The sequence below is a fragment of the Zeugodacus cucurbitae genome, chromosome 4 (genome assembly GCF_028554725.1).
Source record: "Zeugodacus cucurbitae isolate PBARC_wt_2022May chromosome 4, idZeuCucr1.2, whole genome shotgun sequence".
In the NCBI taxonomy this organism is placed as follows: domain Eukaryota; kingdom Metazoa; phylum Arthropoda; class Insecta; order Diptera; family Tephritidae; genus Zeugodacus; species Zeugodacus cucurbitae.
Window position 1 is genome coordinate 38,993,035 of NC_071669.1, and position 53,130 is coordinate 39,046,164.

Below are 53,130 nucleotides of genomic sequence, written 5' to 3' on the forward strand. Positions count from 1 at the left end.
TAGCGCTCCGATGTGCTCTTACATATATACACACTAAAGCAACGCTATTTTCGCGGGGATTTCGGCAGGTGAAGTCAAACGGCACACATTTCAAGCTATCCGCAGATTGCATGGTTAGCGCGAACTCTACAAAGTGGCAGACTATTAAGACCTGACATACGCGCAAGCTTTATGCGTTTCGGCAGTGTGCGCGTGTACAGCTTCCCACATTCAAGAGCTGTTAATGTGCAACCGCTCTGCAACACGAAACGTGAATGCGAAAATGTGTGGCCTGATAAAAGCTTCGGCTTCGATCCGGCCAGCGCCGCCTGCAAAACTTTTGCACGTGTTTATAAGCTTATAAACGTGCAGATGTTTGTGTGTGAGTGTGTGTGTAGAAGCATGTTGCATTTACACAACGGAATATTGCACTTGCCACGTACATGCAGTACAGGTTCCGTGGCATCATGTTCTTTACTTTTGTGCCTCGCCGTCGCCACTACGCTTTGTGCGCACAGGTTCATAGCCAATATCTCCTGTTTGTGGCACGTACTCAGCAGCTTCACTGCAGAGGCAGTGCTTTTCATTTTCTCATTTTTGCGAATTTCGCTTTCGGCAAACCTGACCTAAATTCAATGGGATGCATTAATCTTGCACCGAGTTCGTTCAGGCGTACAGATCAGCGGAGTGCGGAGCGCGGCGAAAGGCGTTGCACAGTGAACCACTTTTTGCTGACTCACAAGGTCAACGTGAATTCAAAGTCATCTTCCTGTCCACGCCGAGTAGTCGACCATTCACCGCGCATAAGCACACATACACACATATTTCTTCGATAATGAAGCCTACAATGTAAATAGCTTGTAGCGTTACGCTGCCAACCCATAAGCTCAATCACTATAGACATATTTTCAATGGCTTTGTTCATCGTTAAATTCACAGCCATTTATCAGTAGTTTATGCAAATTTATGTAATTTAGTTGATATGTAGCGATGTTGAAAAGATCTTTTTAGAAAATATACTTAAATGTTTCTAGCTGCGGCTACAACAACAACAACGCCAGCTATTAGGTGCCACCGCTAGTTTCGCTAACATTTTTATAGCATTGTTGTTGTTTTCTCATATTTTGACCACCTTTGCAAGTCATTCAACAATAGCTCATCATTATTATCATGTTTATATTGCCTCTTCGTCTTCGTTGCTTTTAAATCTTCTTCTGCTGCTCTATTTGTGTCATTTCGTTAATTCCACCGATAAATTGGCCACTCGAACAAGTTTTGATTTCTTTGGTCGTTGCCATCATGAGCATTTCACACTTGTTGTTAAACAAAAATAAATGAACAATGAAAAGACATAAAAGGCAAAACACTGTCGTTTTCATTCAAATGCATGTCGAAGTAAGCGGTTACAAAATACAGTAAACTACTCTTACATATGACCAAACTCCGCAAACTTATTGAAGACTAGACCCTGCCCCCTCCAATTTCTCCATAACCAGTTGTTGGAAATACATTATTCGAGTTATGAGAAACTTATCAGTACCAGGTATAATAATTTTTTATTGATCAGGCAGTATTTGCCTAATAATTTAAATTGAATTTATAGATTTCATTTAGAGATAGAGACATATTTATTTAAAATTCATCGAAGACTTGTTTTGATCTTTAACCCGTTTCTAACATTCTTCGCGCAACAAACATTCAACGAACTGGTGACTGGACTCAGTTGTTTAATGATGTATCCAATGATTCCAATAACTTGGGAGCTTTGACAGTACTCTGATTATAGTTACACAACCACACATACTTTCCTTTACTTTATAATATATGCATCAAGAACCAATGCACAGTGGTTCGGCTTGTAAGAAGGTGCGGTCATAAAACTTTCAGTAAGGCTTTGTAAAAACATTTAAGAAAGCGATAAACAAGCTGAACCTGATTTGTCGTTATATTTTCCCCCATCCAACCCCCACATTCATCATGTAAGAATAATATCATATAAACAAATCATGTAGGAAAAAAGCCAATGATGAACCAATTTAATACAGTTCATTTTTTTCACTGCCATTCTACAGCCATTATAATTAGAACAAAAACTTATAATGCATCCTCTAGTAAACCGTACATAGATTGGAATAAAGATGGTTTATCCTTCTTTCCAAGCTTTTTTAGTCCAATTATAATGAGTTTGAACTTAAAAATAGTTAATTCAAAGGCCATTATTATTTTGACGATTACTCCTACATCTGCAAATTTGCGCAACCAACTTTAACACTTTTATTACCTTAAGACTCTGCTAAAGACAATGTAAAATAAATCTAACGGGGGATCGCGGGGGAACACAACTAAAACTTTATGTAAACACATTGAAGACGCAGAAAAAAGGTACAAAAAAATAGGTGATATAAAACACTAATTTTACAAAAAATACAAATCACGTTAGTCTTAATTAATTTCACAAGTTAAAATAAATACCTTTAGCTTCAAAAGCCATTAAAAATAATCTTGATTCGTTAACCTGAACAATTACCAGAACAATTTGAAGTGCGTTGTTGCTGCGAATTAAAAAAAATGTCTGATGTGCGATAGTGTGTGTGTGATATATTTTTGGGAAAACCCGGTTTGAAAATAAGAAGTTTGAACAATTTAGAGGCCATCGGTTTACATTTTGTAGAAAAATCGAGAAATGGATTTTGATTTTGGCCTACGGGAGAACCACTGTGCAATGCAGATATCGGAATAAAACTTTACATAAATATGGCATCATTTATTGAATTGTCGAAATCAGATTAAAGCATTTCAAGCCCATGAAGAATTCAGTGTTTAAGAATATTTTTTTATCAAAACAAGTAATGTTTTCTTATTAGTTGTAATTGTTAAGAAAAAGAACCTGATACAAAGTCGGGCTGTCAATTCAATGAATTTAGAATTTCGGTGAATCCTTAATGAGATTAATATGTTTTTGACGAAAGTGTATTTCTCAAAAAATTTCATAATACCTTCAATTTGTTACTTACAAAAACAATTTGCAGGTCATTGAGTACAGAAACAAGTAAATTTGTGAAATCGGGTCAAAACTTCCCCTAGCTCCCATATACCTAATATTGGTGTTTTCAAACTTTCAATGGACTTTATGCCTTATACATACACATGTATATGCCAAATATGTGGGTAAAATTGTGTATTATATAATATTAATAAAATTAAATATATAAATTGCGAGAGTTCGGTTACACCCGAACTTAGCCCTTCCTTACTTGTTAAGTTTTATATTTTAAGTTTTAAGTTTTTAACATATATAATTAGTATTTGATGAAATATTTTATACTTCACATAGTAAATAAGCATTTTTAGCATTTAGTTTCAATATTAAAAAAAAGCGAAAGAGTACAGAGTCGCTGCAATAGTACTTTTAGATATTCGCAAAAATATACCCGAAAGCATTTTTGTAACACGGCAAATGTACCTACAAAATAAGATCACTCGATTCAAATTTAATATGAATGTTATAGTGCGAAAAAATAGCAGAAAATAATATTTTAAATAAACTTTACTACCCTCCATTTCGGAAAACATCGGGGCCCATACAATTATTAATCATTATTAACCGTTTTGACAGCTCAGATATTTATAAAGTATATAACAACTACCATCCCTAATTCAATTTAATAATTTTGCGCAGAGCATACCTCTTCCGCCTTCTCAGAAAAAACAAAACGTTCTAATACTTCGTTTTTCTCACAACGCAAGTGTTTTTTAATATGCAGATACGTGCATATTTACAACCAAACAACTTGCCAATTTTTATTATTATTAATTAGCGGGTAACCCGTGAATGACACAAAGGTTTTCGGAAACCCGTCAAAAAAGTGCTGATGCCGTTGGTTTTTGAAAAAATTAACGCTTAATATAGCGCTTAATGGGAACCGCCATAAAACCTCTAATACATTGTAGCTTAGCATACGAAAAAATAATGCAGAAGAAACATTATCAAGAGATATATACCCAGTAGGAAATATGTCGATTTGTTATTTATCGTATTGTATTGAAACGTTTATAAAAATTCGGAAATTTTTGTGTGAAAAGTTTTAATTGAGAGTAGGATATTACTAAATGACATAGTACATAAAGAGAAATATAAATACTTAAATTCCTAATAATGTCTTAACATTTCAATTAATTTGTAGTCTAATTTTGCTCCAGTATGTTAGTAAAAATATTTTAGTGATTTAAAAAAGTCTCCAAAACGTGAGAAATATTGAACCGAGAAGAATGACTAATATAGGAATCTTAAGAAAAAAATTTAGTCCGACAGCCCTACCCAAAATCTGAGTATTGTGAGAAAACATCTAAGACTTCGCTGAGATATATTGAGAATTATACAGCTTTCAACAACTTTTTAAATTTTCTAAAGTGTAGAAATGAGAGTTGTCTTTCGAAACCGCTTATTTCCATCTCAATACTATTAATTGCACCATTCTTAATAGAGATGATATGGTTTAATATTTCTAAGACTATTGTATAAATGTATGTATGTACATTTGAGTCAGCCGCCAGGTCTGTTAGGATAAGAAATAATCTCTTATAATGTAATACGGAATCAAGGCAATTCACAATCAAGTATATGGTGTTTTACTTTTACATGGGAGGGGGAGTTCATATCCCGAGCGTGGCAGAAATTACTATACCCAATACTCTGCAATATTTTAATACATTACATATAAGGTTATGGAGAAATACTGTCGATCACGATAGATTATCTCAGCGATGACTCATTACTGATGAAAGGATTTTCTCAACGGGTTAGCGGTGAATAACAAATTGTCTTAGTTTGTGTCATTAATGTTGTGGAACTATTTTTTATGTGCACAAACACTAATTCACGCCCCTTAAATTTTAATAGGAAGTCTGAGATGGCTGAGAGAAAAGTAAATAAACTTTGAACGCTAACCGAAGCAGGCCTGTAATGTTCCGCATATTTTAGATCATAAAAAGTGTTAATAAAGTCAAAAAGAGCAACAAAAAATTATATTTGAGGCAATTTAAAAATGAAAATGCACTACAATGGTCGCCACTGTGCACTTATATTTCGGCTTTAATTTGTTTTTTTGCTCATCTTTATGTTATTTATCGCTTCGTAGTAATCGTGTTATTTCTCCAGAAAGGTACAATCTGGTTCAGTACTTCGATGGAACAATTCGAAGTGAAACAAAAGAAACTGGCACACTTTGTTACTATAAATGGGCCAGTGGACACTTGGACACATACTCATTCTTGTGTAAACTATCGAGGCAGAAGCATCCAGTTCAACAACGAGCCAACAGCAGCCAGCGAAATGTCGAAAACAGTAAGTGATGAGAGCGAGCGCTCGAAAATATTTCTAGTTTTCAAGGATAAAAAGTCGTTGCAAACATAAATGTACATTGTCATCGAATTATTTACAGGCCACCACTTCCATCGCCCTCGCGTTTGTTGTAACCGTCATACTGTGCCATTGCAACAACTTCGTGGAAGCGCGTCCTGATCAATACGATGCCGCTGCCGAGACGCGAAATTTCAAGAGTGAAGTAAAAGAGGATGGCAGCTATCAATACCAGTATGAGACCTCGAATGGCATTGCCGCTGGCGAATCCGGTGTAGGCGGCTATTATGCGAGCGGCTCTTCGGCTTATTATGCGCCAGATGGTCAACTCATTCAATTGAGCTACACAGCCGATGAAAATGGCTTCCATCCGGCTGGCGAACATTTGCCCACACCACCACCAATACCAGAGGCTATTCTCAAAGCGCTCGAATACATTCGTACACATCCACAACAAGAGGACCGCAAGGGCGCCAGTGGCCAAGCTCAGCTGTCGTATCAAGACAATAAAAAGTTCTAAGCAGGTGAATAAGCCATATACATATACTTGAGTATGTAGCAGCTTATAAATTGAGTAAATGTTTTTCATATTTTTTGTTTAAATTTAAAAGAATATTGTCTTCATTGGTTTGGCTTCAAGTCTGCACAATTTACTTGTACATATACGTATCAATTATGGTTAAGAAAAGAAAGAATAAAGTGTTATTTTTTTAAATACTTATTTTTGTTATACTTTGTATGCAAATTAAATCCGTGAGAAAATGCTGAAAATAATCTCGGGTTTCCTCAAATACGCTAAATATAAACAATGTTGGATCTAGGAATATTAGAAAGGCTACCAATCAATTTATATTTTGGTACGAAAATACATTCCTCCCAAACACCTTCTTAGGAGAACTTGAATATAAGCGGAATGCGATCACAGCTACGCCTTTTTATCTCATTTTACAACAATTCGTTTGAATTTGTAATCGATAAATCAATCATTAAATCTTATCGAAAAAAAGAATCTGAAGATCATTTGCATATCTACTCATATTTTACCCATAATTAACTTGACCACAGGTTTCTAATAAATTAAATAAATAAATATTCTCACTTCTCCCAATTTTTAAACTCTCGGAAAATTATATACAGAGTATAAAGTTAACTAAATAGGTAATCGGTATGGGTATAGGTATCGGACTTTCCACGTGCAAGCGATAATCAAAAAGTTATATGTATATATATTCATCCTACAGGTATTTTGGGATTTAAAATTGTATGTATCTAACAAATCTTTAAAGCCACTCAGGTTAGTGAAAGCTTTTCAATCTAGCATTTCTTGATACAATGTGCAAATAGATAATAAACACGCCCATCACCTATATATTAAAAACTACTAATAGATCGATAACTCTCTAAACATAAACACTTAGAATATGAAAGTGAACGAAATCGAACTACAACCACACCACATACAACACAATTTTTGATTCCGTCTGATTATTTGATTTTACTTTATATAAAAGAAGCACCAATTTTTCCTGGCCGCAGATACCGAATATGAGATTTTGTATCGATAGCTGACTTTTTATCTAAAATATAATTTATTCTCTGAAATAACTCAAGGGAATTGAGAGTACGTTTTTGATTTTTATGTGAATTGGAGGTAGTTTAGGTTAGGTTGGATGGCTGTTGCCCAAAAGGAAACACACTTAGACTATTAAGGACAGTCCTTTGTGATGCCAAAAAATGTACCTCCTTACTTATATTTAAGAATCGACAAAGTGCCTAAAATACCACAAATCTGTAGAGGTTTTTACTCCTCTATCCGCTAATTCGCAGGGACGCACAAAAAAGTGAGGTCCAAGGAAATGTTGCCTAGACCTCGCAAAGGCGGAGCATTCCACTAGAAAATGTTGGGAAGATTTTGCGTCATCCGGTAAAATGTTTAATTTCAATTACCAGTTAGAACTAGGGAAAGATGGACCTTACTAAGGGTGAAGAGTTCCCTTGACTTCTTGCGATTGACTTTGACCCAGAAGGATCTAGTGACAGAACAGGTGCTAGTGACCGTCCTGTCTGCTCTACTGTCAAAATGGATCGTCACCTCTCTGAAGGTAATAATTGATAAAATCGGTTATATAATACATTAAATGAAAACAGTCTATTACCAAGTATGTATACTGATTTTCGTCCCTTTTGCATGTCGATTAGCCTTATGTCATTCGAAGGTAAAAGATGTTGTGATCAACCATCCCATAGCACTATTAGCGAGAGTTGAATTCATATGGAATATTACTTAACACAAAGGTTTGCATATACTTCAAATCTCATCTTCAGACTCGACTCTTGAGTCTTGCATATTGCGATAGTACAAAATCGTCGGTTACATCCGACTGAGCTCTTCTTTACTTGTTGCTCGTAGAAATTTTTAGTGATAAACAATTGCAATTTAATACATTTTTCTTTAAAGTTATGTAATTCAGATTTGTTGCGCTGATTGGTGGAATGATGCTTGTGAGATCAAATGATTGGTGATTCAAAAGTAAAAGATATTGTTCAAATTTAAAAATCAAAATAAATATCTCGTTTCCCATATATACCGTTGCTGCATTTTCGATTTATGACAGGTAACTGCTGTTGACTTTGAGCCAACTATTTATGAGAAGCAGTTATACTATGATATATAATTTTGGTCTGTTCTTCCATTTCCTGCCATGGTGTAACCTATTACGTGTTTTAATAACAAAAAATATCGACAAACGTCAGCTTTAACTTTGCTTGCATGTTTAGGGCTAAAATTAACCATAAAGGAAACCCACATCTCCATACTTACATTCAGATATTGCTATTTTCAATTTCAAATAAAATAAAAAAAAACTTTTGTATTTTCAAACCGTGTAGACAAACTGAGTGTGTGTGTGAGTGTTAGTAGTTCATTCAAAAATTAATAATGCTTAGTCAAGCGAGACAAGCGGTTCTCTGTTATTTTAATTAGTTTTTATATATTTTACATTTGCTAATTTTATTAACCATCGATGCACTTGCTCGTTCCAAAGTTGTGAGTTCATATGCATATGTTTGTATGTGTGAGTGTGCCTTTGTGGTGTTGTTGTTGTTCACATTCGATTATTATTTGACCGCATTTGGCTTTCATACCCTAAATAGACACACCGATCTTATACTAGGCGGGTTCCACACCCATTCAAGCAATATGCAGACGCGTTCACCAGGTCAATTGTTCAAGCTATAACTCGAAACGCAGAGCAAAGCGATTGTGGTTAACGCCTTGACGCTAGATCTGCATAACAAAAGCCAAAGTTGACAGCATTTTGATGTGAGTCGGGTAGGTTGACAAATGATTTTTCGTATAAAACTAGACCGTTTTTTGCCAATCAGCATCAAATCAATTTAGTGTCTTCGTTAGCAAACTACTGCTTTAGAGCTTTTCGAAAGTTAAATCCAATTACATCAAAATGAATAAATTTGTGAGTTTCAATACAGAGATTTAAAAAAAAAATTACTATATCTATCTGACGATCACTTGTATTTTTCAGATCCTTATTGCCACCATCGCTTCGCTAGCCTGTGTTGCCCATGGTGCTATTAGCCACGGCACTCACGCTGAGACGTTGAAGCACAACAGCCATGTGAACGAGGATGGCAGCTATAAGCTGGACTATGCGACCTCCAACGGTATTAGCGCTCAAGAGGAGGGCTTTGGTGGTCATCACGCCAGCGGCGGTTTTTCGTACTACTCACCTGAAGGTGAACTCATCCAGCTCTCCTACTTGGCTGATGAGAACGGTTTCAACCCTCAGGGTAACCACTTGCCCACTCCTCCACCAATCCCACCACAGATCCTCAAGTCTTTGGAATACATTCGTCTTCATCCATACGATGAGGAAGCTGCCCATCGTCAGCAACTTCAACAACAACAACACCGTCCACAGCAACAGGCCCACCTAAAACAATTCCAGAATGTAGCGGCACACATACGTCGCCCAGCTCAACGTAGACACTTTTAAGAAGCCAAAAGTCAAATAGTTAGTCCAAATGATGGACAAGTTCCTACATCAAAGCTCAATGCATTGTAGCCAATACATACCTATACATAATTCACATACATATTACTCCTAGTTTCAATAAATGCCGTTATCAAAACAATATATTTGTGGTTTATTAGCTTTCCAATTGAAAATTGTTATAAAAACCTCAAATATTCAAATCGTCAAATTGCCTAAACTTTATGCCTAAATAGGTCTTGTTAGTAGGTAAAATAACTTATTTATTAAATGGATGTTTATTTAGCAGTTATAAAATTCACTACAACATCTAATTTTTTAATCTCATATCTCTAACAGATCCACGTTGACAACTCATAACGAGATCTCCAAAAGCCTCAACTTATTCGATATTTTCACAAAACACTGCTATTCGCATTTGATATTTTTTGCATGTTGTATTTGTTAAGTTCACATTTTTTTCAGGTCTACAAAATAACAGGTTTTTACTAAGCCTATAGCAATTGAGTTCGAAGTATCCTACGTGATTGGGTTTAGACCAAACCAAGGAATACAAATAATTATGATTTCTTCAAATTGTGATACCAAACCAAATTTTCAGAGCTGGAGTGTTTTCATCCATCCGCACAACATTACCTAGCCAGCGAAGCCGCTGTCTTTTTATTCGCTGAACTATGTCAATGTCGTCGTATAAGTCGTACAGCTCATCGTTCCATCGTCTGCGGTATTCGCCGTTGCCAATGTGTAGAGGACCATAAATCTTACGCAAAACCTTTCTCTCGAAAACCCCAAGAGTAATTTCATCGGATGTTGTCATCGTCTACGCTTCAGCGCCATACATCAGGACGGGAATAATTAGCGACTTATAGAGTTTGATTTTGGTTCGGCGAGAGAGGACTGGCAAGAGTGATTCTGCGCTGGATTTCGAGGCTGACATTGTTGGTGTTGTTCTGGTTTGCTGGTTCCCAGATAAACGAAATTATCTACAACTTCAAAGTTATGACTGTAAACAGTGACATGGGAGCCAAGACGCGAGTGCACTGACTGTTTGTTTAATGATAGGAGATATTTCGTCTTGATCCCATTCGCTTCGCTTCCTTATCCAGTCTGGAAAAAGCAGAACTAACGGCGCGGGTGTTGTTTCCAATGATATCGATATATTCGGCGTACGCCAGTAGCTGTACACTCTTGTAGAAGATTGTACCTTCTCTATTTAGCTCTGCAGCTCGAATTATTGCTTCCAGCATCAAGTTAAAGAAGCCACACAATAGTGAGTCACCTTGTCTGAGACCACGTTTGGTATCGAACGGCTCGGAGATGTCCTTCCCGATCCTGACGGAGCTTTTGGTGTTGCTCAACGTCAGTTTACATAGCCGTATTAGTTTTGAGGGGATACCAAATTCAGACATCGCGGCATAGAGGCAACTCCTTTTCGTGCTGTAGAACGCAGCTTTAAAATCGATGAAAAGGTGGTGAGTGTCGATTCTTCTCTCTCGGGTCTTTTCCAAGATTTGTCGCATGGTGAATATCTGGTTCATGGTGGATTTTCCAGGTCTAAAGCCACACTGATAAGGCCCAATCGGTTCGTTGACGGTGGGGTTAAGTCTCACACAATACGCTCGACAGGACATTATACGCAATGTTGAGGAGGCTTATCCCATGGTTTTGATATCTGCCTCGATTAATTCTACATTCTACCTTTGTAAAACGTTGGAATATCAGGGAGAGGTTATGTTCCATTGTCCAATCTATGCGGCTCACTAACCTAAGAGTTCTTGTTCAAAAAAGTTAGTGCCTAATAAGGAAATTCTGTACTCATGTGGAAATAATCTCTCAGAAAACCACCGACTCTCCACCAGTGTGGATGCCGTGCACGATTTACACACGGTGTAGACACTGAACTCCTAGGATAGATAGAGAGCGACAGAGAATACATATGTGCTCTTCTCGAACAATAGGTTAGGTTAGTGTGCAGATCTCTAATACGATGGAAGATCGCACTTGGACAGTTTGGAGTCTTTAAGATATCAATAAAGTCCAAATGGATCAGAAAGACCCTTATGATTGGGCAAAGCGCTCGAAATCAGTTACAAACTTCTTGAGTCGGCTAATGTCAATTCTAGCCAATTCGCCGAAGATGAGCCTTGCAAGGTGTTTCAACCTCAGCTAAAACTGGACATTGGAGGAGGAAACTAACAACAACATAGGCCAGAAACAATGACACTTCACAAACTCAAATTAACTTAAGAGTTCTATATTTGGTGATGCACAATGTACTAAGATGTCTCCAATTCAAACATACAGCACAGAGAAAGATGTCCGAAACAATAGATATAATAAATTAGTGTTTAAATGGTGGGTCTCAGTCAATATTGTATTTGTAAGTTGTGAGTTTTGCAAGTGTTGCCTGTCATTGTAACGATATCATTTTTTGCGGTGGTTCCACACTCTGCAATGGAAGAGCTTCGGAAAAAGGTATATTTTTACTGAGAACTTCCAACCTGGAAAAATACTAATAAAAAATACTAAAAAACTTCTAAACGAAAAAGTAAAACTGATTGCGAAGCTTCATACAAATCACCATAGATTACGGTATCATTCCGGAAAACGGTCGTGTACAGAACAGTCAAATGCCGTTGCATACTTTTAGGCATTCGTGTTTTTTGTACATAACTAATGATGTTAACTGATGATCGATGGTGTTTTCAAAAACATACAAACATACATATATCTAAAACAAAACATGTGTTTGGATATTATGGCAGCAGTCAACGGTTTTGTCATATTCTTTATTCACGCTCAATGTCTATAGTTCGCATGTATTGCATGAATAGCTGCTCATTTATTTCAAGGGTTTAGTGTCATGTTAGACTAGCATATGCAAAATTGCCGTTCAAAATTTTGATAACCGATATGCAAATATAATACAACTAACAACAGAATTCAAAGTCGCTGCATCAGCAGTTGCATATTTCCAAAATGTTTTATGCGTAACACTTTTATCACAACACACGCGAACTACAAACATATGTATGTACTCATGCTTGTTGTTTTGTTGACGAATGAATATGTGTGTGTCTGTGTGTGTGTGTGTGTGTGCATACATATGAAGCTCGAATATGCTGAAGCAGATTTGCATATGATTATTAATGACACTCATTATTTTGAACAAAAACGCATTATTCGCTTGCTCTGCACTGCCGTCGACAATGGAACCCTGTGTGCTAAGTCCGATTAATAAATTAAACTAATCTGACAGTTATTTGTTTATGTGCGTATCGGTCGTTACATTTATAATCAGTTTTTTACACTTCTTCTGCTACTGACCCGTGGCTACTACGGCGCAAAAACAAAAGCAAGAAGCAGGCGAAAAGCTCAGCAAACGCGGTCAAATTAAAATCGCAAACTGATAAGCGCTTTTAATAAACACGTTTAATACATACACCAACAACAATTTTGTTTAGAAATTGATAATAATCGGCATAATCTTCATACTCGTATTGACTATTTGCATATGATCGGCGATATTTCATTCTTCTAGCGATGGTATTGTAGCACACAGACGCGCATGCGCATATTGCTGACGAAACTCTGCGTTGGGTGCAGCATTCGAAGCAGTCTAGTTGTGCTTGAAGCACGCACCAGGGGGTTACACCTGCGAGATATATAAAAGTGTTTAGAAGCGCATAGCAAATCAGTAACAGAATTAACTCCGCATCGTGCATAGCCTAATAGAATACAAAAACAAAATGTTCAAATTGGTAAGTCTGGCTTCGACTTCCAAAAACTATAGCTTATCTTAGCTTACGATACATTCACAGCTGCTCGTCGCCACAGCACTCTTCGCTTGCGCCTATGCTGCTGTTGATCCTGCCGATGCTCACGCCACGATCGTCAATTATGCGAACGAAGTAAACCCCGATGGCAGCTACAACTACGCGTATGATACCTCGAATAGGATTCAAGTTCAGGAGAGCGGTGTGGGCAGCTCTTATGCCTCGGGCTCATATTCGTACATCTCACCCGAGGGACAGCCCATACAATTGTCTTACACAGCCGATGAAAACGGTTATCAACCCAAAGGCGATCATTTGCCAACACCGCCACCAATCCCGGAATACATTCTGAAAGCTTTGGCTTACATTGAGGCGCATCCATTCGAGAAGATTCAGCTCAAAAAGCGGAAGTAAGCGGTGAATATGGAATGCGTGTTTAGAAAGTTCATTAGTTTAAGAAAATAGCAAATTCCCATTTATTCAGTTTAGACAAATATCACATAGCATTTTTATACTTTGTATAGCGCATCAATCAAAAGCTGTTTGTATACATACACAGATGTTTATAAGCAAAATGTAAATAAAGTCATTACAAAAAAACTATGATATATTATGCTTTGAGGTGGGAAATAACGTTTTCGAAAAAATCAAAGTAGGTTGAGTATGTGAATAACGACGCTCGCCCTGAACGTCCCAGCACACCAACAACTGATGAAAATGTTGAAAAAGTGAAAATACAGTATACTCTCGAAAAGTAAATTCTCAGAAAATAAATAATCGCGGAAAAGTTAATCACCTTTAAGATTACACATGCACCTCGAAAAAGTAAATTTTTTAATTTGCTTTTCAGAGAGTTTGACGAAGCAAGCACCGTTTTTTACGATGTTGCAAAAACACTTACTCTCTTGTTTATCGCGTCTTTTTAGTAAATAAACTCTCCTACTTGATCCACTGATTTAAAAATGAAAACGATGCAAATCAGGTGTCAGACTTTTTGAATTGTCGTACAAAAATGGTCAGAAAATATATTGCAAAAGAAAAAAAAAAGAATATTCAAGATATTTTCTCTTCATAGTAAATACATATGTATGTATGTAAATGTAAATATGTTTTTCATGTAAATCCATATGTTTTATTGAAGCAAATAAATGAATGAATTTTTTAAGTTTAAAAATGCATTTAAATTAAAAAAAAACAGATAATTTATGTATATATTTGGAAAAGTAAATTATTCGAAAAAGTAAATTACCCAAAATACAAATCGATTTACTTTTCGCGAGTATACTGTAATTGTTATGAAGAATCGTCGAATGAGCATCACTCAGGAATGAATTGTTGAATGACGTCCTGATTTACTTAAGAGTATCATAACTGTTGACGACATCGAAATCGAAATTCAATCGTCCCAATGGAAGTGCCAGGAGAGCCAAGGAAAAAATTATGAGAGAGCTCCATGGCATACCAAACAGTGCATATCAGAACTGCTTCGAGGATTGGAAAAAACGGTGGCACAAATGTATTATATCTGAGGAGGACTACTTGTAAGGGGATGGGTGGGTTTCAAAATTTGAAAAAAAGTTGCCTTATTAAATTGTCCAATATGATTTAAATATTATCCAAAAATATCAAATTAATCCGAGTAATATTCTAATAAATACCCCCTTTTGACGATTCGTCCATCCGGCCATGTCAGATTTGTCGACAGTTATGAAGCGAGACAAGATTTGTCGAGAAGTTATGAAGCGATTTTGCTCAAATTTTGCACACATCTTTGGAATAACATTATCTAGTTAATGAACAAAGATTTTTATATTTATTAGAACTATTTTTTTCGAGCCAATATATCTCGAAAATGTCAGTTTTTTGGTTAAAATTCTGTAAAAAATTCACATTTCACTATTTTCTTCTTTCTTTCGTTCATTAACTAGATTTATCCATGTACTATTGAAATATTTTTGGTTTATTGCTTAAAGATGAACCCATCATGAGTTTTGACGCCCACCTTTTTTTACACGTTATGAGAGATGATGTGCCAACATCTGAAAAAAATTCACAAAATACTGTTTAAATACGTATCTTTGATGTGATGAATAGTTTAAAGGAAATACAGTTGAACTTCCATAACTCGAGCTTCTATAACTTGAAGTTCTCAATAACTTGAACTTTTGAATTGGCAATAGAAGTCAAATTTAATACAAATTCTTCCTTCCGAGTTACCGTGATTCGAGTTAGAGAAGTACAACTGTATATGGTTATAAAAATAAAAAACAAATGTGAAAACACGCTTGTTTTTAGACTCTGAGACCCACCCCTTAAGAGAACAAAAGAGGAATTGTTGAATAAATAAATATATTTTTTTTTTAATAAAATGCATCTCATTTTTTTAACAGACCTCGTATGTATATCATTCTTGGTACAACCTATTGCTGTCAATGTGGGACAAATGTAACTATTTCTAGTGAGAAAGCAATAGCTGCACTGTACACCAACACTTCTTATAAATTTATCAAAGTATAGTACATTATGTATGTATGTATGTATGTAGTATGTCAAAATCGTGCATGGCGATTTCAACGCTAGGGTGGGTAAAGAAGGTGTCTTTAGCACAACAGTCGGAAAATTCAGCCTCCATGACGAAACATCACCAAACGGTCTGAGGCTGATCGACTTCGCCGGGGCCCGAAATATGGTCGTCTGTAGTACTAGATTTCAGCATAAGAAAATCCATCAAGCTACTTGGCTGTCCCCGGACCGAATCACTCGCAACCCGATCGATCATGTTGTGATAGATGGACGACATGTCTCCAGTGTTTCTAATGTGCGTACGCTTGGTGGTCCCAACATCGGCTCGGACCACTATCTTGTAGCAGCTAAGATACGCACCCGCCTCTGTATAGAAAAGCGTACACGTCAACAAACACAAGGAAGGTTCGACATCGAGAAGCTGCAATCACAACCGACAGCCGAACGATTTTCTACTCGACTTGCTGAATGGCAGTGAAAGTACAACAACAGGAGATGGCGAACCCGATTCCCCAATCGACGACGATGGAGCAGATGTTCCATTGCCCGACCGTGAAGAAATTCGAATAGCAATTACCCGCTTGAAAAACAATAAGGCGGCGGGGGCCGGTGGATTACCGGCCGAGCTATTCAAATTCGGCGGCGAAGAGCTGATAAGGTGCTTGCATCAGCTTCTTTGCAGAATATGGTCGGAAGAAAGCATGCCTGACGATTGGAATCTCAGTGTACTCAGCCCAATACACAAAAAGGGAGACCCCACAATTTGCGCCAATTACCGTGGGATAAGCCTCCTCAACATCGCGTATAAGGTTCTGTCGAGCGTATTGTGTGAAAGACTAAAACCCACCGTCAACAAACTGATTGGACCTTATCAGTGTGGCTTTAGACCTGGAAAATCAACAACAGACCAGATATTCACCATGCGCCAAATTTTGGAGAAGACCCGTGAAAATCGGATCGACACACACCATCTCTTTGTCGACTTTAAAGCTGCTTTCGACAGCACGAAAAGGAGTTGCCTTTATGCCGCGATGTCTGAATTTGGTATCCCCGCAAAACTAATACGGCTGTGTAAGCTGACGTTGAGCAACACCAAAAGCTCCGTCAGGATCGGGAAGGACCTCTCCGAGCCGTTCGATACCAGACGAGGTTTCAGACAAGGTGACTCACTATCGTGCGACTTCTTTAACTTGATGCTGGAAGCAATAATTCGAGCTGCAGAGCTAAATAGAGAAGGTACAATCTTCTATAAGAGTGTACAGCTACTGGCGTACGCCGATGATATCGATATCATTGGAAACAACATCCGCGCCGTTAGTTCTGCTTTTTCCAGACTGGATAAGGAAGCGAAGCGTATGGTTCTGGTGGTGAACGAGGACAAGACGAAATATCTCTCATCAAACAAACAGTCAGCGCATTCGCGTCTTGGCTCCCACGTCACTGTTGACAGTCATAACTTTGAAGTTGTAGATAATTTCGTCTACCTGGGAACCAGCAATAACAGCAATAACAATGTCAGCCTGGAAATCCAACGCAGAATCACTCTTGCCAACAGGTGCTACTATGGACTAAGTAGGCAATTGAAAAGTAAAGTCCTCTCTCGACGAACAAAAACCAAACTCTACAAGTCTCTCATCATTCCCGTCCTACTTTACGGTGCAGAAGCGTGGACGATGTCAACATCCGATGAGAGGGCTCTAGGAGTTTTCGAGAAAAAGGTTTTGTGGAAGATTTATGGTCCCTTAAACATTGGCAATGGCGAATACCGCAGACGATGAGCTGTATGTGTTAGTCAAGCGAATAAAAAAACAGCGGCTACACTGGCTGGATCATGTTGTTCGAATGGATGAAAGTGTTCCAGCTGTGAAAGTATTCGATGCAGTACCCGCTGGTGGAAGCCGAGGAGGAGGGAGACCTCCACTCCAATGGAAGGACCAGGTGGAGAGGGACCTGGCTTCGCTTGGTATAACCAATTGGCACCAAACTGCCAGAACGAGGGATACGTGGCGCGCTGTTTTGGACTCGGCTATAACCGCGTAAGCGATGTCTACGCCAGTCAAGAAGAAGATGGACGCTTCCCCCGTCCATTTCCGGTTAGTTTTCATTTTATGGGAAGTTTATATTATGTTCATATGTCCTATAATTCTATAAGAATGACGCTCTGTATACACCTAAAATTACATTTCATTACACAATTTAATTAATGCAAATAAATACATGCATATGTACAAACAAATTAATTAAACAAACATAATATAATTAAATAACAGTCGACTAATAAAATATAGTTCTATCGCAGAAAAATTATATGTATATATTCTAAGCATATGTTTCATGTTGTTAAATGCGCCCTGTATTAACTTTATCACAAAACAAGGTGTGTATTTCTATAAATTTAAATGCACTTGTGTCACTCTGTGTCGTTTAACTTAGCGCAATTCCAATTGTCATTCTAATGTAAGTGTTGCAATATTCACAAAAAAGGCCAAGTACAACGCGACTGCAATGAAACTAAAAAAACTATGTTAATAGGTATAATTCAGTTGCATAACTTATTTTATTCGTAACATCTAATAAGCATAAGTATTATTATGTAACTACAACATGACTTCAGATTTCTAATAGTTGTTATTGATCCGCAAACTTTCCCCTACTAGAATATATCAAAACACCCTGTGTCACTTCAAAACAAAACTATGGCAACACTCACCGGTACTGAGCATTTTTATTTTCATGTGGAGAATCAATGCGAAACGAGCTGAAACAGTTTTTTGTTGTGCTATTTTGTGTTTGTATAAATTTTTACAGGAAAAACAAATAAATTAAAGATTAACGTGAAAAGGATATATATAAAGAAAACTCAAAAGTGCGGAAGTTAATGAATAAAAGCAATTCTAGACGACAATAGCTGTGTGATTATCTTTCCGTTAAGAATCGGTTGACAAAACGCTGTAACTAAAGTACAAGTCCGATAGCGGCAAGTACATATTGAATCGGAATCAATTTGTTTGGATATCGTGTAGTTCTTATTGTACGATTAAGTGGGATATTTGTAATAGTGAATCACGCAGTAACAATAATAGTGGTGGAGAAAAAACTTAATACATCATCGTGTCATCGTGTTTCTTTGGTCATCCTGTATATTTACTGGTGATCTAGTAGGGGAAACGGAACATTTGGATTCGGAGTTCAGTATAAACAGCGCATTTTGCGCCAAGACCGATTTCTGGAGTGCCATTTGGGCTACACGTCCAAACTGCGAACGCGAATACATACATATATATCACGACAGTCAGGTGAGTAAGCGTTTTGTTATTGTTGTTTTTAAAAACGCACCGATTGTTCGCTGCCGGATGGCAACACATTTAAATATTGTTGTGCTGATATTGTCTCAGAAATTCACTTATTCATTCCATTTTGCATTTAAAAGTTAGATGACAAGTATACTTAGTAAGGATCAAATTCTAAAACGTTCGTAAGATAAAAAAGTCAAAGCGGTATATGTTTTTATTATGATTAGCTGTCAGTAGCACGTGTATATCAAAATTATTCATCCCCATATTTTTCACTTGAGGCGCGAAATTGCTGCTCGGAGATTTTACGAACTCTAATAAGGATAGCACAGTCAGCAAAATGTAGTATTAGAAGTAAATATTTTTATAAAACAATATATAAATAGAATTGCATATGTAAAATTATGTATTGATTTAAAAAAGTTATAATAATCCTAAATCCCTGAAGTCAACTGCTCAGTTGACAAGTCTAGGAATTAGACTCACCTCAATAGGCTTTGAATAACCCCACATGTAACTGTAATATACAATGCAAATATATACACACAGAAGTGAAATTAATATAATCTATACGACCTGTAATAGCAATATAAGCGCCATTTTTCCAAAATAATGAAGCTCAATTGCAACTCATTACCTTAATCCCCCAAAACAGCATGTGTGATGTAGTATTTCTTCGTTTCATACCTACTTATCACATAAATGCGCAGCATTTTTGTGCCCACCTCCTCTGCTTCGCACAGTCTCTCGTCCCATGTTTATTATCTAAAAATTATTAAGCAATTATTTGTTTTGCTTTTGACGCTGTTGATTTCTTACTCATTTACTTGCAGTGTGTTTCTTATACATATGTATATTTCGTTGAGCATTGATTATCACATTCACATTTAGTACTTATGTATGAATATTTCTACCGATTCAAAGAGCCTACTTCAATGTGCAATATTCACGTTTTTGTAAAAACAAAATGTTAAACATCCTTAATACCATGACGAAGAGAATATCCAAGTAGCAATTTTATTTGTTTTATTATTTGGTAAACTGCTGATAATTTCATATTCTTATCTGTAGGCGTTGCGTTGTCAAGTACTTAAAAATATATGTACGTACATATACATATGTATATGTAAGAATAAGATATAATCAACAATTTTATTACTTGCTTTGGTAGTCGATAAGAGAGTCGGCTTTAAGCCACATTACTTATTTATTTTAATTGTATTCTTTTGCATGACTTTTACTTCGCAACTTTTATCTTCTTACATATAATATATGCGCAAACTGATAACATTATCTATCCAAAAAACGATAAATTTACTAGGCCTTTGCTCGTAATGCCTTATCATTTTAGCTCTTTCATTCAGTCTGTCAGAATTAAATGATATTTTCTACTTAAGAAATGTTTTTCAGTTGGTTTTCCACAAAATAAATTACTTTCAACAATTACATTGCTTTTTAATATGACCAATAATAATACGAATATTTTTATCTTATATTCATAATATCTAGTATGTACTTGTGAGGTTCTAATTTTACAATATTGACCAGAGTTATCGGCGTGAGTGACGCTTACTGATAACTAATAAAATTTAAAAATAGAATTGCGCCTTTAAAATTCAATAAATCGATCAATAGACCCAAAGAACTCCACTATATCTGATGTTATGACTCTCGAGTCTAAATAATAAAGCTACAGCAATACAAAATCTCCATTCCCAGTACATAGTGAATAGTTGTTATAAGCGTAGGATTTCAAATTTATTACTGCGCAACAGCTAAACTTAATTTATTCATATTTACGCTTACTGACGTTAACCAGCCTCTAAATTTGGTCAATTGTTTTCTGTTACAAATAAAACTATCATTGGTGAGAGCAAGTTGGGTTTTTTGGATGTTATTTACGTACAGTGGGCAACTGACATCTAAGTTTCGGTATACATATAATATGAGTCTCTTAAATAAAAAAGACGGTCAAATTTTATTTTTTAATAAGAATGGACTTTAAAATGTATTCAAGGAATATGGGGAGCAATTCATATTTATGTAGACCTCAATATTCATAAAGGAATGTTTGTCATTTCGATTAAACATTAAATTTCTAAAATCGTATGAGTATGTACAGCGAATTGTGTTAAAAAAAGTTGTCACCACGTTATCATACAGTAGCGAATGTCCATAACACCACTTAGTAATACATATATATGTACATACATTATATGTGCTAACGAAGTTGCAAATGTAAAAGTAAATCCAACGGAAATTTATTTATTTGTATTTTTATAAATCGGTTGATAAGAAGCCCTATGGCAATTCTAAGGTGTAAATATGGAAAGTCATAAATAGATTTTTCATAGAATGACTTAATACCCACTAATAATAAATGCTAGAACAGCTGTTGTATGGGTGTGAATAGCAGCTCTAAATGGCACATTCTCACTTTTCACAGCCATTAGATTTGAGCGTCTAATCAATCGAAAAGTGCTAATTTACTTGTGCATATGTATGTGCTTGTGTATATACATATGTATTTCTGAATGCAATCTATGTATGTGTTGCTGATTCTGATTAAGTATAACAAATATAAATGTTATGTATTTCAGTATACATATGTATGCAGACTGCACAATCAAGTGCAGTGCGACAAGCCGGCACAATTTTTGCATTTTTACAAGTCCAATTGTGCAAATATACATATACTCGTACTCAGTCATACTTAAACATATACATACATATATACTCGTACTTAGGCTTAAGAGAAGTTTGGTAAAACATTCAGTAGCTATTTATAATAAATTACTCGTATGAATTAACCTTTTCTCCGCAATCAGCTCAAATTCGTTCAGTAATATGGAATCGCTAAATTCTTAGGCTCTTATTCATTTTAAGGTTGTGTAAGCAATCCTTCAAAGTAAATGGAGAATATTCATGTGATTAGATATTGTGCCATTAATTTCTTCGAATAATACTTATAAATAATTGTTTGTGACATTAATTCATTTACGGTTTCTAATCTTTCTTTAAAGCGGATTATCTTTTGCAGATAATACAGTTTTATTTAAATTCAAACATATAGTTGCCTTTCTCAATTTTATTGGACATTTTCTGAAAACAGCTTAAAAAAAATATATTACAAAATTGCGATATGACAGGATGAGCAGTTATCGTTTTTGAAGAAATTTAAAATCGCTACGTACTTGTTCACTTACCAAAAATATTAATAAAAAAAGGTGATTAGAAGTAATTAAACAGTTTGTTTCAATTTATGAATGTAGTGATGGAAGAGATAATCGTAGGAAAGGCAACTTGTTACATATATTGATATACATCAAACCGGGCTAATTTTTTAATTAAACTCAGTACAGTAGTTTTCCGAAATAACGAATATTCGTTTTAACGAAAACCGCTTATAACGAACAAGCAAATTTGTTACATTGAGTACCGTAAATAACGAGCATCGAGAATTTGTAAGTACTCAGTTTAACGAACAACATGAAGAAGACATATGAAGAAAGAGGAAAAAATCAAATAACATCGAACCAGAATTAAAAATAAAACTGGAAAAAATTCCAAAAAAAATGTGCAAATTGAAAAAATGTTGAATTTTATAAAAACGCTTAAAATTATTGATCAGCACCAAATAGAAGTAATAGTGTCAGAATTGATCAATTTTGGAAGAATTTATTGGATTTGAATTGTTTTGTTATGGTTTTTCATTTTTTAACAAATAATGAATAAAACAATTTAGTAAACTGCAATTTACGGATATATAACTCATTTTTATTTATAAAAATACCTCAAGTGAGTACTCGAATTAACGAAAAATTCGATATAGCGAACATGCCTGACAATTAATGTGTTCGTTATTTCGGAAAACTACTGTAGTTGTTTTGGTGGCAAAGAATGAATTTTAAAATTTCAAAGTTGTTTTTAAATATGTTGATATATGTACACCTACATATGTACATGCTTTTGAAGAACGATGAAATTGTTAGCTGTCTTTATTGTTACTTTGTCTGTAGCAGCAGCTCAGGTTAGACGTGTTTTATTCGTTTGTTAAAGACTTTGACTTGTTCGTGAAATCTTAGCCAAACACTGCAACGATGTCTCAGCCTCCATATTCACCAAACATGGCTCCGGGTGACTTTTACCTATTACCAAAAATAAATAGAACCTTAAGGGCGCCTTTTTACAAGTACTCGAGAAATCGCTAAAGTTTAACCCAAAATTCGAGTTTGCGAAGTGTTTCGAAGATTGGAAGAAGCGCTGGCATAACTGCATGAAATCGAAAGGGTGTTATTTTGAAGGGGATAACATTAATGTAGACGAATGATGCATCATATAGAAATATATGATAATGGCAAATAATCTTAATTACAATTAGTGATGTATTTTCTCAATTTCGGTACTGACGTGTCGAGCCAAAACATTACTTGATTATGCGTCATTAGCATAGCGTGACGACATGTATGAGCAGTCACACATTAAATTCGTATTGAGCAGTCATACTTTACATGTAGCCGATTTCCTAATACAGCGCGTAGCAAAGATTCTTGTGTCATAGGACGTTTATAGAGAGTGTTAAATTGGTATTTTGTATTATTTATTAGTAATCTCAGTGACTTTATGTCGATAAAATAATGTCTAATACAAAAGTCAAGAACTATAGGAATCACACAGCTGAAATTGAAGGATACTCCTTATTTTTCCACTCACAACTCCATCGCCACAGTATAGGAATGTAATGTTTTTTCGAAAATTAATATTTTTTCGTTCGTTTTTTTATCCCAATAACTAGTGCACATTTGTGTCCGGCTTTTCGAGGCACACGCATGCTACAGTGATAAAAATAAGTTTTCTTCCCTGCGTTTTTATTTTTAGATTTAAACTTGCAAAAAGTGGAATTGCAAACATGCAATCACGAAATTAGATGCAGCGTCCACCTAGCTAGCATATCTTGCTCATACTTTCTCCTTTTACCCCTATCAAAGTTAGGCCAAAAATAAATGTGTTTAATTTTCGTCATCAAATTAATCGAGTAAATGTTGTGGTAGGCACGAATGATAAACATACATACATACATACATATACTGGCACACATAACAATAATGCAATTCCATCAAACAAACAGTTAGTTAAGGAAAATATAATTTGATAGCTTGTCCCTTTCTCCAATTTTAAATGTTGAACAACGATTATTGACACAGAAAATAAAGATAGCGAAAGAAAAATATTTCTCCTTTCAGGAAAATTTATTTTTGCAATAGTATTCTATTGTAGCTCTCTAATGAGAATCAAATTTGAATGATTTCTATTTCAAGAATTAATCCTTATTGTTACATATGTATTTACACATCATGTTCAATTAATTTTTTGTTGCATTCAACTATGGACTATTTCGAGAATTACATTAACCATTTTCTCAAAGGGTTAGGCTAGGATTAAAAAGATTAAATAAACTTTTCATATTTGCATTAGCATTAGGACCTAAAAACATTATTCAATTTATAGAATTGTGAAAAATATCCCTTCCAAGCCCCTTTATTATCGAAACATTCGTTCGATTCAGCACGTAAAAATTTTTTTTCGCGCAACGGCATTACTTTAATCGGGCGATGTTGGTACTCCGAGACTCTGAGGCTCGTATCCACCAGTCCTTTGAAATCAAAAAGCAGGTGCTAAAACTGAGATACAATAATTTGTTAACATCATTGGCATCTCAATGTAAAGCGTAGGTCATAGCGGGCGTGGCGGTTTTGGATCAAAAAGACAAGCATGTTTCAAAATCAAAAGACTATCAGACAGTTCCCTAAATGTTTGTTGACTGGTGAAAGTCGGATAACTACTTTAAATTTTATTGGGTTCATATTGCATTCACACCCCCGAACAAAACAGAACAGTTAATGAACAAACATATTACGGTGCGTTATTGGATTGACTGAAAGTCAAGATCAAAGTTAAGCCTTTTCAAACGGTTTTGCTGTACAGGCCGGGTAGCTTCCATACAAGCATACAAGCTTATTTGCATAAAGGAAAAATAGTACATAGTACATTGGTATATAGTACATAAGTATAAATATATACAGAATATGAAAGTCAAAAAGTGTGATTAAACATTTAAGTGAGTAGCACCTATACTTATCTTTGAAGTGCTTCAGCAAATTAAATATAACCACTTACATATACATATTGCTATAAGCATACATGTCCACTACTCATGAATCGCAAATGATTTTCAGTATGAACAATATGTGTATATAATCGACCCCCTAGAATTTCCCAGTATTAATTTCTGAGATGGAATTATGATATCACCAAATCAATATATTTATTTGCAATATAAAATATACTAATGACTCTCTGTAGCTTATTTTCAATTTTATAACACCTCAAAAATTGTATATTATTTATTCTTTAGTCATTAGAGAAAAATGGAAATAAAGTAATTATTGCCTGAATATATATTTCATTATGATGAAGAGTGATTTTTAGACAAGTGGTTTTCAAGAAGAAATAAAATAATTAGGTTTATTGTAGAGATAATATTTTGTCATTATGTTTTAAAAATGATTTCGGGCAAGGGACCGCCGTGACAAGCTACTTTTAACAGCAACTGAGGCCATATGTCAGCAATAAACATTGTTGCGGAGTAAGTTTGTTCATTATGAAATGGCAAAACACAGTGAGTATAAAAGGGTATTAGATCTAGTATCAGCTGTCAAAATGACTAACTCAGAAAAAGTATTAACTCATTGAAAACGTCTAAAAAACACCCTATATAAGTGTGTTATCAAATCGTATAGCACAAGTAAAGTTGTTATGTCATTAACGACCACTAGCACATCAAAAATACTACAAGCAGAGAGTCGAAGATAAATTTCGTAATGGATTGTTACATTTGTCTAGATCACGTGTCAGACCTCTATAGTATTCTAATGTACATATATAAGCACCGATGTTGATATTTTGTGGCATGAAACAAAGCTGTTCGAAGCCCGCTCTTTTGTTTTGCTGTGCGCCCTGAAGTATACTAGAATGCTTTAATTTACCTATCACTTTCGTAATCTCAAACTACGACTCTCCTATGGAACTACATGACTAACTTCTTAATCAAATGGTGAAACTGAAATATATAATTTTTCACTTTAATTTGTTTCGTGAAACTAAACTTATTGAAAATTATTGATTTTAACTTTTTTATTCGCACTTGAAATAAAAAACCGAATATTAAAGTTACTCACTGTATATATATTATATCGAATTCATTATTTTGACCCACAAATTACAGTTTTGCATTTAAAATGTATAGTTCAGTGCTACTAGCATTTGAAATTGGTCCCTACCTCTCTAGACCCCATAAATTGGGAATTGTATATTTTTTGTTGCCATTATTGTATTGCCAACGTTAGTGAAATCTCAGTATTTTTCACAATCTCTTAAATCACACAAATTGTGAAATATCTAATGATTTTCCCTTACTCATTCAGTATTTTGTTTCTAAAACTGCAGAAATTTGTGAAATAGCATTTCGTGCAGAGGAATATACTGAGGCTTCTTCGTAGAAAAATGCAATTAATTTTAATTTTTGATATTTCAAAAGAGTGAGTCACTTTCCGCGATTAATTTAAAATTTTATTGTTTTTAGCCTTTAGTTTTTTGTGCGTATTTCCTTCGAAACTGAAGTGAATAGAAAAATGTTTAATGATATGTTTATTTACCTCTGGTATTATTGCACATTTTTCAAATCAATTTGGTATGACTGTCAAAGATTCTATGCTTTCTTCAACTTTTTCTAGAAATTTAAATAAAAATACTGAGACTAAATTTTTGCAACACAACATTCGATTTCCAACAGAAATGCCTCGACTATAAAAAATATCTGACTCTAATGTTGTTGTTGTTGTAGCGGTTACCGGTAAGCCTAAATTAATTGTCATCTAACGGGAGGTCCAAAAAAACGAGCTGTTTCGACAGGAACGAACCAAATGGAAATGGGTGTTAGATGAGTTGGGTTCATTGGACATGCAAAGAGGTGGTTAGTGTCGTGCGGGCATTCTCTGCATACAGGACATATATTGATTATGTGGGGGTTCAGTCTGTGTCTGCAATGGGTGGTGTTTTATCTCCAAGCACGCTATTCAGGTGTTTGTCATATTTTAGGATGGTACTCTTGATGGCTCTGTGAAGCGGCTCGGTTTTCTACGAAAGCATCCCAACAGAAGCTGTTTGGAGACGGGACTCATAGATTCGTCGTGTAGAACAAACTCCCACATGTCTCCACAGTCTGAGTGAGTCGCCAGTTTGTGTCATTGGTAACTATATTATATGTCCCAACTTAATTCAAAAAGCAGGCTTCATGAGCACAGTGCTTAACGGCCTTGACGATAAAGCCGTGTAATTCCGCAAAGTTTAATAATGTTCCAACAATATAAATTCATAAATGAGTTCATTCATATATATACACTGCGCATCATCAGAAAAATCCAACACTTAATAAGTTGCGAAAAGAAATACGCTTAATCATTGATCGCACACATTTAACCTTTTAAGTAGTGGCATTATCTCATATTTTAAGTTGAGAATACATTTATTTATAAAAGCCCAGATGATGCCCAGAGTTTTAATTTGTAAGACGTGCGCCATGGATGGACCCCATTAGAAACGCAAATATATTCGGATCAAAGCTGTAATGGAGTAGGGAGCCATATCATATTATGATATCCGCGAATTGCAGTTTTTTACGCCAAATAGGAATGCAAATAAATATATAAGTATTCGAAAAAGTGGATTTCCAGTTTTTAAAAATATTTTTGGCAATCTAAAATGGTATTTACAGCACGACAGCTGAATTTGAAGCTTGTCCGGTCTATAAAAACATGGATACAAAGCCAAAATGTCGCTGTTCTGGAATAGGCATAAATATTATAGATAGCGTCTGCGGATGGTTGGTTAGAAAGGTGTTTGAGTGTGGTAAGCAATATACCACCAAAACCGTACTAATCGGCGACATAAAACTCATTTGGTCAACCATTACACTAGATTTTATTAAAAACCTATAGAGTTCTATACCCAATAAAATTTATGAAGTTTTTATTAATAAAGGTGGCTCCGCCCAGTACTAATTTAAGTTAAAAATTTTATAAAGAATCGTATTGTAACCCTTTATAGCATATTTTGAGGCCCAAAATCTAATTATGGAAAATATTTGGTATCAACCAAGCATGCTTGGGGGGCACTATCCTGATAACGCGCAGTGTATGTGTATATTGGTTGTGATTCCATTTCTCGAAATTAAGCTTTGATTCAGCGTTTGTAAGTATTTTGCAAATGCTGCATACATAGAAACATATTTAGAAGAAATTCAAATGAAAAGCTGGTTAAATTTTTAACATGACGCAATCATAGAATCTGCGCACGCGACTCATTTATATGCTTAATCATCGATCATGCGGATAGAAAAGGTGAGAGGATGGGCAGACATTTGTAGCTTTGCAAGTTTGTATGTGGATATGTTGCTTGACATCTTCCAGATATCCGGCTATACTCTTGTCTACATACATACATATGTTTGTTTATTTATTTACTCTCTGACTCGTTTCGTAGTTTCCATAGAACTTTTTGTATTTTCCAAATGACGGCTGACTGACACACATTTGTATGTGCGTCAGTTTGTCTGTTGCCGTTTGTGTTTACTTTGAGACATTTTTCTCCATTTTCTTACAATGGAAAGTGACGAGCAATCTGTTATTATTTGAATATAAAATACAACAAAATTTCACATTTAAGATTTTAAGCGAGAATTCAAGTTTACGGTAGGTTGTTTCGGGTGTGGTGAGCTACTGAATATTAACGATTTATCGAGTGTACGTAAGTATGTATGTAGGATTGTGGTTAAGTGCTGACATTTTTATCGGATTTTTTCGGTGTTTGATAAAGCGAAAATTAGTTGCTCTGTATTTTTGTGGATTTCTTATATTCAAATGTAAATGTATATTATGTTCTGTTGGTTTTTGTTGTTGATATTAACTCAAAGTGTTATTCAAATGCGCTAATCAGTCATAAGTTATTGACTTGCAATTAATCACACACAGTCAGTAACAACATATTTAGCTTAAAAGAGTTCGGCGAAAATTACACATTTGTATTTATTTAAGTATGAATATTTTTAAACCTTTGGTAACAAATATTTATTTTTTTTCTTATCTTCTTTACTACAGTTGCGTACGCAAATTTTGGATTGCATTTTGCAAATAAAAAGAGGCATTAGTTTTATTACAAAGGGGACAACAATCAGCTGGTGTAAAGGATCACGAGTCGGTACTGACGGCGGCATATCCTTGTCCACTATCACTATACTAGCTCGTACACACACATAAACAAAACACTCCAATAAAATGGGTCAAACCCTTTCCGAACCAGTCACAGCCAAAGAGTCTGCGTATTGTCAGAATGAATTATATCGCGTCGGTTCCAGCTGCATGCAGGGATGGCGCATCAACATGGAAGACTCGCACACACACATTCTTTCCCTGCCCGACGATCCCGGCACATCGTTCTTTGCCGTCTACGATGGCCATGGCGGTGCTACAGTAGCACAATACGCCGGCAAACATCTACACAAATTCATACTAAAGCGGCCCGAGTACAAAGAGAATATCGAAAAGGCTTTAAAACAGGTAAGCTCGCGCCTACACATCGCTGCTAGCTTGTACAAAATAACTAATCAATTTACTACATCTGTGTATATATTTATTCGCTAGGCATTTCTGGACATTGACTATGAGATGCTGTACAATGAGTCATGGGGTGAGCAAATGGCCGGCTCAACAGCAGTTGTTGTGCTCATTAAAAATAACCGTTTGTATTGTGCCAATGCTGGTGATTCGCGTGCGATCGCCTGCATCAATGGAGAGGTAGAGACTCTGTCGTTGGATCACAAGCCAAATAATGAGGCTGAAACCAAACGCATACACGAAGGTGGCGGCTACGTGGAGTTCAATCGCGTCAATGGCAATTTAGCACTATCGCGGGCACTTGGTGATTTCATATTCAAACGCAATGCCAATAAGAAACCGGAAGAACAAATCGTAACTGGTGGGTATTTTGTTTTACTTGAATTAAGCAGATTTTTTTTTATTTAGAGGTCCTTTTAAGTTCTAAATCAACATAAATAAAAGTTTGTGTTAGGGAATCTGGGTAACTTTTCTGTAATGCGATTATTAACTCTAACTCTTATTAATTACTGGAAGAAGACATAAACAGGTCGAGGGAATTTTTCAGTGAAAAGTATTTAACAGGCGACTAAATATCAATGTATAAAAAATACATTTATAAGCATTTGTCATCACCACACTGTCAAGGCATGAAAAATGTCAAAATCCAACACTAAAACACACAAATGTTCACAACTTTCACCCAAGCATGTTTGTACATTAATGGAAATGTCTAGATCAAAATAGGGGGTTTTACAAAACTCGGCTGGGTATTTCAAAACAATTTTTTTATGGGAGACTGAGTCATAAGTAAAAAAGTGTGTTCTCCGATTTTCGAATTCATCCTCCAAAATCGAAATATTTGTGGATTAAAAAAATATATATTATATATTAATTACACGATATAGTTACTAAGAAATCCAAAATATGGATTTAATCTTCTTTTTATTCTTAATTCAATGGGACATTAAACATTTCGGTCAAGCTTTTAAGCAAAATGTTATGAAGGGTTAAAGATAGTACTTCGAAAAAAATGTATTTCGAAATATACTTGACCCCTAAAGCACTTGTCATATAAGCTTGACATTAATAATATAGGCTTTAATTAAATATAATTATTTTAAAAAACATTTTTTCAAACTTCGAAACCAAATATTTATATTTTGGAGGTTGATTTCGAAAATCGAAGAACACAATTTTTACTTATGACTCAATCTCCCGGAAATAATAGTTTTGTCCAGCACCCAGAAAAGAAATCGATTTTGTTGTGAAGTGTTATAGTAAATTAAAAATTTGATTTCAAATACATTTTTGGATACTTCTCAATAATCTCACCTTACTTCAAACCTCTTGAAACTTTTTGAATTAGTATGTATATAATAATTTCTGTCCGAACTTAGACCAACTTCTTTGTTTGTTTTTCAGTTTGGATAACTCAGTTTATCCTTGTTTCACACTAAATAAAGAATGCACATTTCGCAACAACAGTAAATAGGCGAAGGCACTTAATTGCCTATAAACAAAATAAACAGAGCAAACGAATGTATAATAATTTAGCAGTTTGTTCATTTTTTCTTTGTACATACACACTTGACTTTTGCTTCCCAACTGTATACTTTATTAAAACTGGCCATAGTCTGTCACCTGTCGGTCAATAGCATGGCGCGATAGCACATTAAACGCTTTGTATGACAATGCTATAAATAACAAATCACACTTCCTTATTCAGAGATTTTTTTAATAAAGAAACATAATATAATAGGACAGTACCATTTAAATTACAGTGCAAGCAGTTCGAAAGAAAATGCGCTCTTCATGTTACACTAAATATTTTGTATAATTTTCTATATATTCATTAATGTAAATATTTTAGTCATTGCAAGTTTTTGTTGCGTAATAAATAATCATATACATATGTACTTAAGTAAATATAAACGGGCGTAGAATATTGATCAGCGAAATAGTGTTACTGTCCCACTGTCTATTCTAACAATAGCACCCACGCGGAGTCATTAATAGCACAACCAGAGAATATGATCATTTAATTTATAAAGTGAAGGCAATTGCTTTCATCACCGCAACGTGTTGATCTGCATACATACATATAAGACACATGTACATATGTTTGTATTTGCATACATAGCTATTAGCTAAACACGTAAGTGCGCACTTTGGCCCCTCGGCGCACACATCATAGAATTTCGTTGTTTATTTCAGATTTGTTTCTATTTTATTGATTAACACATGCGCTTAATGAAAGTATTTGTAAATACTGTGTTTATTTATTTTTTTTTTTTATTTTACCCACATACACACATAATTTCGGACTGAATGTTAATTGATTTTCTGTTTGTGCCCCGTTGTTGTTTATGTATTTCACCTTCTTATACTGAACGTTCATTCATACTTACAGCATATCCCGATGTGGAGACACGTGAAATAGCAGCCGATTGGGAATTCATTGTGCTGGCATGCGACGGCATTTGGGATGTAATGAGCAACAAAGAAGTCGTCGACTTTTGTCGAAAGCGTATCGGCATGGGTATGTATCCGGAAGAGATTTGCGAAGAGCTGATGAATCATTGTCTCGCGCCCGATTGCCAAATGGGCGGCCTGGGTGGCGACAATATGACTGTTGTGCTGGTCTGTTTTCTACACAATAAACCGTACGAAGAACTGATAGCGCGCTGTGCTAAAAATAACAATATGAACGGCAGCAGCGGCAACATAACCACAACATCGTCTATGGATGAGGATCATCTCGATTTAAAATAACAAAACTTCACCATCTTTTCCATATTCAATGCTAGTAGAGCAACAGCAGTAGAAACCGCAGTGCCAACAACTGCAATACCTGGCAATTCGACAGTCGACCATGCAATAACCACCACCACTACTACACGCAATAAGCTGGCTACCGTTAGAGCTGAGAAAATTTCCAATCAACTAAGAATTGCGACAAGCATCATTAAGAGCACGAATTATATTTTTCGTAAAATCTACAGGTTGCGTTACTTAATAATTGTGTTCCTTATGTTTATGACCTATGCATATCTATATTTTTGTATTTAAAATTTTTAAAATTATTTTTGCCAAAAGCGACGCTTCGTACGACAGATACGCGAGGCCGTCGCAAATTAAATTTCAAGGATTGTGACTTTTGTTGACTGCAAATATTAAAACTTAACTTCAAATTGTAACTACATACATACACGATTTCAACCTACTCTACGAATGCTTTTATGGTACAGACATACACACACACACACATACATATATATATAACATAAATAAGTAATACACATATTAGTTATTGCAACATTCACGGGCGATAGTATTGGATGTTCTTGTTTGTTTTTCCATTTCCTCTCTGTTTGGCAAGCGTTTAGAAAATTGATGAAAAAATTGTAAAAAATATATTTCTATTGATAATATTGTATTGTATTGTATTGTAAAACCTAAAACTAAATTTAAATCGTAGTTAAAACTTTTGTGCATAAGAATTAGTCAACATAATTAACGATGTAATCATCAAACATACATACATAAATACACTTATATGCTGGCATACTGGCGTTAGTTACTGTAACTGTATGATTCAAATAAGATATTATTTCGTTACAATTTTTATTTTGAAACACTTACAAATTACTTTATGTGTGAGGTCGAGTTATTGACTGAGATGAAATAAAAATTTAGTTATATACTTGAAAATAACAATGATTTTTGCCTTTTTGTTTTTGAGTTGTATGAGCCGAGGTCAGGTGCATATATAATGAAATTGGTGTGTTGTAATGTTTTTATATCACCTTATTTAAAAACTTTGTTTTCTAATTACATATTCAAAACTCTTCAACACGAATTTGAAAAAAATTTTGGATTAAATTTGTAAACACAAAAAACAAATGGATTTATATACATATACATAAGTATATATTAAAAAACTCTACAAGAATATTTTTAATTAATTGCATGAATCGTTTACTTCAGTTCGCCTATCAACTTTTGATCTACAACTCACACACTTAATTTGATCATTTTTTTATGAAAAGAAAATATTTTATAATTATTACATAAAAAATTGTGCCTCTGAAAATGCTTTAAGATTTCGACTTTACATATAGTTTTTATGGGATCATCTATCTTTATACCAAAATATATTTTATACCCACTATATATCGTTATAAGGCAGAATCTAAGGAAATAATTGCCTTTCCCCATAAAGATTCATTGAATATCGAAATATTATGTTTACGAAAATATTATTTCTACCAGATATATTTCCGAAAATATAGCATTTAAAATGTTATGTGTGTCACTTAACTGTTATTAAGTGTCTCCAGTAGTAGAGAATTGATAAATTACTCCTTATAGAAAATATAATGGTTTAGCATTATAAGCTGAAAATCATAAGGCATTTATGTATTCGTACAAAAAGTAAATTATGGATCTTTCAATACTTAAAAATAAAGATGAATTTCGACACACTTAATTTGTAAATGCGAGCAAGTGTAACAGGTACAATGTAAATAAAACCTTTCAACTCGAATGATGTCACAAATCGTTCCCCATATTCCATCCTCTACTGAAAAGTCAAAGTGAAAGCTTTATTTCTAAGTAAATGTATGTATGGTAGCATTGTTTCATATTAGCAATACGGTAATATATATTTACCTCTATATATGAGTAAATTTAGAAGATTTTAGACGACTCTTCTATTAACTATATAGTAGACAAAGCCTTCGTTTAATTTTTTAGACCGAAACTTTTAAGGCAGAACGGATAGAAATCTTTCCCAGAAAGCCTACAAGATTGTTTGAGTCGGGTGTTATTTTGAAAAAATCTTAACAGAATATGTTTTATTGCAGGTATATACATATATAGCGTACTAAATTTAGAGTTGTAGTAACACTTGCATACATGTACACTTACTATCTATTATGAACATACACAAAAGAGAACAATATGTTTTACCTATAAAAACATACTTACATACATATATATCGTTTGCTCTAAGAGATGATAAAATGTTAATTTAATAAAGAATACGTTTTGATTAGCCAAAAATGGTGTTTTAATTTCATATAATGTGTTAAAACCTTTTCTTCTGCTTTTGATGCGCAGTGTATATAAGTGTCATGCAACAACATCAGCCGGAATAAGATGAGTTGAGCAAACTAAATTAAATATGAAAGTACGAAAATATGAAGAGGTTATATTTACACATTGCGGATGACAGCGATAATTACAACTAATTTCTAATAGTCGCATACGACCGCTATAATGATCAAAGTAAAGAGCCGCTACAAGATCCTCAAATCGCTAGTCGGTAGCACTTGGGGGAAAAGACAAAGAAACGTTGCTGGCCACTAACAAGGCAATTGGCCGGTCGGTCGTCAGCACAGCACCGGTATGGTCGCCTGGATGCAGCGAACCGGTAAGTCACAAGATGCCTCCTAAAACACACCTTCACAACGAGGCATTATGCTACCTGTAAAGGAGCATAACGAACTGCTTTGTTTTCGCAGCTGTTGACATCTGCTTAAAGCGGAACCCCCTCCAGGTGTATCAAGAGGTCGCTCCTACAATACGTCGTTTGTAGGATTCCGTAATTCTTCGCCATTCACAGCAGAGCCATGATTACCTTTATTGCCTTCTTCGCAGTGAATGGCATCCTTGAGTGGACGTGCCCCTTGCGCAACTTCGTTCGAAGTGGCCAGGAACTATTCTTTTGCATGTGGCTCAAGCAGCTCACGATTTGCGGTCTTAGACCAAGTAGCCTAACATCCGTTTGGAGGCGAGCTAAAGTGAGAAGGCGAATACCGCTTATGCGGTTGTGCGTAGGGTTTGGGATCCACCACATAAAAACGAATAACCAATGAATCAGAGAACTGCAAAACTCACTTTTTCCTTGAATCAGCTCATACGCAAAAGCTTCTATTCAATTCCAATCACTGAGCGAAACACATCGTTGAGTAAAAATCAGCTCATGTTGCCGCACCGCTCATTCGCGTACAATGTGAGCCTTCGGTCCGAAATGCTTTGCTCACGTTTGCTCACTTCACGAAATGTTTAGCTCACGTTCGCTCACTTCACGAAATTTTTAGCTCAGTTTCGCTCAGTGGTTGGAAGTGAATAGAAACATTTGCGTATGAGCTGATTCAAAGAAAGGAGTGACTTTTGCAGTTCTCTGGTATGTATATTGTTTTTGTATGCTTTGTTCGCGATCAGCTTATGCGTCACATGCATTGTACTAAGAATTTGGTACACATTGTGTTCTATTGTTGAGTTTGCTCAAACCCATTGACTTTGCTCATACCCAGTGAGTTTGCTCATAGGCGTTGAGTTTGCTCTTTTGTGTTTTTGTTTTCATTCAACACGATCATTGTTGAGCCGAATGAGCGAACGCCTGAGTAGAGCTGTTTCAACACGAGCGTGAATAAACTCAGCAAGCAAACGAATTTACCCCAATTAGTTAAATATAGCTCAGTAGCGAAAAAATTCACGAATGCCAGTTTGAGCGCTTGAGCCGAATGGGCTGATAGTTCGGGTATTGTTGGTACATGAACATTTTTGCGCTCAACAGAAGCCGTTCTCTGCAATGAATAAGAAGCAACGGCCTCGTATAAGACACCCCCTTTTGATGACGCAAAACAGCAAACGTATAAAAGCAAACGTATAAAAGACTATGATTTAAGAGCATGGACCTGGAATGTCCGGACCCTTAATTGGGAAGGTGCCTCTGCCCAGCTGGTTGATGTCCTCGTAAGAGTAAAGGCTGACATCACCGCAATGTGGGATTCGTGGTGGGAGAGAGACTCCGTCGTCGAGTCCTGGCATTCACTCCGGTGGATGAACGTCTAGCCACAATCCGCATCAAAGAGAGGTTCTTCAACATATCGCTGATTTGAGCCCACGCCCCGACGGAAGAGAAGGACGAAGTGATCAAAGATACCTTCTATGAGTGCCTAGAGTAGTAGCACTATATTCTGGCATTAGAAAATCCATCAAGCTACTTGGCTGTCCCCGGATCGAATCACTCGCAACCAGATCAATCATGTTGTGATAGATCGACGACATGTCTCCAGTGTTTTTGATGTGCGTACGCTTCGTGGTCCCAACATCGACTCGGATCACTATCTTGTAGCAGCTAAGATACGCACCCGCCTCTGTGTAGAAAAGCGCACACGTCAACAAACACAAGGAAGGTTCGACATCGAGAAGCTGCAATCACAACCGACAGCCGAACGATTTTCTACTCGACTTGCACTCCTACTCTCTGAGAGCACTCATCAGCATCTCGTTATAAGGGAACTGTGGGATGGCATATCAAACTCCTTACGTACAGCTGCAACCGAAATCATTGGCTTTCGGAAAAGTAAAAAAAAAACAGCTGGTATGATGAGGATTGTCGTCTCGTAGTGGAGAGAAAACAGACTGCATACCTCGCAATGTTGCGATCGACCGCAACACGAGCGTGATGGGAAAGATACCGAGAGCTGAAAAGATCCGGCGACTAACTGACCCCCAGAGGTGGTCTAGTTATTGATGACCAGAGTATACTGTGTTAGCGAACCCGATTCCCCAATCGACAACGATGGAGCAGATAGTCCATTGCCCGACCGTGAAGAAATTAGAATAGAATAGAATAGAAAATTGAAGAACAACAAGGCGGCGGGGGCCATGGATTGCCGGCCGAGCTATTCAAATGCGGCGGTGAAGATGCATGCATCAGCTTCTGTGCAGAATATGGTCGGAAGAAAGCTTGCCCGACGATTGGAATTTCAGTGTACTCAATCCACAAAAAGGGAGACCCCACAATCTGCGCCAACTATCGTGTCATAAGCCTCCTTAACATCGCTTATAAGGTTCTGTCGATCGTATTGTGTGAAAGACTAAAGTCAACCGTCAACAAACTGATTGGACCTTATCAGTGTGGCTTTAGACCTGGAAAATCAACAGCAGACCAGATATTCACCATGCGCCAAATCTTGAATCTATTTGTCGACTTTAAAGCTGCTTTCGACAGCACGAAAAGGAGCTGCCTTTATGCCGCGATATCTGAATTTGATATCCCCGCAAAACTAATACGGCTGTGTAAGCTGAAGCGTACTCCGATGATATCGATATCATTGGAAACAGCATCCCAGTTAGTTCTGCTTTTTCCCGCCTGGATAAGGAAGCGAAGCGAATGGGTCTGGTTTTGAACGAGGACAAGACGAAATATCTCCTGTCATCAAACAAACAGTGGCTCTCACGTCACTGTTGATTGTCATAACTTCGAAGTCGTATATAATTTCGTATACCTAGGCACCATCATCAACACCAATAATAATGTCGGCCTTGAAATCCAACGCAGAATCACTCTTGCCAACAGCTGCTACTGTGAACTGAATAGGCAATTGGAAAGTAAGTCCTCTCTCGACGAACAAAAGCCAAACTCTACAAGTCCCTCAGCATTTCCGTCCTACTTTATGGGGACAGAAGCGTGCCGACGAGACGGCTCTAGGAGTTTTCGAGAGAAAGGTTTTGCGGAAGATTTATGGTCCCTTAAATATTGGCAACGGCGAATACCGCAGAAGATGGAATGATGAGCTGTATGTGTTGTTCGACGACATAGACATAGTCCAGCGAATAAAAAGACAGCGGCTACGCTGGCTAGGTCATGTTGTTCGAATGGATGAAAGTGCTCCAGCTCTGAAAGTTTTCGATGCAGTACGCGCTGGTGGAAGCCGAGGAAGAGGGAGACCTCCACTCCGATGGAAGGACCAGGTGGAGAAGGACCTGTCTTCACTTGGTATTACCAATTGGCGCCAAACTGCCAAAAGGAGAGATGCGTGGCGCGCTGTTGTGGACTCGGCTATAACCGCGTAAGCGTTGTCTACGCCAGTCAAGAAGAAGAAGAGAACTCAAACACTACGTAGTTAAAAGCTGCTATGAAATTGAATAAGTTACGGGAAATGAAACTATTTTTGTTTTCTTTCTTGTTTTGGTTTTTTCTGTTTTATTTAAATTTACTTTATTAAAAACTAATCAATAATAGGTATATATGTATATGTATTTTTTTTTATTTTTTTTTCACATTTTTGCTCGAAGGTAAATTATAGAAAAATAATCATGACTTTACAGTATTCGTACATTTTTCATTTCTTGTTGTTATATGAATATTTTGAATATTATTATTTCATTATTATTATTATTATTTACTTTGCTAATGTTTGATGTTCATGCTGCGCAAGATGGAACATATATGTATTTATATCATTTTAACGAAACGAACAACCAAGATGCTAATCAAAACTAGAAGAATCAATTTCTAATGACAATTTGTTTTTGTTTTGTGTTCGAGTGTAGTCTGCTTAAATACAAAACGAACAGTGTAATGTGAGAGTTTAAAGTTGAACATACAACTACAACTATTGTATTTGTTTTTGTTGTTTTGTTGTCAAAAGCAAAATTTTGTAAACTTTTTGGTTGCATATACTCAAATCAAATATCACAAAGGAGACGATGTTAATTACAATTATGAATTTAGTACGCCCATATTTTGATGATAATCATACAATTACATACATACTTACATATGTACTTGAGGATATTTATGCTTATTCATGTATCTGTTGTCCATATAATTTTGTGTGTTGTTGTGAATTTTTATAGTAGCTATTATATAGTTGGTTTATTGGTTCGCATATGCAATACCTACATACATATGTATAGATGCATGTATGTATGTATGTATGCGCTTATTTGCCTCTTACTCTAGATACAACTCTATACAGCGAGTAATTCAATCCATCCTTTCACATTTCACATTTCGCAAATATTTGATTATTTTCTGCTTTCATCACTTTTCACTCTCTTACTCGCTCTATACATATGTACATATGCAATACATATTGTTTATTTGTTGTTAATATTTGGTTTTAGTAATTTTTTATTTACTATCAATTTGTTTAAATTACATTGCATTGCTGCGCATAATTTTAATTATTATTTATTATATATACCTAGTTATAACTACATATATATTTTTACCGTAATTCTCTGCATTTTACATAATAAAATAGTTTAGTTAGCTTCCTATTTGCTGCATAATTGTTTTAATTTATTAATTTGCCTCTTGCCTACTTAAACATTAGCTATATATATATCTGTATATATATATATATTTGTGTGTGTGTGTATATATATGTATATGTATTTGTTGTTGTATGGAGTACTTAAGTGTATTTTACTTCAGTTAGTGAATTGATAGTACGTATTACAATTTCCATAATCCTCCTGTTTGTATATATGCCACCCCCTATCTGCAACTGCCGCTACAATTTGTTTCCACATTCCACCATTCGTATTCACCTAAGCTTTTCTGTACAATAAATCTAAATCTAATTAATGTTTATATGCTAACTTAGTTATATGTATATACTATAAATAATATATGTATGTTTTTGTAATGTGTATGTATATATTTTAAAGCATACATTTATGTATATACAACAAACTTAAATATACTCATGCATATACATATATGTATGTATTTTCTTCAATATTCAATATTCACCACTCCCAGCCACGACATCTATAATACATGAATTAAACTAAACTTTTTACTACTTTATATGTATTTCTGACACATTTCAATATTTATATTTTCATATACATACATACATATGTATATTTGATTGTGAATTCAAAATTTGTTTCTTTTACTTTGCTTAAATTTATTTATTTCTGCTTAATTATCGCTTCTACATTTATTAAATATGTATAATATTATAAATAAATGTACATAATTTGCACAATAAACATCATAAGTCAATATTTTGAGTATATTTATATTTAATTCAATTTTCGTATGTTACTATTCAACATAGCATTTCATTTTAACTATTTGGTAATTTTGTAACCTAACCTATGCGCGCTTAGCACCACTAACAACCATTCGCACAGAATTCATGCATCCAATCGCTCTAGTATGTTCGATCTTTAAGTGATTTCTCATCTGCGTGCAATAACAAAAATATACATTAATCTAAATTAAATGAAATACAAAATAGCATAGACATCTCTCGAAATCTCGACTTTTTGTTAATCTATTAGATTTCACAAATATTTTTAGGTTAGGATTATACATTTACAGTTATTTTGACTGATTGCTTGTTACCATGTTGTAAAGGTTTGCATTTTGTGAACAGTTAAAAAAAGAACCTTGGAAGATATACAAATATTTAGCTATATTGGTTGTCAGGAAGCTGAAGAATACTCGACATTTAGAATTGAAAATTTTACTAGATCTATATACATAATGTTGTGAATTCGATTCATAACAACGCGATATTCACACAGAAATGTCAAAGAATAGGTATTTTAAAGATAGCCTCTTTATAAATTGTCAACTTCAAGAAATCGACATGAGTTTATAGTCACGTTGGTATTTTTAATAACTATAACTTAAAACCGCAATATTTATCAATACTCAATAAAAATATACATATGCTGACAATTTTATCAAAACTCGATTTTAATTCAAAATCTTCAGATAAGTTTTTGTATTAGGTCTACAACTTTGCTTCCGCCGTTTTCCAATAGATGTCTCTAGTGTCAAGCACTGGTCGATTAAATCGATTAAAGCGTTTTATATCGATCTTGGACATTTGTGTCAACATTAACCCAACAAAATTTGTAGATTTGTAGAGATCTGTTTGAATACCAAACTTATTCTCAACTGTCAAAATGTCACTTTTTGAGCCGAATTCTCGACATTTGCACGGAATACGCATGTTGCCAGAAAGATGGTTGCCAGATGGATGCTAGTAGTAGCTAGCGACGGCCAATATTTTGAATAACCGTTTTTATACAAAAAACAGCCTTAAATTTACAAAGAAAAACGGCGGAAGCAAAGTTGTAGACCTAATAATTTGTGTAGATAACTACTTAATTAGGCAGCTACAATTCTATGACTTCATATTGTAAAAACGAAAAGTATTCTAAAAATTATACCCAATTATGTGACTAATTACCGGATATTATTGATATCGCAAAATCTAATAGCGAAATTCGATTATTTTCAAAACTGTGGTTTATGGTACGGATTCCGTGCGACGTGGGTAAATGTTTATACCAGGATGGAGGAAAGAAACCTTCATTCTTTCTCAATGAAAGCTTTCAAAGTGATTTGAAGACTTCCTTGATGGACTATGCGCAATATTTCATTAATTTCTGAAGCTCTTAAAACGATAATAGAGTTTTTATCATATAATTCCGTTATCGAGTGGAACTACAATGAAGTCAATGTAGAACTTGATAATTGTATGTACCATAAACAAAGTGCTAACTTTTTTGGCCAACATATTTCTTTTTTCAAGCATATAATCAAAACTTTAGAAAATTATTAAAAGCGAAAAGAATATATTTTGGCTTGCATAGTAATTTCTATATAAATATTCCAAAAGTAGGGAAGATTTAATATTTTGTTAATTAAAAAGATAAAAGAAATGTGAAAAAATACAAAAATAAAGCAAATGCTTAATATTAAATTGATATTGTTTATACATATGTTCAGCAAATATTTGTATAAATCAGTTTCACACACCGGCACTCATAATATCCTCACACACATACACGTTTTGCAGCAATAGTAATTATACAAAATTAATTATATAGTAGGCACTTTAGCAATTACTTATTATATAAACTGTAATGGTATTTATGTAAATAATAAATTACGAATGTCATGCGTAAAAAGAGAAGAATTTATAATTATATACAACATATCTACACATGTGCATATAGATACGTGGGTCAAAGTACATTAAGACTATTTACTAAATACAAAAGGTATGAAAATAGATTTAATGTTTACTTTCATATTACATCCTTATCAACGAAACACACAAACTATCGTTTAAAAGATGACTCCCAAGAATTCAAAGCAAAGTTGCACAAACGAGCGGGAACTTGCCTTTTATAGAACTTCTAATCAAACTAAATTTAACTGTTTCTGTGATTTGTTATTTAATTACGAGTATTCATATTATATTTATGCAAACATACGCACGCATGATTATATTAGAAATGTGAATTCTAACGTTAGCATACATAGAATTTTTTCTCATATTTATGCTTTATATTTAAATGTTTCATTTACATTTTCAGAATTTGTTTTCCATGTGGAATAATTTTATATCTAACTTGGCTAATTTAATTTATTATTTTTAATTTTATTATTATTATTAATTTTATTAATACATTAATGTTATTATTTTTAATTTTTTAAAGCTTCTAAGCGGTGTAATATATAATAAACGAAGTATTTATAATGAAACCAAACATTCAAAACTAACCACGCATGTTGCATATCCTCAGGCGCTCTTTGAAATGTGTATTGAAACCAAATAAATATATATGTACATATATGAAAATAAAAAATATTTACAAATTATATTTTTAAGTGAATTTAAAATTAAATGCAAGTAAATTAATCAATGAAAATGATTGCAATTAGAAGAGAGTTCGTGGTCTAATTACAACTCGCGCTACGAGATATACGATATATATACAGTTCCTTTAACTTCGTGGTTGACTATCTCCAATAAAGTAAACTCTATTACTCATTCATTATTTGAAACAAGTTCCTTCAGAGGCGCTACATTGGTTGAAGTTGGACGGAAGGGTTGATTTAATTAGAATTATCCTGTAAGTTATCATGTTCCTACCAAATATATCGTTAAATGGTCAAGAGTCATGACTCAGAATGCAGAATAATGGTTTACGAAAATTTTTGTTGAAAGACTTTTTAAAGATAGATTGGAAGGTTAGTGAACGGTCTAGAACGGGGGTTAAGTGCCCGCTCTAAGCGTAGCTTATAGGCGGTTGTGAAAACTATATGGATACTTCTATATATATACATATATCGGTATAAATATTACCGTGGATTTTTTATTTTTATGCGCTTATGATTTCAGAATTTATCAAGATGTCTTGGATGATGCAATTTATTTCATTATATATCATTATATTTACTAACAAGTAGTGCTATGGACATATGTATACTTGAATTGCTTTAAAATGAGGAATAATCAAAAATAGTCAAGTGTGTTATTTCGCTGAACAACTACAAAATATAACTTTTTACAAAGAATGGCCAGCAAATAGAAAATAAGAAATTAAAAATGATCAATAAGGGGACATAATTCACCGTTCCACACTGCACCGGTTGACGTCAACACTCAGGTGAGAAATAAAGAAATTCGTATACACAAGCGTTCTTCACCTCAACAGTGGCTGGTGAAATGCAACTTTTCATACAAACTACAGGACACATTTCACATCTACACTTTCCCTTCAACGTTTCTTCTGGTCGATTCGCTTGCAGATTATGATAAATTAAGGTAATCCAACCCATAACCCACCCAATAAATAATTATAAACTGAAACGTATAGTTGAGTTGGCAATCAACTTATGCAAACGCTTTATTAACTTAAATAACAACTGCAGTAGCACGAGTATAAGTGTTAAATTATCAACTTTTTTTCTTCTTTCTGTGTTTTCAAAATCCGTTATTTATTGTATTAATTATTCTTCGGTTCCATGTAGGTGTATGTGCGTGAGCTTTAGTAAAAATTTAATTTGAAAAAAAAAGCAAAAAGTCGAAAAAATGGAATGAAGTAAAATAAAAATAATTATTAAATTAACAAATATACATATGCATATAGCTACGAACATTGCTTTTGTTGAAAATAAAGTTATCATTAAAGTAATACATCAATATTATTTAACATAGTACAGTGTTGGATTTACAAAAATGTTTTTAAGGTATTCAATTTATTATATATTATACAGTTACAGTTGCTGCAATAATAAGAATCGCTTCAACCAAACAAACAAATCATTTTTTCAAGCATATAAAAACCAATAGTTTCTTACAGGTTTGTCATTTCGGGCCACAACAACAACTACATGCCAATTCCACGCCTACTTACAGTTACACTTCACTGCTTAGCAGTACGACTACTCCCTTTTGTTTCTATATCCGAGCTAACTTACGCAAGTACTTTACTAATTGTACGCTAAGTTAAGGTACATTCAAGAAGAAGAAAACAAAACAAAAAACATAACAAAATCCTTTTCCGCCAATTTCGCGTGACAATGCAAATGAATGTATTTCTATTTATTGTATTGTTTGTTTGAATGTTGTAGAACTAAATTTACGTGTTTATACATATAGATATCGCTCGATATTAAAAATGGTTACAAATATGTATGGTTAAGTGTGTAGGTGTGTCATTTTTTTTTCGGTGTATAACAAAACAAAAGAAATAAACATTAGTTTTTGCACATCTATATACCACATATGTATGTATATACGTATGTGTGTGTGTGTGTGTGTGCATGTTACAGTTGCAAGCACATATTTGTTCATTAATAGTTTTTCATTTTGTTTTAATGCTTGTCAAATTACATACATTTCTTGTGTTATGCACATTTATACATGAGACATATAATATGTTTATGTATGCATATAATTTTCTGTTTAATAAATACATATATTTATGTACAATACATATGTATATGTACATACGCGCATATGTATATATATATTGTTACTTATATAAATTAGTAAACTTATTGTAGAATATACGAGTACAATTTAACTTATCATCTACAAAATAATTTATGTTCACATTTGAACAAATTTAATTTCAGTTTTGTGTTCTTTTATTTATAGAAATATATTTATGTATTTAGTCTATATATATATATATATATATATATATTGTTTGTTTGTTTGTTGCTTAAATAACTGCATCCTCCGTTTAAGCTTACAGTAGACCACATCATCATCGTCAAAACCACATTTGTGATTTGGCACAATACACACATACACACTAACCCGCGCTGTGACGGCATGTGTGTCATCAACCATAACTATGGATGAATGCAACGGCTACACCTTATACATATATGTATGTTTGTACATATGCATATGTATGTATGCGAACTTCTACTACGCACTAACAATAACAAATCTACACTTCATTATATTGCTACGGGTTGGGTTACTCAGTATTTTCATGTTTTTGTGTCTGCACAACAAAAAAAAGTAATAATTTATGTTTAAATAATTGTCAATTAAATTTCGATGCTTCGATTAAGAATGGTACATATATATTTTCATATTCATATAATACTTATGCATTAAACTCCAATTAATTTATTCATTTTACATACATATGCACATGGTTATACAGTTAAAGTACTATATACTATATAAATGATATGACTAACTCATGCTTTGTTCTGAATTGGGCAGAGTAAAGAAATGAAAATTCACCTAAACTTTGCCCTTGAGTTTGAAAGTACTACGCGTGAATACAATAATTTACATATAAATACAGAATAAGTGCGCAAGGTCGTCAGCTACAATTTCAACTCAACGTCAAAAGGTCCTATTAATAATTATATGTTGCGAAAAGCTTCTTTAAAGAACCATTAAAAATACATACCCGACCCCGAACGTCCAACAAATCCAATATTTTATAATAATAATGGTGTATAATAAATATTCAAATTCAATGACTTAACGCTAATATTTGTTTTAACAACTTAAATTTACAAACGTAATGCAAAAATGAACAATAGTAAATAGTTTAAATAGTTTAAGTAAGAATGTAACCGAAATAAAAACGCAAATGTATTAAATAGCGAAAGAATTCAATTTTTTTTTAAGAAAATAAGTTTAAATAATACTAATGTCTAGTGGTTAAATATTAGAATCAATCCATATTCAATTACAACCTAAAGAAAGATCAACGTTTTTCAACCAAAATTAATAAAAAAAATTTCAATAAAATTAAAAAAGTAATATTTTATGCAACAATATCAAAGGTAAAAGCGAAAACTTATTAAAAATCGAATACATTTCGGTATGTGATTCACAGAGACATGTATAAATAATTCGTGTAAGCTGCCAATGGAATCTATGTGAGATTTTTAAAATCACAATTTTTTGTTGTTTGTTGTTGTAACTAACTAATTTACCAATTTACACCATACCATTCAGTCGTTATTAAAAACAGAATAATTTAAGTATAGAAACAATGCCTTTAATATAGTCGCAGAAGATGAAGAAGTCACATAGAGAGAAGATAAATTGAATTGTAATTTTTTTTTATTTTTTGTTTTTGTTAAGTAATATTTGTAACAGTGAGTTGCAAATAGGAATCCATCATTGAACTTGTAAACTTGGAAACTAAAAGTATTTTTGCATAAAAAGTGGACAAATGAATACATCGAAAACGTTTCCAAGTGCTAAAAGCCAGGCTTATATGCGAGGGAAATGGCCATTTGAAATCTTCATATTTACAAAATTAAAAGTTCAAGAGCGATTATAAAATAATGTTCTGAAATCTCCACTAAAGGTTGTCACTAATTTTTCTCAACACTTAATTAGTTTCGTTTTCACTCACGCACTTTAGCATAACATATTATGGCACATTCGATTTTGTAATTTATAAGTTTTGTTATTCGTTTTTTGAATTTGTTAGTGACTTCGCCTAAATATTTGTTATATTTGTTGCTCAATCAGTTTTTCCTAAAGCACTACAACATTAGTTATTTTTTTATCGTTTACGCTTCAACTCGATAAGTATTTACATTGGAATTTGTAAGGCATAAAATAAGTTAAACTAAATTAAAAATATAATAACAATATATAATAATGCGACGTGGATCTATAGCCAAGTAAGGACTGCCACTTAGCAGCATTCCCAAAACTGTGTGGGAATGTTCTTATGTTGTTGTAACAACTAAAACAACGTTTTAAGGATAGACTTTTACTTAAATTTGTGTGCAAATTCAGCTCTATCTAACATATCACTGCCATCAACCAATATAACTGCTATAACTAAGCAAAATAAAGTATTCAAACAAATTCTGGCCTTTTTTAATAAAATGATTTCGCTGTTATGCCTACTGCAGATGATGGCCGAAAATTAATTCACTTAAGCACAATTACATTGTACAACAGTGAAAGCTATTTCATTAATTTTACAAATGATAAATCTCTTTTTTTTTACCGCTAGTCCAAATACATATGTATATTATTTTCTTTAAATTAAATCTTTAAAATTAACTTTCTTATTGCTTGCTTGCGTTTCGTAGGCAACATAATAATATTTTTCCTTCAACTAAAACACATACTGTGTATTATGGCCTTTGAAACAACATTCATCCTACATCCCTGTATATAATCTGATTTCATTCAAATTCAAATTGTTTTCAAAAATAAAATAATAATAGTAATTAAAATTAAAACTGAAACTGAAACTGAAACATAACTCAACTTGTTGCACTCCACTAACACTAACATATCGGTAAATTGTCGTATTTCAATATTCACTGTAATATGCCTAACTACAAATTTAATATATATATATATATAGTAATATCGTTTATACCTTTATAAAACTCTACACAGTCACGTCGGTGTATGTGTATGTGTGTTTGCTTCCAACATATTCTCTATGTAAATATTTCGCTTTCAATATGTATATTTGCATACATATAAACATTACTTACAACTGTAATGCGTACATGAACATAAATATCGACATATATAATCATTATTAGACTGATAGATATAGTTTAAATTAATTAACCTCCCTATGTACAAAAATAACGCACATCGTTTCGTGTTTGCCATGCCACGCGTTTGCCTTTGCGTCCGATTTGACATTTCGACATTTCGTTTATCAATTGCTTAATAACTAAGGTTAAGTTCTGTTATAGATATATGGTATATTGTTATAGTAATTGCAATAAGAACAATTTCTGACTGCTCCTCTGTTTATACATATCCTGCGAATTGTATGCGATTCGTCTGTATGTAACTAAAACAGCTGGAAAGAAGTAAACAAAATCTTGATTACCACATGAACGCCAATGACTTGTGTGAAAAGAACCAAAGCAAATGAAACGTCTTAAATATTTCTCTAATTTAAGATTATTATTTAAAGCGTCTAAATTGCCATTAAATATACAGTCAAAAGTTGAGTTCAATAGAATAGAGCACAGTGAGCAAAATAAGTTTACGTACACATCTTTTTCAAACATTAATGATCAGAAAATCAAACTAAAACACACCGTAATAGCAATTTTTTTATACAATATTCAACGATTCTATTAAAGTTATATATTTGGCGCAAAAAGGCCCTTCATTTCTTCCGGGATTTCAATTTTGTCAACAAAAAAAAAAATTAAAATCACACCAAAAGACTTGTTTTTTTCTTATCGTTTTTGGGGGCAATCTAACGGTAATAAATTATTTGTGTTTAAAACTATTCAATTGCTTAAAATATGTTGCAGGTGAATTTTATTTTTGTGTCAAACATCAAAGTGTAAAGTCGAAATGGGGCGTGGTCGTGAAATTCCATTTGAGACTCGGAAAATTATCTATGACTTGTATTAAATGGCGAATGGAGCTCGTGCAATTGGCCGAATTAATAACAAACCCCTATCCAAAAGAGGTGACACCACACGGTGAACGTAAAATCCTGGGAGCAATACAGGTAGACCCAAGGGAATCAGCACTGGAAATTACAGAAGCAAGTATTACGCAGTTCAAAGTGTAGCGTGCAGCCTCAAACCATTCGAAATGTGCTTCACAAGAAGGGTTACAATGCACGAACAGCACTCAAAAAACTTTAATGCCTCTAATAATACGTTGACGAAACTGACTCGTTTTGGGATAACGTAGTATGGATAGACGAGTCAAAATTCAACATTTTTTGTTCGGTTTTTTGCGTTTTTTATATAAAAGAAATTATAGATTTAATTGAGTTTCTACCAAAAAAACAACATGTACGTAAACTTTTTTTGCTCACTGTATATGGAAACCCTCGCAAAAAGTGCTGCTATTCTCTATTCTCTCTTTGTGGAATTATGTCATCATGCCAAATTTGGTTATGAAATATTTGAAATTAATATAAATACATATGGATATATATAAATATAAATACGTTTTGTGACTTACCATATTTCTGTATATTGTTGTTCCACAACGTTAGTTCTATTCTCATTACAATTAGGTTTGTGAATAATTAATATCATACAAAACAATTGTTGTACAGTATTATTAAATTAGTAGACTTGTTGCATGCAGCAGCGAATCTGGCGGAGCGTAGCATAGTCAAGTAGTTATTTATAGCTACACAAACTACTTGCAACTATAATTGTGTGTTGTTGTTGATCGTTATTAGCAGCTCAATTGCGTTTGGCGTTCAAGTGTGTCCATTTGAAGTGATAGTAGCTTGGATTGCTATGGTTTGTGTTTTGTCAGCCAAACAGTATTTTAATGGAACACAATAATTTCAAGGCGTTGCAAAACGGTTCACGATTCAAATTCAAGTAGATTCACACACAAAATTTTGCCAAAAAACTCCATCTCTCTCACATTCATGTATATTTTTTTTTTTTCAATTTGTAAACACCTCTTACGAAAGTCGCAGAAATTCGGTTAGTGTTGCCTTTGTATGTGTATATTGGTGCAGAGTTACATAAAATAACGAGCGGATACTTTTCCTGCTGCTACATACGTAGGCAATGCCGAACATCCTATGAGTGTCTTTTCTTTATTCTACTTTTGTTGCATGTTTGTGTTTTGAATTTCGGAACTTTGCAAGTGAGTGAGCATATGTGTGTTTAAGCAATTGTGTGTATTATGTATGTGTGTGATTTGCTCTTCGTAAGCGAAATATTTCGTTTCCTTTGGTGAACATCCCAACTGTAGATTAATTACGTCCCGACTTTCGTCCGCTACTGCTGCTTTCGGCAGTGTCGTGTCGTTCGCGCACATTCTTCTCTTTACCATCGTTGTTGTTGCGATTGCGCGCACTCGCACTCGTTACTGTGGATGGGGTCGCAGCACTATTAGTAGCGACCCCGCTACTGCTAAAGCCACTGCTGCCACTATTATTGCTGCCGGTGCTTTGCCGATTCTCGCGCAAAGCATCTGAAATACGAACACAAACATGAGTTTACATTGGAAAGCACAAATTGCACAAAAATTATCATTTCTTAATTTCAGTTATGCAACAAAAAGTATTTTGTGCATTTTGACTTACCTTTATCTTTGGAAATTTCAGCTCGTAATGTCACCACATTACTCCCACTGTTGATCACAGCACCTGTGTTGTTGCCGCCACCGCCACTGCCGCTATTGTTGGCCGCTGCAGTGGCGCCGGTGGCTCCACTCGTCAACGCTGGGCTAACACCAGTCGTTAAGCCGCGTTGCTTATCAAAGCCTATAGGTTTGTCGTTTTGTTTCTCCACATATTGCAGTGTCGGAGCAGCAGTTGTAGAGGGCATTGCTGCCGCTGCTGTTGTCGCCGTCGCCGCCCCAATAACAGCACTGACCGCGCCCAACGCTCCACTATTGCTGTTAGCAGTCTCATTTTTATTAATGCTCAGTGTTGCAGTTGACAGTTCGCTTTTATTGGGCACAGCCACAGGTGAAGCATTGCCGGAGGCTGAATTCTCCGCACTCTTGTTGCCACCATCGGCGACGGCGCGCTCCTTGTGATGTTGCGCTACTTGCGCATAGCTTAAGCGCGAGCTATTATTATTTGTCGCACTTGTGGCATTTGCCGAAACGGGTATGCCCGTCTGAGCTGCCACAATGTTTTCAATTGAAGCAGTGTTGGTGGATGTCGAAGCGTTTTTATGCTTCGTAGCATCTTTTGGCGTTGCTTTTTTGGCGAGTAGATCTGCAACTGCAGGCGGTTTCTTGTGGTTGCTTAGGCTGCAATCGGCGAAATTCGTGGTCATGGTAGCAACACTACAAGTGACCGCTTGTGGGCCATTGCTATTGCTACCGATGCCACTGCCTCCGCCTCCGCCAGCGCCGGCGCCACTGCCGCTAAGCGCACCGGCTGCAGCCAATGTTGATGAAAGCGCTGCATTGGCACTCTTCATCACACCGCCCGTAGCGGGGTTTTGAGCGCTGCTGCCACTACCGCGATGATTGTGTTGCTGGTGCAGCTCGTTGTTGCCATTGCTATCGTTGGCAACATGTTGCTGTTGTTTGCATCCGGCTTCTTGAGTTGTCGCGGAAGCAGACAGATCCTCAGTCTTGTTTATCGGTTTTTCACCAGTGACTGTAAATGGAAATTATCCTAAATTAATTAAGGCATTTATGGAAATATGTACAAATGTACAGTTACGGTTATACCATTAAAGGTGTTCAACTACAAATAAAAACGAGTTTCCAACATTTCACTCGCATCTACCGAGCCGTTTTAAAGTATGATAAGTACTTTTCACGCTCTGAGCGATTGTTAAAATTTCATTTAATTTCTCTATCACCATTAGTATATCTCACCAGTATTACTGTCGTATGATGTATTGCCGCCAGTCAAACTATAGGCATTGGTTTGTTTGGATTGTGTTGGACACTTTATCACAGTGTTGTTGGATGAGGAGGCGGTGGTTGTGTAGTTTGCATTAGCATTTGCATTCTGTTTATTCAATGTCGAGGATTTATTGTTTGGCTTTGTTGTAGATGCTGATGGCGATGGATTTGGGTCATCAGCAGCAAAAGCACCTTCTGTAGCGATGATGGACGTTGTTGTGGTGGGACTGATGGTGGCACTAGCACCTGTATTGCGTTGATAGTTTTGTTGTTGTTGTTGCTGTTTATTGTTGTGGGCGGAATCTTTACGAGATTTAAGCTTCCCATTGCCACCTGTGCTAGCGCCAGAGCGTACAACATCTGCCAAACGGTTCTCATTGGACCAGCCACTGCTGTTGGCGACGCCACTGGCGCTGCTGTGGTTTTGCAGGCTGTTGCCAATGCCGCCAGTGCCACCGCTACCACCACCACTGGCATTCGCTGTTGCACCTGCCGCTGCAACCGTTGAGGAACTATTAGTTTGCTGTAGAGCAATAGAAGGGCTCAAACACTGATTGTGTTGTTGTAGTGGTGGTTGTTGTTGCAAGTAGTTTGTCTTTTGCAGTTGCACATCAACACCACCACTTACGCTGCCGTCATTTCCGCCACCGCCGAAAGACTGTGGTTGTTGTTGTTGTTGCTGAAGCGGTTGATGCTGTTGATGCTGTAGTGCCGAATTCGCACTTTGCTTGGTATTAGACACTGCAACATTATTGCAGTTACTACCGCTACCGTTATTTGTTGAAGCCGCACCGGTAGACGCTAACGAGGAGGAAGCTGTAGACGACGATGTCGCTGTTTATATTCAAAAAAATTAAATTGAGTTATAATACAAGTAATGAAATGTGAATTATAATCAAAGAGACTGCTCTTTTTGGATGATACGTGCATTAAATAATGATATACTCATTATTAAAGGAGAGAGAGAGAGAGAGAGAGAGATAGACTAACCTGGCAGTGGTGGGAACGCGGCTGCTTCTAAATCGAATTGTGGTGGTTGTGGCGGCGGCACATGTTGCTGCTGCTGCTG

At 35.0% G+C, this 53,130-nt stretch overlaps 5 protein-coding genes and 1 long non-coding RNA gene across 12 annotated transcripts in view; 4 read left to right on the plus strand and 2 right to left on the minus strand.

The window, feature by feature from the left end:
* The first annotated feature begins 5,159 nt into the window (after positions 1-5,159).
* On the plus strand, positions 5,160-6,055 carry LOC105214397 (pupal cuticle protein Edg-78E). Its single transcript, XM_011187782.3, has 2 exons — positions 5,160-5,323; positions 5,421-6,055. The coding sequence occupies exons 1-2, from the start codon at positions 5,165-5,167 to the stop codon at positions 5,856-5,858; spliced, it is 597 nt and encodes a 198-aa protein (XP_011186084.2). The 5' UTR covers positions 5,160-5,164; the 3' UTR covers positions 5,859-6,055.
* Positions 6,056-8,655: 2,600 nt separating this feature from the next.
* Positions 8,656-9,490, plus strand: LOC105214396 (pupal cuticle protein Edg-78E). The gene is made up of 2 exons (XM_011187781.3): positions 8,656-8,811; positions 8,881-9,490. Exons 1-2 carry the CDS (start codon positions 8,800-8,802, stop codon positions 9,349-9,351), a joined length of 483 nt encoding a protein of 160 aa, XP_011186083.1. The 5' UTR covers positions 8,656-8,799; the 3' UTR covers positions 9,352-9,490.
* A 3,480-nt stretch (positions 9,491-12,970) lies between these two features.
* LOC105214395 (pupal cuticle protein Edg-78E) lies at positions 12,971-13,728 on the plus strand. 2 transcript variants are annotated; one of them, XM_054228627.1, is made up of 2 exons: positions 12,971-13,109; positions 13,152-13,728. In XM_054228627.1, the coding sequence occupies exons 1-2, from the start codon at positions 13,098-13,100 to the stop codon at positions 13,536-13,538; spliced, it is 399 nt and encodes a 132-aa protein (XP_054084602.1). In that variant the 5' UTR covers positions 12,971-13,097; the 3' UTR covers positions 13,539-13,728. The 2 variants fall into 2 exon arrangements, with proteins under 2 accessions (XP_054084602.1, XP_011186082.1); XM_011187780.3 differs by having other exon boundaries at positions 12,986-13,109; positions 13,170-13,728.
* A 3,811-nt stretch (positions 13,729-17,539) lies between these two features.
* Positions 17,540-20,363, minus strand: LOC128921337 (uncharacterized). 2 transcript variants are annotated; one of them, XR_008470786.1, is made up of 3 exons: positions 19,760-20,363; positions 19,427-19,705; positions 17,540-18,158 (listed from the first exon to the last, which is right to left on the minus strand). It is a non-coding gene; the product is annotated as an uncharacterized LOC128921337 (long non-coding RNA). The 2 variants fall into 2 exon arrangements; XR_008470785.1 differs by lacking the exon at positions 17,540-18,158 and having other exon boundaries at positions 18,671-19,705.
* LOC105214394 (probable protein phosphatase 2C T23F11.1) lies at positions 18,365-33,372 on the plus strand. Of its 2 annotated transcripts, none has more exons than XM_011187777.3 (4): positions 18,365-18,943; positions 29,155-29,613; positions 29,698-30,031; positions 32,063-33,372. In XM_011187777.3, exons 2-4 carry the CDS (start codon positions 29,332-29,334, stop codon positions 32,422-32,424), a joined length of 978 nt encoding a protein of 325 aa, XP_011186079.1. In that variant the 5' UTR covers positions 18,365-18,943; positions 29,155-29,331; the 3' UTR covers positions 32,425-33,372. The 2 variants fall into 2 exon arrangements, with proteins under 2 accessions (XP_011186079.1, XP_011186080.1); XM_011187778.2 differs by lacking the exon at positions 18,365-18,943 and adding an exon at positions 28,604-28,749.
* A 10,717-nt stretch (positions 33,373-44,089) lies between these two features.
* Positions 44,090-53,130, minus strand: part of LOC105214408 (la-related protein Larp4B) — a 17,964-nt gene continuing 8,923 nt past the window's right edge. For all 4 annotated transcript variants that reach the window (XM_011187797.3, XM_054228615.1, XM_011187795.3 and 1 more), the window contains 5 exons: positions 53,052-53,130; positions 52,032-52,895; positions 50,776-51,807; positions 49,686-50,663; positions 44,090-48,552 (listed from right to left, as the gene is read on the minus strand). The exon at positions 53,052-53,130 is cut by the window's right edge. In XM_011187797.3, the coding sequence (XP_011186099.1) occupies positions 50,443-50,663; positions 50,776-51,807; positions 52,032-52,895; positions 53,052-53,130 (2,196 nt within the window). In that variant the 3' untranslated portion in view covers positions 44,090-48,552; positions 49,686-50,442. The remainder of the gene's footprint in view (positions 48,553-49,685; positions 50,664-50,775; positions 51,808-52,031; positions 52,896-53,051) is intronic.

Coding starts and splice junctions, on each gene's coding strand:
- LOC105214397 (XM_011187782.3), top strand. CDS start 5,165: ATGGAACAATTCGAAGTGAAACAAAAGAAACTGGCACACTTTGTTACT. Junction 5,324..5,420: donor CCAGCGAAATGTCGAAAACA/GTAAGTGATGAG, acceptor AATTATTTACAG/GCCACCACTTCCATCGCCCT.
- LOC105214394 (XM_011187777.3), top strand. CDS start 29,332: ATGGGTCAAACCCTTTCCGAACCAGTCACAGCCAAAGAGTCTGCGTAT. Junction 29,614..29,697: donor TCGAAAAGGCTTTAAAACAG/GTAAGCTCGCGC, acceptor TTTATTCGCTAG/GCATTTCTGGACATTGACTA. Junction 30,032..32,062: donor GGAAGAACAAATCGTAACTG/GTGGGTATTTTG, acceptor TCATACTTACAG/CATATCCCGATGTGGAGACA.